Source organism: Pinus tabuliformis, chromosome 2_2 (assembly GCF_031772625.1).
Source record: "Pinus tabuliformis cultivar Carrire ecotype Pingquan chromosome 2_2, CPIR1, whole genome shotgun sequence".
Classification (NCBI taxonomy): domain Eukaryota; kingdom Viridiplantae; phylum Streptophyta; class Pinopsida; order Pinales; family Pinaceae; genus Pinus; species Pinus tabuliformis.
The window spans coordinates 730,346,627-730,407,574 of NC_142300.1; the positions used below are offsets into that span (position 1 = coordinate 730,346,627).

Below are 60,948 nucleotides of genomic sequence, written 5' to 3' on the forward strand. Positions count from 1 at the left end.
TCCTCAATGTCTTCAGTTTTTGTAGAGTCTCTCTCCTCAGTAATGTGTAAAACCCTGCAAACAAAATGTTTGAGCTCAATGACAACTCAAATGGAAAAGAAAATGGTGAGTGCCAATGATAATAATCAGAGCTACAACATTGAGTGCAACAATCAAAATGATTGAAAGTGAAGAATGAATGTAAAACCCTCCAATTTATAGGAAAATATTAGGTTATCCTCGAATAATGGGAAATATGAAAATATTACTAGCCAAATTCTAGAATTAACCATTAGGAATATTTTATTATATTTTGTTGGAGGGAAAAAGTATAAATTTCTTAAATAATTTTATTTAGAAATAATAAATAAATAAATGATTTATTTATCATCTCAAGAAATATGGTTAAGAAATAATAAACAAATAATGATTTATTTAAGTATTCCTACGGTATTTGGTCAATCTTGACAAGGAATAATAAGTAATTAGTGATTAACTAATTATTCCTCATTAACTAATTATTCCTAGAGAAAAATAAGATAATTAATTATTTATCTATTTATTTTTCATAACTGGATCAAACATGACAAAGAATATTAGTTAAACAATGGTTTAATTAATTACTCCTAGACGATAATTAAATAAATAGTGATTTATTTAATTATTCTTCATGGGTTTAATGAGAAATGACTTAATAAATGTGGTTTACTAAGTAATTTCTTACAGTGAATGAAATTTTACTATGGTGAAATTAGCCCTACATGGTGTACTTCGATCCTTTGAGTAAATTATGGCTAGATGACCAATATTATGGTGATAACACATATCCTCATGAATATTGACTTCTAAACCTCTAATTACCTTTGGAATTCTATAACTCTTCAACTTCAAAATGATTTTTGGAATTACATATGACTCTTGGAATTACATGTCTTTTAGACTTCTTCATAGCTCTTTTGACCATACATGAATCTTGGACTTTTATTTCTTTGTATTTAAAATAATTACATGAATTTATCATGATTTCTACATCATCATGTGGTGTGAACATGAAAAGTCACTAAAATTTATGACTTGGACTCATAGTGACCGATGATATGGAATTTCTTTGATAGGTGACAAGGCTGCCACGTATGTCTTCGATCATGCATGAAACTTCCATGTTGTTGATGTCTTCACCCTCCCAAGTGTCTTTGATCACATGGAGTCTTTTGAGTTTCTTCGATCATCAATATTTCAATGTGTTCTTCATTCTTGAATGCTTCCTTTGACTGCCCTCTCTACTTGATATTCTTCATGCATATTTTCCATGTTGTTCTTGGAATAACTGCAGCTACAATCACTCATGGAAAGAAAACATCAGCCTAAAAAGTCTCATATTCTAACATGTTTCATGAAGATTTTCAATTCATGACTTAATAGAGTGCTCAGGAAGAGCAAGGGGACTTTTGGCACAAGGGCGCACTGCGAAAGGGGTAAGTGTTGAGGCTTCAAGGGTTTGAGATGCACTCATGCAATCGATAGGAGAGATAAGTCTCAAGGGAGAGTGCAGGGCACATGTTTGAATGATGAAGGAAGAGAATTCAAGATTTCTAGGTGTGTTGTGCACTCAAGGCAGAGAGGAAGGGTAGAGGGTGCACTATTAAAGGTTGAAGGGATGGAGCTTCAAGACTTCGGGGTGTTCTCATGCACTCAAGAGAGCCGAGAAGGGTGCAAGGTACATTGTTGAAGGATGAAGGGATGAAACTTCAGCGCTTTGGAGTCCCTCATGCGTTGAAGGAGGGCACAATTCTTCAAGCCGAAGGAGTGCACCCAAAGGGAAGAATTAATTTTTTGTTGTCATAATTCAGAACAAGGAAGGGGAATGATGCTTGGCAGTGTGATATGTGCTCTTAGTGTTGAGAAGTGTGAAAAGAAAGTCACAATTTGACTTTGCCTTGGTAAAATTTAGAAGATTCAAATTTCCATATCAATAGAAAACTTGGACACAATTAAATTGTCTGACATGGCTCTTGTCACTCAATAAAATTTATTTACATCACTTGGAGTTCAGTTCAGCTGTCTGATTGCTAAATTTTAGTAAGCAAATTCAATTATATCTAGTTATCTTATGTTAAACTAGTTCTAATAGTTGGAGGAACTAGTCGAAGGTCATTTGTATAGAGGGACAACAATATAACTCTATCATCCTCCATTTTATTGATCAATAAACCTAAAATAGCTAGTGCATGCAAAGAATTTGAGTTCCTAGCTGATGGGCCTCTAAATTAGACATAAATTAAGGCCCATGCATTTGAACTAAACATAAATTAAGGCCCATCTGACTATCCTTCAAAACATTAAACCTCTCTTTTTGCATTAGATAATGTATTTTTCACTTTAATATATTCATTAGGAAGGTTTATGAATAATTGCATATTTGTGCCTAATATTATTTATTTTGTGGAATATTATGAGAATATTGGGCATATTATGAAGATCTGGAAGAGGATATAATTTAGGGACTTTCTCCCCACTACAGGAGGATAAATATTAAAAAATAAATCAACAAGTTATTATGGAATTATGGCAGAAATTGTGGAGCTCCAATGATTGAGAAAATCTAGGAATGTGTTCCCTGTCGTTTAATGTAGATTCCTAGTATTGGGAAGCAAATCCACTAATCAAGGGATTTTTGTGGGGAAAACTTCCTCCTTTCATGTGGAATGATTCCTAATCATTTTTTGTAAGTACCAAGTAAAATTTTCCTCGAGGGATAGATTTTTATTAGTCCTATTATGCAGAGAAATTGTATTTTTGTAGCTCCACTACCATCTCTTACAGGGATGTAATTGTATTCCTAAAAATAATGAAGATTTGTGTCATGTTCAGCTTCTAAATCTTGTTCTCTTCCATATAACTATGATTTTCCTTGGGCTTGGTCATCCCAGGAGCCTCAAATCCCTCTTGTATCATTTGTTTTTATTCTTTTCACTTCTTATTCACATGCATCTTTTGTTCTTGTTTCCTTCTATTTCTGCATTTACTATTAATGATTTCTTGTTGTAGGATTGGGTTAAATGGTTGATTTAAGTTCTTTTGTACGACAAAAAGCATCATTTCATCATTCAAAAATATTTGGAAGGTCATATTAATAATTGAGCTACTTAGATTAGTCTTCTTATTCCCAAATCTAGATGTCTGGAACTCCTTTGTAGTAAAGAATAGTAAATTTCTGCTATTGTTTAGAGCATACTAACGAGCTTCAATCAAGTTGATTTCTCTTGAATTAGGTCACAAAAACATTATACTCAATATCAAAATTTACCTCATTGCATTTTCACTTAATTAGATTAGGCATTTGATAGATTTACTAGCTCACTAGTTCTCGAATTTCTGGAGTTTAGACTAGTAATTTTCCATTGTTTAATAAATCTTTCCCATGTATATATGAATTTTTGGATAGATGCATACAATAATTTGTGTTGTTGTAGGAGCTTCTACATTGTAGGGAGACCTCATCTCGTTCATCTCATCCAACCGTCATCAACCCATGTCATCAAAATCCACTAAAATCTCAATCCAAATTCTTGTTTTATAAGCAAAAATTATCATTTCTATTGAGAAAATCGACCCATGTTGAAGCCCTTGCTTGAGTTTTGGGTAGTGTCCACCACCTCCATGCCTTATTCTTCCATTATCCACCTTTCTCAAGCTTCATTCCACCTTCTAGACAACTTCCTAATCTTTTGACTTGTTCTTGTAATAAAATAAGTGATCCTGTAGGAGAAGGAGTACATTCTGTAGACATGATGTAGAAATCCTATAGGAAATCCTATAGCAGCTTGTTTTGAGCCCGCATTTAGAAAAATCATCATTGAAGCTGGGATTAGGCCTGTACTTGACCTCCATTCCATCATAACCATTGTACCCCTCTTCCTCCATACCTATCTCCCCTGCCAAAGAATAAGGAAAGATTAGAATTTGCATTTATAAAGCAAAAAGATAAAAAAATGGGTTTTTTATATTTTAACATGCACACAACAGTTACTACTCTCTAGATCATATTTCATGCTCAGTTGGTTTAGATCATCACATGTGATACATAAGGTTAAGTTAGGTTTCTTTTACATTTAGTTCATGATCTTTATGCAATTAGAATATGTTTCTTCCCTTGTACTTTATTTCTTGCAATAGGTTAAGGTTTCCATTTCGAGAATTTCATTTTTTGCAATTAGTTTAGGATTTGACTTTAGTACATGCACTCAATTACATCATGACAACAAAGGAAGGACACATTGTATGCTGCACATATAGTGCCAATACCTCTTAATTTTCGATGAACCTCAGGTTGATAATTAAATTTGTTAGCCTTGGGAGTTGTAGCATTCTTGTCAAAATATCGAGGCTCGTCACTTTTTGGAGTTTTTGTCAGGGAGGTGTCAAAGTATGCATTGTTTTCTTCCCTAGTTGATTCATTTCTTTTTACTTTGTGAAAAAAAACAAAAAAAATATTTTCATTAGGAATATTTAATTTCAAAAGTAGAAAACTGCATTGCATTATAATTTTCATTCGATCATAAAAAATAAAAATAAAAAATTTCTCCAACACCAAACCACCCCCCATTTGATCACGTGGTGTAGTAAGAGCCACTTCACGTGGTGCAGGAAGAAGATGGCAAAGAATGTACAAGAAATGGATGGAGATGATGACAATGAGGATGTAGCAAACCTCCTTAGCCTACCCAAGAATTTTTCCCTTAAGCTCCATTCAATTAAAGATTTCTTGTTTTACAATGGTGTTTTTAGTGGCCATCACAAGTGTATTACAAATACAGTGATTACAGTACTCTTTATATACGCCCTTACTCAATAAAACACAACTAGGATACGGATCAATTTATATCATACAATTATTTGAACTCATTGATATCCCTATCGCATAATATTTGGAATAAATGTTGAGTTTTTTTGTAGCTAAATAGGCTAGGAACAATGATTAAAAATGCTAATACTCGTATGATACATGACATCGTCAGTTCTTTAAGCAGCATGCAAGAGTATCAAGCTTCCTTAATCCTGACATAGATAGTGGTGAATCATCGTTAATTCTACTGGAGACACTCATGTATAACTGTTCCACATGCATAAACCTTTGTATAATATTGAGCATATTATCCCTCCTTATCAAATATAAATATGAACATAATATCCTTGTCATGCATATGTGATCACATGTGAGTCACATGCATTACTGTAACCATCATTTCCATAAGAGAGGAAATTAAGCAAGCCATAATGATTTCATATCCTATCATGTAAGGGTTAAAAATGAAACATATACCATGCAATTAATCTCATCTAAATAGAGGGAACATCATTAAATCTATTAATATCCAAGAATAGGTAATTCCTTCAAATATTCTGAGAACTAATAAAAACTAGTCATAAGGAAATTGAAACAGTAACAGAGAGAGAGAGAGAGAGAGAGAGAGAGAGAGAGAGAGAGAGAGTAAGATTCAACATACAACCATTCCATGCAAATGACTCCAATTGAATCTCACTTGGAGGGAGGAGCACCACCACCCAGCCATGAATCACCTTTGATTCCCCTGAGCCGAAGATCTTGCCAAGGATCAACTTTCCTCAACTGATCAATGCACTGGGTATTTAATACCCTCTTTCATGATTTAGTTACCATTAGCGGTGTCCCGCTTTATGGATTTTTCCAATTGCCTAGGTCTTATCCTGAAAAGATCGTCTTTATCTCCCATAACACTTTTCCACATAAAACCTTGTCTTATCTCCCGTAAATCTTTTATGATCGATGGATCTTTATCTCCCATCCATCCGATGGATATCCAATCCATCCAAGCTTATCTAGAATCCCATCTAGAAGCTTATCATGGAAGATTCATCTCTATCCCATTCCTCATGGGGTTTGGAAAGCATCTCTTCTCTTTTACTGCTCCACCCTCCAAGTCATTTTATTTTATTAATTTATTTAATAATACATTTTCTTTTCATATTACATATTACATATCACCTAGCCTTCCTCATCTTAGGTGTAGAATAGTTTAACCCACAAAGGAGAGTATCAAACCTAGCTTTCCTCAACTTCGGTTTACAACATTTAACACACAAAGGAGAGTATCACACCTAGCTTTAACTTAGCTTAGTTTTACAATAATGTAGTATAAAAGGGATTGGTGTTACATACTCCCCCCCTTAAATTTTACACCATCCTCGGTGTATCACAGCATCATGTTCTCATTCACAGATAGCTAGTTTCTAATCAACAACTCTCATGGTTCTGCCATCTGATGCAATTTTTCCGATGTACATCTACCACAAGGAGTTCTCCCAGCATCTCTCCTTCCATAGCTACATCAGACTCAAGGAATTCTCCCAGTAGCTCTCATTTCATAGCTACCTGTCACACATTTTTTCAAATCATTTGTGAGAATTTATCGATGCAAGGTTTAACTATGATAAATATCATAATCTATTACCTAATAGTATTAAAGCAGCTATAACTTATCATTTATTCTATCTAAAGAATCCATGTTCTCTACTTTCATTCTTTCAAGCCTGTGTGTTCTTGTCAAACACCTACTTCTTGTAGTCTCTCTCCATACAATACATTAGTTAGCATATTTTCCACATTAATATGCCTGCAAAGTCATAACAAATTATTTCACATTACAATATATATTCATATACATATATTAATCGTAATTGTATGTATGCAAAAACTGCGATTAACCATAGTTACGTATACCAAACTTACTTTCCTTCTTCTGGGTAATCTCCAGGTTTGTTTACCTGGCCAGACATCCATCCAATGACTACTGGATACCCTGTACACAAGTTATGTTATACACGCCAATACACATTTCATTTTACAACCTTGTAGCATATGTAGTCATATGTTCCCATATGTACTGATGTACATAGTCCAATTGTGGTATAGCCTATAATACCATCCTCATGGTATCACCTACATGACATAAACTTTATCCACATATTTTTCCACCATATTAGTATCATACCAACATTGATTTTCATGGTTCATCTATGAAATTTAGGAAAGTTTTTATATCATGTATAAATCAATTCCAGATGTCATGCATTTATCAATCACATATTATTAGATTCATGCATATTTTCCTCTTAACCATACCTTCTTCTTAATGTTCTATAGTAGATCATTAACTCGTAGTTGTTGAAGTTCAATATTCATGAGATCATTAATTCACCTCATATGTTTTACTCTTGCCCTATTTCTGCTTCAACAACCTATTGACCATGCATAATTCCGTGTAATTATACATGAATGCTTTTACTACTTACAATCCTACACTCCTTGTAGTTGTAAGTGTTTATGATCTCAAGGTATTTACATGTTTGGTCATTCTTAACATTAAATCACCGTTTAACAAAGTTGGGTTATCTTTTTATGAATTCTTGTTTGAATCACACAACATTTCCTTATGTTGTCCAAACACCTTACCAATGCAATCTGATAAGAGATCCTATCAAAAATTCTTGGTAAAAATTATGATATCAATCTATTTTAAATAGATTGTTAAATATAATTTAATTGACCCAAGTGTCCATACCATTTTTGTTACTTCACCAATCACTATGGTCTTCACTCAAGTATACTTATAGGTCATATCCTTCAAAAGATGCATCTGTCCTAAAATTTGGTTTAAGTTAAATTTCCCCTTTAACTCCACTTTCTTCCAACTGAAGAGCGAGTCACCTTGAGCAAATTCATTAATCGAAGGGTTAATTTGACCACAATTTGTACAGTTATATAGTCTTAATACTATAACATGCTCTCACCATCCTTTACTTTGGTATAATACTTTTATAGCAATTTGTGTATAACCATTTATAAGTCGTTTTTATAGTCCAACCTTACTTTTAACATAGTCATGTATTCTTTTCCTATTTACTATTGGCACATAATATATTATGCATATATAGATTGATTTAGGCTCAAGACTCTTTCTTATATGGATGCATAATATCAAGACCATCCCACCATTAACCGTTTGATAATTGCATTATTCCTACAATTTTATAATATTGCATACACATGTGCTTGCATGGTAAATTAATATAACTCATTAATTTGCATGGATATTAAGCATGTTCCTCTTCAACATATTTATCTTAATGACTACTTAACAATACTATGGTAATAACATGTAAAACTATCCATGACAAGGGATAGGTACAATAATTAATTATATGACCATGGACTTCCTCCATTATCTAATCCTCCTTTCATGAGTTAAGTGAGATTTGTTTTTATTTTCCAATCCGTATTTAAATCTCTTACCTAATATAGTTTTCCAGACGGGTACTCAACCAATACATGTTATGGTTTTTAAGAAAAATATTTCTAATTTATTTTCATTATTCACACTACCAATTTCATCCAAGTTTTCCTCTAGTAGCTATCATGCATTTATGTTTTTACCTTTACTTTTGAAACTACAAACCACATGCTCAAATATGACCAATTTGGAGATTTACATGAAAATCATCCTACTAAGATAAACTAGAATTGGCTTTGCTTATTTATGGAATCATTATACATATTGATTTAATGTATAAATATTTATCTAGTTGTTCATTAGAAACATACTATGTTGAATACTATGTTCCATACTAAACATAGTAATGATCAAGTTCCAAAAAAGAGGTCTCAAGCATTCCTCTAAACTCAACTCATAAACCATTAACACAGGCAACACTCATTTCATTATTCTCATGCTTACATATACACATAAGACAAAGTGGGCAGCATATCCATTACTTCCTCTAAATCACATAATATATTCCTCTACTAATTTTTAATGTAGACAACACATGCATCCACACAGATAATCTATTTCCATGAATTGATATGTACTTTATGCCTCTTGCATATCTAAGTTAAGATATTACCTTACTTAACCAGAATCCCTCGGGTTCCAATCTATGCATGCTTATTTACTTATACATAATGTCCTCATAAGGTTTTGTTTCCTCAACAATGTGTAACTGTAACATTTTCTTACTAAAATGTTTCATCTATTGGAAACCATAAAGTAATTTACATCATTACTTACCTATGCCTTGATCAAAAGCCACATTAAATTCAAAAGACAACTTTAAGGTGTTTAGTCTTATAGATGACTTTGTATTTCACATCCATAAACAAATTACACACAAACAACATATCTACCTCCAAACAAAATATAAATAGAGATAACACAAATTTACAAGACCCACCATAAAGGACATGCTTCCGATGCCTACAACATTACTTCAAAAGGTAAGCATTGGACAAACCTAGGTGTTATTTTTACCATAGCTTTGGTAAGAAATTCATTAGCAGAAAATTCACTTCCTTTAGCGTCCACAAGAAAATCTCTAATTGCACTTCTGCCTACAAGAGAGCTGGAAAAGCCATCAACTCCGAAACATAAATTGAGTACAATGTTGATTACTACTTTGGTCAACTTTGGCACCCAGAAATTATAGGAGGTGTTGTATTTTGTAGATTGCTTACGGCTTTCTGTACCTCCAGCCAAGTAACCTTTTAAGACTTCTGAAGACGTGAACCTGACTCCTCTATCATCGTCATCATTGGAGGTGAAATATCGCACTAGTAACTTCGTCCATGCATCATCGCGGGCATGCTGCAATGGAATGCATATGCAAATTTGTTTTCCTACGGGGATGGAATGGGCGTGGATTTTATTAAGAACTTCAGACAACAAATTGGATTCACTACTCTCTAGCTCAAAAGGCAACCGATGACATTCCACACGCAACAGGCGGCTAGTCATAGCACCCAAATTTTGATAAACATAACTTGTATTTATTTTCTCAATCTCTATTCTGTGTGTGCAAAAATTTACCTTACAATCTCGTGCTTGTAATTATTTATTCCATATGTTCCGCTCATTTGGCGTCATCTGCTTCCAAAGGAAATGATCAGAGCACACCATGCCACACAACAGAACAAAAGAGATAATTGAAAAATAAAATAATGAGAAGCCCATGACGATCATTCTTCTATAAAATTCTAAAGTATACCTAGGAGTATCTCTATATGTAGGGTGATTCCCATCAATGAAGGTAGTAGGCACTTGTAGTAAAGCTACCGAAAAGCACACTGACAATAAAACATAACTCATATTCCTATGAGCATCTTGACTTATCTAATTTCAAAAACAAGAATTCTCAACGCATAATATAAAAAGAAAATACATATCCATGCCATTGTCAATGCGTAGCCACCTTACCAAGATTTACTTATATTACAACGAATAAATTTTTTTATGTTTGATTCTTTCAAACTGTATTGAGCAATCGTTCCAAAGAGAGGGATGTTCAAGCTAAATAGTCTAAGGCGGCATAACTCTGCCTCCAATGCTATCACACAAAGTTTTTAGTGCCTACCTACACCATCCCTTTCTCTCATGGCATGGTCTTATGCATTCCCTCTTGCAGGAACATACCCTCAATGTTTATGCAACTCTGTGCTTTAGCTCGTGCCATCTACACTTTTGTGTTGAGAATTGCTTCAAATCTGCGGGGAACAACTTTCTTCTCCGGTCCTCGTTCATCATATAGACTTATTATGGAAATGTTCCTAGTTCTCCTTTTCCATGGATTAATATTATTGTCGGCTATGCTGCCTCCGTGTATTAGAGCACCAAATATGTCTGCTAATGTTATAACAAGTTGTTGTGTGTATTCATCTCATGAAATGCTATAACAAGTTGTTTTGTGTATTCATGTCGAAGACTATATTTATAGGACATCTCGTCGAATATGAAGAAGAGTTATCTAGTTTACATTCAAAAATTTTAAACAATTGAAACCTCCACATTCAGAATAAAAAATAAATCCCCCACAGCAAAAAGCATAATGAAGAGTGGCAGAATCCACATGACATTGCAGTTGCACAATTCGTCACGGAATCAATATAGACCATAACATGGGGGCACACAGAATTTAAGAGACATAACTGTTTTTCAATGAATCCAATGACAACGTGCACGTCTGGCTTTAGTTCCTCTATGCACTCTTTCCACCGATTGTTATATCACCACTGTAATTAAAAATCCTCATTATGAAACAACCATTGGCAAGAAAAGTCTGAACCAGTAAATTTTGTTCTAAATTGTAAGGGTCTAAGACACATTCCTGAGGCATAGGCATGGACATAGACAACTGCTGCACAGAGCTTCCTCACCCTACCAAAGAACAATTTACCCTTCCCACCTAAACAATCCAGCTTGATTACCATTCATTTGTCCCATCCACGGGCCCAATCTCATATAAATATTGCTCCAATATGCACCACAAGCACATGCCAAGTATTGATGTATGCTTGCCGTCAGTCTAGGATTTTTCTTTTTCATACAACTCAATCAGGGTATGTGTGTCTATAACCAAGGATAAACTTAAGCCATAAATCATCTTTAAGGCTTCATAACCATCTAGATTAGTATATAAGGTCGAATACTTCTGAATCCATATGAAACCATCTATCATTCCCTCTTTCTTCACTGTCCATTCTCATCTTGATAACCACTATCAAAAGTGAAATAGCTGAGCTGTGGCTTTATCTTCCACAATCATTGTTTCCCCTTTTAGATGTCATTCGGATTGCTATAGTTTATTTTTTTGTTTGCCTTATCACAAGTTGGACGTGTGAATTTGGAAACAAAGCCAACTGATACTGTTTCCATAAAGGAATCAAAGAAAAGTGGTAGCAAAGATGTTTTCTTTTGTAAACTATTGATGCCTAACCGTCTCCCATTTGAATGGATAGGGTCTGAAATTCCTCAGCTTTCCAACTCAAAAATACAAAAATGCGAGAGGAACTTTCAGTCATCTGCTCACTCCTATTGGAAATGAAACCATCACCATCTATCACTCACATGATTTTTTACTTTTTTTCCTCAATGATCTAAGCCTATTCGGTTTCCATTCTTGGTACATAATATTTCTTTCTGGAATGGAAAAACAATATACCTACGAACCAAAATTGAATCCACACAATTAATGATTTAAAACCCAAGGTGGCCTTCAGGGTGTCCTTCACGCTGACTAGGCAAATTTTCAAATGCTTGGTCACTTGGGGGAATTCCCTTGAGGCCAGGGAACCAGGGTGGGGTGATTCAATTGAACGACCCTTTGTGGGTTCCCAATTTCTCGAAAGCACTCAGAAACTCTGCCACATCTTCCAGTCGTAGGCGTACCTCTCACAACGGAACCAACACCTTCTCTCGCTTCCAGCACTAACAGGTTCCCTGCAGGAATTTGCAAGTAACGGCTAGCATGTCCACTAGTGCCGATAATTCCATTACCAGTTCCACATTAATGATATCCAATGTGGTTTGATCTTTGGACCTCTCGTTCAATAATTCGCCAAGGGCACGAGATGTGCACATCCACTCGTCATTGTATCTAGCATAACACCTCACCCAAGATGACACATGCCATCTCAGTGTGGTCGACGCATCCTCGATGGCAGTGAGTTTGAGATAACTACAACCCCTGGTGAAGATGTCGATGCTGAGCTGGTCCAACTAACTACTTTTTCCCCAATCGAATGTCACAAATGAGGCAACAAAAATGAATAAAAAACGTATTTAAAAGGAAATAGTCAAGACACAGGGGAAGGATCTTGATAAGAATAGTACTTTAATTCTTTTGCAACCGTTGATAGCTCAAATGCTAAGAAGAACCGAGAATCGATTGGAAGGAAAAAGTCATCTTATAGAGTCAGAAAGTGACTTTTTTGTTTTACTGCCATAACCATGGTTGGCACTTACTGTTGCACTATACGCTGAGGGTATTAGAACTAGAAATAATGGTTCACGTGAATAGGAATAAAATTCACTGAGGACTTTATTAGTTGAGTAAGGTTCCACAAAGGTTTATACCTGGCATCATCTATCAGCCAGGGTTGCAAACATTTTGACACATTTTAAGATGACTCAAAGGTTTGAATAACATATCTCTATGAAAAAAATTAAAGTAACCTGCCACATCGAATTTTTCCACTTAGTAATAGACTTCCTTATTATTATCTTATCCACCCAAGTGGAGATAAGTGCAGTACTGATTCACTTGGGACAAATAGCATTGTAAAATCTTGTTATCTTTTAATTAGTTCTAATGAATCATTTTTAACACTAGTTTATTACTTTTCCATCTTTCATTGCAAATGACCCGGGAAGTCAGAAAGCCAGAAAATGCCTCAAAGGATCCAGAGAGCATGATTGAGAACATAAGCAGGCATAAGCAGAGTAGAGTAGGGAGTTTCGAGAGTCACTTGGAGGTCGAGTGAACTAGAAAGCTCAATTGACAGCAACAAAGCTGAAAAAGGTTGCTGGGAGGTCTAGCGAACCACTGATGCACGCAGAGGCCGAGAGAGAGCTCAGAGAAGCCAGAGCCAAGAGCAAAGAGCCAGAGCCATAGCCATGAGCCAGAGCCACGAGCCAGAGCTAAGAGCCAGAGCCAGAGCCAGAGCCAGAGCGCAGAGCCAGAAAGTCGAGAGCTTCAGAGCCAGCGATAAGATGGTGTCTAAACCCATTGTGTTCTATGTAAACCAATGGAGCTGATCGTGGAGCTTGTAAAAGAACTCTTACCATAATCCTAGAGAGTCTAGTTGACTTGACTAGAGCTCAAGGAGACATAGCCCAAGAGTTTTGGGTGAACCCCATATTAAACTTGTTGTCTTATGGGTGATGTTGATTTGTTGCATTGTTCCATTGTTATATGTTTTATATAAGTTTAAGCAAATCAATTTACAGCACATAGATAGTTTTAAAACAAACATAAGCATACACGTTATTGTCAAGCACATTATTAATTCCACATTGGTTAGTCATAGTTGTCTTGGGAATATATAAGCTCTGAAAGTGGGAGAGGTTCTTGTAAGATCACAAGAAGCCTTTAAAGACCCACTTTCAGATCACTTAACAATCTAAGTGAAAAAGTAGAAATGTTAAGAATTAAAAATGGGAAAAATGAAGTTGTTGATATTTGTGTCATCCATGCAGAATCATATGATGTTAAATATTTCCCCTCATTACCAAGGTTGAAGGAAGTTTACCAAGAGGACAATGGAACAAGTCAATTTCCAATTTAGCTATGTTATGTAGCTCTAAGATGACCATGGAAGCCTATTCAACCTAGTATGATGCAAGAATGTAATTCACAATTTCAATCTTATGCACATCCATCTCAAAGTAATTGGAACACACCCTTTCCTTGGAAACATTGGCCATCTAAACCCCAAAACCAATCTTGGCAACAAGGTTGGCAAGGAACTTATGGGAGCCATCAACAATATCCTCAATATTTTCCTCAATATCCTCCATACCCAACTCCATGACATCCCTACCATTCACCTCCACCAAAACCACAACCCCAACCACATCCATCTCAAATATCCACTCCCACTCAACTACCTATACCACAATTTCCAAACCCATGCAATGAAGTAGCCCAACCCACTTACAATGATGAGGTACAACACTTCCAAATATCTCCTTTCGATCTCAATGGTATTCATCTCAGCTTAGGAAGAATATTCAAAAAAAGAGACTCTCTTGATGTCATTGAAGGACAACATGCAGAAAAAGAAGATTCAAAAGAGAAGATCAAAGAATCATAGGTTGCACTTGATGAAGAGTAGACATCAGAAACAGAGATTGAGAAATCTCCCTCATGGTTACCATCAAATCCTCAAAGTATTCAAGAGAACAATCAACAAAAAGAGGAGGATTTGAAGGTCATGGTAGAAGAAGACATGAAGAATGACCGAAATAAGCAAGAAAACCAAGGACATCAATGTTATATTGAGGTTTGGTTCCAAAAAATCAATAAGATGGAGCATCACTCTCTTCTTCAACAATGCTTGATCATTTCAAAGTCAAATCATTTGGTCTCTGAAATCTAGGTACATGTCAAATCATATATTGCAAGCCTGCACATTAGTTTGTTTGTCATCTTGATGTGCACATGGCTCCATTGGAAGTATTCTTATACTTGAAAGTAATCTTGTTTTTCAAGTAGAGTAGGGTAGAAAAAATGTAAAAAATGAAAAACTAAGAGAAAAAGTAAAATCTCAGATGAAAACTCCTTTGAAGTGCTTGAGATTGCCTTATTGATTGAAAACCTCCATGAGGCAGTCAATGTATTGTGAAAAAGAGAAAAAAGAAAGAGAAAGAAAAGATCCTAGGTGAAAACCTAGGCACCTAGGCAGACCTACTAGTTGAAAACCTCATTGAGGCACCTAGGAAGACCTGCTAGTTGAAAACCTCATTAAGGCATCTAGTAGGCCTAGAAGAAAAAAAGAGAAAAAATAAAAAATATGTGCTCCATGTATCTCTCTGATGAATGTAGGTTCCCTCCAAGATCTGCAAGCAACAAAAACAAGTTGGGACCAACAAAAGAAAAAATAGGTCAAACCTAATCAAGAGAAGTCAAATTTTGACTTTCTCCTCCTTTGCTCAAATGTTCCAACATGACCAAGGCCATGCAAGTTCATCACCCTCATCTATTTCCACCATCCACTCATCATTTCCAAGCTTCTACCACTCATTTTCCTTGTCCTAAAAAACTACAGGAATGCTCTGTTTTACTACACGAAACATAAATACATAGAGCAGAAAATTATTGTTTCCGTATCTTGCAAACCATGCATCCATTTGCCAAGTTGTTTCAGGTGAAGATTCATATGGATGATGGTAACATGCTGAAGAAATTTCAGAAAATTCTAGTGCACAGTTTTCGAGAAATTAGCATCCACCACCTACAACCATTTTTCAATTTTCTCAATATCCGTACATCCATTTAAAAAGTTGTTTCTGTAATAGCCCAAAATAAACATGTAATTAATCAAATAATTGATATTCAACATGCAATTCGACTAATTAACTTCAAGTTCAAAACTATGATTAGAACACTTACCTGTGATTTCGGTTGAAGTCTGCTATCTACAACAAGGTTTTGGGGATGACTCTCCACCCAACCGTAGGCTCAATTGTGCAACGTCTTGCTACAACTGGCCGCCCCCAAGCCCTCAATCAACATACTACTGCCAGTGACTCCTAGGTCTTAGTATACCATTCTCCCAAGAGAATGAAACACAGAATCTCAGAAAGATGGAATGCAAGAATGCCTCTCATCTTCCTCACCATCTATTAAATAGAACAAAACATTGGAAGGGGAACCCCATGCACACACTCCATGTGTCTGCATGCAACTTTTTTTCTTGTTTTATTTCTTTACTTTTCTTTTGATTTTTAGCTTTCTTGTTTTATTTCCTTCTTTTTTTGATAGTTTTCTTGTTTTATTTTTATTTATTCTTATTTAGAGCTTTAATATGGTTATTACTATTTATTTCTTTTTATATAATATATATTATTTATTATTTAACATTTATGATTTATTATTTTTATTATTTATTATTAAGTGATTTATTTATTATTATTCATTATTTTTATTGTTAATTATTATTTTTGTATTATTTTTATTATTTATTATTATTTATTATTTATTATTTATTATTTTTATTATTTATTATTTATTATTAAGGGGAGGGATATTACAGTTTCATGGGGAGATGCATATGGAATATGGTAACATTCCCAAGAAATTTCAAAAAATTCCAATTCACGGTTTCCAAGAAATCGGCCTCCATCACCTTCAGACATTTTTATCTATTATCGAGATTCCTACATCCATTGACCAAGATGTTTTTATACGGAGGTGCACAATTATGATGGCAACATGTTCAGAAAATTTTAGGTCAATCCTTTCTACAATTTGGGAGATATGGACAAAACATGTCTGCTACAAGAGGTTGTCCTCAATTACTATAGGATCTCTACAAGAAGGCCGAGAAGAAGCTACAAGAGGCAATATGATGGAGAAATGGGTCAAAAGGTCACGTATTATTTAGGGAAGGTTCATGTAGGTCCCCCAATGCCACTTTCATCACTCATCCACTCCATCTAACCAAAATCCATCTTCAAATTCCACTCTGCGTTACATCAAAAGAAAAAAAACCTTTGGGTGGAAACCTCTTTTGAGGTGCCTAGGGGAGGCAACTAGGATGAAAACCTCATTTTCGGCAACCTCATTTTCTTTCAAAAAAAAAGAGAAAAGAGGACAAAAATAATGGCAGGAACCTCAAACCTGCCCACTCATAACAATTCTGGTTTTTTTAGGTTTGCAAGAAGATAATAAACACAGAGATCAGAGGACAGCAAGCCATACAAAGCCCCATGTTTTTCTTCATCCATAATAACCATGTTCCATCAGCCATACTCATCTCCAACAACAGAAAATTTCCAATTTCAAGTAAGTCTGTGCTTTCTACAGGATTTCTTGTACTCACTATAGGAGTTTCCTGTAGTACTACAGGAAGTCCTGAAAATTTATAGGAAAGATAGTCCGATGGAAAAATTATGATGGAGGCCTGTTTTGGGATAGAAAATAAGGACATTGACTTCACCACATCTTAGCCAACACCCATCATGACCATGCCACTCTAAAGCCACACGTTCAACTCATTCCAATACCTATTCACCCTCCAACAAAGAAAGGATAGAAAAATTCAAAAAAAAGGGCAGGTACAGGACTTCCTGTAGTAGTAGTATGGGGAACCCTGAACACCCTATTTTGATGTAATAGCAAGCTCCAAGCCTAACCCTCAACACCATGATTAAAATAGGATAAGCATAACTACAAACACAATGATACTCCTCCAGAGCTCAGCAATAACAGAGGAAGTCAACACCTACACATCAACAAGAAGACAACCCATCAGCAAAATAAGATCAACAAAAAAGAAAAAGGAAATCAAGAAGATGTACCTGAGTCATGAGCAGCACAAAAACCTCAACTCAGCAACAACATGCATGTCTCTCTAACAACCATTAGGTAGGTACAGGTATGAAATATTCTTGACCTCTTCTCTTAAGCATAATATAGCTAGAAAATTGTTGTCAACGCATGAGATATGAGGTTTTATAAGCTGAGGATGGATCAGCAGCCTCGGCCATCTTCAACTAGTTAATTTCAGCTCACTCCTTCACTCATGCAATGTCGAAAAGTCAAATTACGAAGAGTGATGATTTCAAGGAATGAGGACAATGATTAAAAGAATACATTTTTGCAAAGGCCAAGTAACCACAACACTCCAAGCCCTCCATCCACTTCATATTCACTATCTATCAATCATTCATCCATCCCATTTCATAATTTCAAGAACAAACCTTACACTCTATCTCACCCTGAAAATTTCTTGAAAAAATAAACAGAGCATCCTCTCCATTTTCACAAACCTACATCATTTCTCATCACACCCATACAGTTAGAAGACTTTGAAGGAAGAAGAAATGATTGCTACAGTAAGGCAAAATGTTGTTACAAGAAGGAATAAAGGAACAAATTGTGCTAAAAACCGTAAAAGGCAATGCCTAAAAGAGACCTAATAAAACCAGAAAACTCCAAGGCGATTAGGCAATCATCTAGGCTAGAAAAGAAAAGAAGAAGACAATCTAATGGTCTCAAGAAACAATGATTTTTCTTTGCACAAATATGTTTTTGGTCTTGTCCTTGCAGAACTTACAACCAATATTCTTAATGCACAAGAGAGAGGTCACCAGGGCCATGAATGAGGCACAATCAGGTCGCTAAGTTGCTCAGAGGATGAGTAACACTTTTAGCACGAGGGTATGATGGGCCTCTAAATTAAACATAAATTAAGGCCCATATGAATATCCTTCAGCACATTAAACCTCTTTTTTTGTATTAGATAATGTATTTTTAACTTTAGTATATTCATTGAGAAGTTTTATGAATAATTGCATATTTGTGCCTAATATTATTTATTTTGTGGAATATTATGAGAATATTAGGCATTATGAAGATTTAGAGGAGGAGATAATTTAGGGACTTACTCCCTACTATAGGAGGATCAATATTAAAAAATAATCAATAAAATATTATGGAATTATGGCATAGATTCTGGAACTCCGATAATTGAAAAAATCTAAGAATGTGTTCCCTTCCATTTAATGTAGATTCCTAGTATTGGGAACTAGATTCACTAATCAAGGGATTTTGGTGGGGAAAGTCTCCTCCTTTCATGGGGAACGATTCCTAATCAATTTGTATAAGTACCAAGTCGAATTTTCCTCTAGGGATAGATTTTTATTAGCCTTATTGTGGAGAGAACTCGTATTTTTGCAGCTCCACTATCATTTCTTGTAGGGATGTAATTGTATTGATGAAAATAATGAGGATTGGTGTCATGTTCAACTTCTAAATATTTTTCTCCTCCATAGGACTCTGAATTTCCTTAGGCTTGGCCATCCCAAGAGCCTCAAAGCCCTTTTGTATAATTTTTTTTATTATTTTCACTTCTTGTTTCTTTCTATTTCGTCATTTAGTATTAATGATTACATGTTGGAGGATTGGGCTAAATGGTTGATGTAAGTTATTTTGTAGGACCACAAGCATCATTTCATCATTTGAAAACATTTTAAAGGGCATAGTAATCATTGAGCTACTTGGATTAGTCTTATTATTCCCAAATCTAGATTTCTAGAACTCCTTTATAGCAAAGAATAGTAAATTTCTGCTATTTTTTAGAGCATGCTAACGAGATTCAATCAAGCTGATTCCACTTACATTAGTTCAAAAAAAAATTATACTTAATAGCAAAATTTACCCCATTTAATTTGCACTTGATTAGGTTAGGCATTTGATAGATTTACTAGCTCACTAGTTCTTGAATTTCTGGATTTTAGACTAGTAATTTTTTGTTTAATAAATATTTCCCATGTATAGATGAATTTTTAGATAGATGCAGAAAATAATGTGTGTTGTTGTAGGAGATTCTACATTGCAAGGATACCTCATCTCATTCTCCTCGTCCAAGCCTCATCCACCCATGTCGCCAAAATCCACTAAAATCTCAATCCGAATTCTTGTTTTATAAGCAAAAATGGTCATTTCCATTGAGAAAATCCACATATCTTGAAGCCCTTACTTGAGTTATGGGTAGTTTCCACCACCCCCATGCCTTATTCTTCAATTATCCAACTTTCCCAAGGTTCGTTCCATCGTCTATACAACTTCCTAAGCTTTCGGCATGTTCTTGTAATAAACCAAGGGATCCTTTAGGAGAACCAATACATCCTGTCGACATCCTATAGGAACACCTGTAGCAGCCTGTTTTGAGCCCGAATTGAGAAAAATCGTCATTGAAGCTGGGATTAGGTCTCTACTTGACCTCCATGCCATCACAACCATTGTACCCCTCTTCCTCCATACATGTCTCGCCCGCCAAAGAACAAGGAAAGGTTAGCATTTGCATTTATAAAGGAAAAAGATAAAAAAAAAAAAAAGGTTTTATATTTGCACTTGCACACAACAATGAGTACTCTCTAGACTAGATTTCATGCTTAGTTAGTTTAAATCATCACATGTGATAAATAGGGCTAAGTTAGGTTTATTTTACATTTATTTCGTGATCTTTATGCAATTAGAATATGTTTCTTCCCCTGTACTTTATTTCTTACAATAGGTTAAGGTTTCCATTTTGAGCATTTCATTTTCTGCAATTAGTTTAGGTTTTGATTTTAGTACATGCACTCCATTACATCATGACAACAAAGAAAGGACACATTGTATGCTACACATATAGTGCTGATACCTCTTAAGTTTGTACAAACCTCGGATTGATAATTAAAGTCGGTAGCCTTCGAAGTTGCAACATTCTTATTGCAATACCAAGCTTCATCACCAGTTGTGGTGGAGATTCTAAGGCAGTGTAACAAGAAGTTGTAAACTAGTTTGAGTGTACCAAGTGTTCCATGTAGTTAAATGATCAAGCCTTGGAAATTACGCAATCAATTAGAGGAAATATCCTAAAAAATATGGCCTAATTCTCTAGGATGTGCACAAGGAAATAGGGCCTCAAGTAGAGGAAGAAATTGAAATAGGCGCTCAAGCAGAGGCATAAATTGAAATAGGGGCTCAAGGAGTGGAAAGAATTAACTAATTCTAGGTCAGACCCTGCCATTGACTAGAGAGATAGGTTAATCACTTGCAGATTGTGCTCAATGTAGGAAATCAATTGTAATACATCTTTATTCATATAATTAATGCAAAGAAGTTGTAGGGTCTTTTCCTAGTTTGGTTCCCCTACAAAAAATATTGTTCATGTGTGTTATTTCTTATTGCATGTATGAGATTGTTTCTCTAAATTGTGAATTGAATTTTGTACACTAGTAGACTAGAATTGTGACTCTTGATTTAGATTAAAATTTCTTGAGTAGTTTTAATTATATCACCATATTTTCTACATGGTATCAAAGAAGGATTCACATTAGAAAAATAATTTTGAAGTTATTTCTCAGGAGGTTCGAACATGTAGCTTCAGTGTAGTAGGATTTTTTCAGGATCAAGAGAATAACCTTCAACGGGCTGAGATTAGGGTATGCCTTTGAAGGTAGCTTGAATTTCATTGCATCGAAGGATCAAATGGAGTTAGTGATTGATGACAATGTACTATTGGATTATCTTAAGACAAAAATTCCAAAACCAGGATTAGTTGATGCTCAAAACCTATCCCAATGGAACAAATATGCAGCCAAGGTGACGAGAATTATCTTGGAGCGAGTGTGATATCACATTGTCTCAAATCTCCATGGGAAAGAAACTCCTTTCACATTGTGGCAGGCACTGATAGAGTTATTCCAGAATTGAAGCGGCCATAGAAAAATGACCCTCAAAGACAAACTTCGAAATATTATGCAAAAGAATGATATTATTCCACAATATCTCAGAAAATTTAATCAAGTTTGTGATAAGCTTGGAGGTGTTCATGTGAATGTTGTAGAAGATGACCTAGTGAGCCTAGCTCTTTTATGCCTTCCCAAAAACTGTCATTGCTAGTAGCACTCGATGAATGGGAAGGAGAAATTATTGAATTGGGAACACTTGTGATCCAATTTGGTACATGAAGAAATCACGTAGAATACCAGAGATGGAACCTCATCCAAGGGAGAGGATGAAGAAAACATTCCATTGGTTGGAAAGGGAAAGAAGGGAAAAGGGAAAAAATCTCAAACCGAACAAGAATCTAGCCAAGGGGCAAGAAGAAAGACTTGTCCAAAATAAAACACTTCAATTTTCATGAATTCTGGCACTATGCTACAAAGTGTCCATATAAAAAGTCTAGCAAGAAGAACTTAGGAGGAGTAGTAGGTGAGTCATTGGCTTCATATTTTGCGCTAGACTTCACCCTTATCACATGCATGGCCAACTCTATGATGGGGAGTGTGTGGTACTTGGATTCTGGTGCCTTATTCCACATGATAGGAGGAGAAAGATATCCAGATGCATATTGAGATTGGGGATGACAAAAGTTACAGTGCTACCAGGATTGGGGTAGTTTAGAGGATGACTTGAAGCATTGTGGTAGCTACGAGAGCTATGCTACATGACCAAGTCCTACCACTGCATTTGTGGGTAGAGGCACGTAACACAAAAATATACTTGTAGAATTAGAGTCCTCCTTGGATTCTTGGTATGATTACACTGAAGGAGACATCCACTCAAGCAGAACCATCTAGAGAAGGGAGAAAAAGAACCAGGGAAGCTAATAGACCTATGCAATATGCAAGGGAGAAAGTGGGAGGTCCTTCAAATTTGCGCATGCAAAGGAGGTCACCTTAGAGGTACACTGGCTACATGGCTTTAATGATTGAGCTAGTAGAGACTGAGCCATCCTATTTTGAGGAAGCGGTTGAGAAACCAGTTTGGGTTGATGCGTTGGTGGAAGAATACAAATCCATCATTAAGAACAATGTTCAGGAAGTGGTCCCAAGACTAGCAGATAAATTTGTTGTGGGTTCAAGATGGATCTTGAATGTTAACCATGCACCAGACGAAAGCATAGAGAAGTATAAAACCAAATTTGTGGCCAAATGATTCTCTCAAGTTGAGGGAATTGACTATGAGGAAACATTTTCTCTTGTAGCTAGGAATTCATCCATTAGATCAATTCTTGCACTAGCTATGCAGAAGTAGTGGGAAATCCACCAAATGGATGTAAAAAGAACATTTTTCAATCGTTTTATTGAGGAGGACGTGTACATAAAGAAACCAAAATGTTTTGAGACATTTTATTGGGAGTCTCATGTGTGCAGACTCAAGCGAGGATTATAGGTCTCAAACAGGCCCCCCATGCTTGGTACACTAGGATTCACAATTATCTCGTTGCTTTGGGCTTTATCAAAAGTGAAGCATATGTAAACCTATATAATATTTTTCTAGAAATTAAATTGCTTGTCATTGTTTTATATGATGATGATTTAATATTAACAGGTTATGAGAAGTTGATCATCTCTTGCAAGGAGGATCTTGTAATGGAATTTGATATGAAAGACATGGGTCTCATGCACTAGTTCCTCGGGCTAGAAGTATGGAAAGTTGATGGGGAATTATTTGTGTATCAAGGCAAAAATTCTAATGAGATACTGGAGAGCTTCCACATGGAGAGTTGTAAGCCCATGGAGACACCTGTAGTGATCAATTGGAGGAAGGAGACTTCCACTTCATGTGAAGAGGTGGATGCTACCATTTACTAGTAGTTAGTGGGTTCACTAATGTATCTTGTTAACACACGACCAGATATGTGTTATGCAGTCAACCACCTGAGCCAAGATATGGTTAGATGAACCAAATTATATTGGAAGGAAACTAAGCATGTTTTACGGTACCTCAAAGGCACTACCCAATATGGATTATGGTACAGATAAACAAAGTGGTTGAAGTTGTTTGGCTTAATAGATGTAGATTGGGCAGAGAGACCATCTAGCCGAAAGAGTACATCAGGTGGAATTTGTAGTGTTGTGTCTGCATTGGTTTCCTAGTACAACAATGTTATAGACATTTTTGTGCCTTACAACATGAAGCATGAAATGTCCATATCTAAGGGATCCAAAGTCCCTAAACATGTTGTTCCTACGCCTAGAGGAACAAGGCCAGCAAACCACATCACTTAATAAAAGTTCTCCACCTGAAAACACTCAAAAACAAGGCAATTCTGGATCATGTCAACTGCTCCACTGAGCATCTGTGCTGAATGTCAACTGCTCCACTATCTACCTGCGTTGAATGTCAACTGCAAAGAAGGCTACCTGCGCTGGGCGAGTTTGGACATGTGGCACAGTCATTCCTCAAGGTGTCAATGCCCAGGAAGCTTCCAAAATGACACTTGGATCAGGGAATTCGACTGGTGATGAGTAAGAGGTTCCACATCTCCAAGTGGAAGCAAGAACCTCAAAGTGGACTTAAGAACTGAAGTGGGAGAGGACACTAGTCAGCTTCATGCCAGCCTCAAGCTGACTCATCCTTTCTCCAAAACTCCTATATATAGATCTCTCTCATGAGGTCTAGGGAGGCTGGAATCTTGTGAATGTAAAGAATTGCTGTTGGTTTGAGTTTAGAACTATTGGGTGATTTGCTTTGAAGGAGGTGAAGAGGAGATTTGTTTCTGCTGGGAAGGTGATGCTGGATTGGGCCTCTTATGGTTGTATCACTTACTGAACTTTACTTCTTCCATTAATAAAGCATTTGAGGTTCTTCTATATGCATGTGTCTCAATGGTGTATTGTTATACTTGTGTATTTGATTTATTCTAATCCTTGAATCAATTATGAATGTATGCTTCTTGTAGTTTCCCTCTCTTGCCATTTTGCAGGATCTTGGTGTAGCTGGGCCAGTGAAAGAGCAAGGAGCTGGGGGCAAGCAGCAAGGAGAGAAGATTGGATCAATCATTAGCGAAAGATATCGGTTAGTGGATCTCTTTCTCCCCTCTTTTACATCTCATAAAGAAGTAATCTCAAATAGCTTTGCTTTGATTGTTGCTAAGGAACTATCACCCTTAGAGTGGGATAGGGTCATTCCGTATTGGATACTTTTCCCAACAACAAATTGGCGACTCCGCTGGGGATCGTATCTTGTTGGTTGTTTGTGTTTTTGCTATTCATTTCCTAAACACAGGGAGTACCGAATCGAACTGCATTTGGATCTTTCAAACGCAAAGTAGAGGGCAGCTACTCTAGCTCAGTTTCTGGGCATGTTTATGATTTGAAGAGCCGATCCACAAGGACTCTGAATAGATCTTAGTGATAGCTTTTCATCCTCCTTTGAATCATCCTTTAGTGTGTACTTGATTGGTAGCTTTGATTTGGCCAAAAACTGTTGATTTTTGAGCAATCTGTGACCCAGAACCCAGAGAAACGAGAGTTTCTCTCTTCATTGCAGGCACAGTGAAGGCAGTCTGCATTTCATCGCAGGTCCCGAAGGGGCTACCTGCGCTGAATGTCAAACTGACAGTGTGCTACCTGCGTTGAACCAGTGTGGCCTTGTGCAACTGGGGTTCTCTTCTTTCTGTTGCCCTGTTTTCATCCCTGTTTTTGCAGCCTGTTATCAGTCAAAGTACCTATCTGAAACCACCTTTCTTTGCCACTATTCCACCTCGGTTGTATAAAGAAACTGTATTTGTTCTTTGTGTATTTCTTACATCATTTGCAGTTTCCCATAACGAAAGTGAACTAGTCTTGTTGTGGCCTCTTAGATCTAGACCTGTGATAAGTGTCGTTCTGATCTTAAGAGTTAGTTTGTTTTCTGTTCATAGCTGATTGAGCTTTTGCTTTCGTCATATGGTTTGAATTTATGTATTTCTAGTGTTGAAACAAGTAAATCTTAAGGTGTCTTTTGATTTTGGACAAAAGCTTGTTTGCTTTCACTTGAAATTGAATTCAAAGTTATACAACAACTTTCTTTTTGTAGTACATCAACATTAAGAAAGAGAAAAGAAATACCTGCATTGTGCATGTGCATTTTGACAGCTTGCATGTTGATTTAGGAAAAAGTGCATTAGTGTGTTCTCTATGATCTGTGTGAAAAGATGATGTCTTTCTTTTCCCTCAGTAGTTAAGATTTTCATAAGTTGAAAAGATTGAAAAAGCTTGCTTCTCATCTTTAGACTGCATTTAGGAGTTGTACCATACATCTCATGGTGATCCATAAAGGCAAACTGCTAAACAAGATCAACCTAAAATAAATTGAATTTACATAACAACGCTTTGAAACATAACGCAAACACATAGAGGTCTAAGCTAGAGACGTGTTCCGGCGTCGTTAAACGTGATATCTTAGCGTTGAGTGGTTGGGTGATTCCTCCACGGTGAAGCGATAAGTATCAATACGGACTTGTGCTCCCACGTACCGTCACGTATATATTGGGAGACCCCTATAGGAACAAAGCCTTTATCCATAGGAAGCCATGTTGGTCGCCCTACTGATCGCAATGCAGTGAACACAGCATTCACGAAGATCGACCGCCCGTACCGTAAAACGTATTCTGTGGTTTTGCGAAAAGTTTGGCACACCCTCTGCCTAGATCTCCAGAGCAGTTTCTTTTGGCCTTTTTCAGACTCTATAACAGAAAGTCCATCCGAGCATTTGTCACTTCGGGCTCGTTAAAACATCGAAGGAGACTAGAGTCATCTTTAGCTTTTTCTCGACTCTTAAAAAGTGAAAAAGCAAGTTGTGTCTAAAGCGTCGTTATAAAATTTATTTTAAAACGGAACATAATCACCTCCTATTCCTGCGTTGATCTGTAGGTTGAGAACATGGAACGCACCAACCAAGGAATTCCCCATGATGGAAATCCTAGTCCTTTCTCCTCTTGGGTAGAAGTTGGTGCGCCCCACATGGCCACATTGTCGCTTCCAGGACTGACAATTGTCCTGCCAATTTGGCTATTCTCAACCAATGTAGTTTAGAACACCATGGTTCCTGAACAGTCGAGTCAACAGTTAGATCAGTCTAGAACTGCCCACCAGCCTTCTACTTCCTATAACCCTTCCTCCGATCCTTCATCTTCGCAAGGTAGAGCCAGCAAAAGCCAAGCTCCCATGGAGAAGAAGGAGAAGAAGAAGAGAGAGAAGAAGAAGAAGGAGCCTAAGGCGACTGGGGGCAAGAAAAAGACATCTGACAAAAATCCACACACAGCACAGACCGGGCCTAAATCGCCATGTCTCATATGTAGAGGAGACCACTTCCATAGAGATTGTCCCTGTATTCCCCGGATACTAAGGGACTGGTCCCCTCGTTTGCACAGTTCGGGAGCATCAACCTCTGACAGCCATGTTGAATGCTTACCGTCAACCAGCGAAAGTGAAGGTTCAAGACAAAGAGGGGGAGCAAGATCCCCCTGCAGACTGTGTGAAGGCGATCACGCCATCCACCGTTGTCCCTTCTTAGACAAAGCGAAGAGAGTTTTGGAAGATCGTCCGGTTTTATCGTTGAGACTTCCTCCTGGATACAAAAAACTCGTGCCAAGTCCTTCGTTGGTTGAGAATACAGCTGGCCCGCTCAAGTGGTCAGCTGAAGCGTCAGTCATTGAAAATGAACCTACTGAATCCAGACCAGATGAAACTCCAAAGGTCGAAATGGCAGTTGACCCGGTTCTCCCTTCAGAAGTTTCATCTTCAAATGACACCGTCACTGAAGATTCATCTTCAAATGACACCCTCACGGAAGAGAATAAGGATGACACCATCCAGATTCTTTTCATCAACACAGACTCTGACGAGCGTCGGGGCAATTTGCCCATTCTTTTATCGTAGGAAGGAACATCGTCAGGGTCATATCCGGCCGTGTATTCGGTCCCACCACCAAGCAACCTGGTTGTGTCCTTTGATTGGAACCAACTAGGCAGACCCCGGTTTCCAGCCACTATACCATTCAGAATTATAGTCCAAATATACAGAATGGTAATGGCTGGCACTATCATTGATGAAGGGGCATCTGTGAGTATCCTTTCCTCTGTTGCTTGGAAAGCACTGGGTTCCCCGACGCTTTTGCCTGAGATAAGAAATCTCTCGGGTTTCGATAAAGGAACCAGTCGACCATTAGGGATCCTCCCCAATGTGCCTATTACATTGAAAGGGAAGGCCGTTCAAATGAACGTGATGGTCGTTCAAGGACCCTTGGATTATAACCTACTCCTTGGACGAGACTATATATATTGCATGGGAGCTGTAGTCTCCTCACTCTTTAGAGTAATGTGTTTTCCACACGAAGGAAGAATGGTCAAGCTCGTAGACCAACTTGCAAATAGTCACATACCAACCCTAAATGGTCTATTCAATCAAGAAATGTCTCCACCCCCAGTCCTTCTTCCCGATGAGTGCGAGTGATTCAGAAAGATGGGACTGGAACCCAGGGGGCATGCATCCTGGCCTGCTTCGGCAGGGGAACTTTGGGTGTAAGATAGAATTTCCGCGGGAGAATATGACTAGTCCGTACCCCGTCCGTGGGTGGAAGAGGGGTTGTTCTGGAATAAGATTCTCCTGTCAAAGTTATGAGAGGGCGGGGGGTCGTCACTCACCTTTGTCTATTTCGGTGGACACTGCCGAGGAAGTGTTTTGTTGAAAGAATAACAAGACAATCTTTGGGTAACCAAAAAGAGGTAAGCCTCCCTCAGTAACACAAATGTTTTGTCTTTGAGTAGTGTTCTTCTCTTGTCGCAAGTAGATGCTCTCTTGTCGCAAGTAGCTGATTCTCTTGCGATCTTACGAAAATATATTGAAAATTGGACTAGCAAGACGACAAGTAGCTGTGAACACCCAAAGAAAAGCAGAGGTGAGAAGGAGGAGGGGCAACCTTGAAATTGTATTTTATACCTGGGGGCATGCAACCCTTTTGGAGTGCAAGAAAAGAGCGGTTATTTATCTGTTTTTTGGATTAGCCGTTTCCGAACTTGCATAAAGAAAGGAGCGGAGCAAAGCTTAGTGAGATGAAGCTCCATAAAAAATAGAATCTTGAGGGGACATTTCTTATCTTATGACTAGTATATCGAGCAGTTTTAGAATAAAGTTCATGCTCATTAAAAAATAAACGCAAGATCCGAGCAGTTTTAACGCGGTCTTCATGCTCGTTAAAAAATAAATATAAGCAGTGAGCAATGTTCCCTCCAGAGTTTAAGCTCATTTTTAAATAAAAAATGAACCTATCCCGGTAAATAACCACTGTGATCGTAAATTTATCAGCCATAAAAAGCCTTGGTCGTGTTTGCACCTGCCACCTCCACTTTCATTTGGTCGATCGTTCACCTCCATATGATTGTTTACCCATTTTGAGGAACAACTGCGAAGAGTGATTTCACCTAGCCATCCTTGTGACACTGCCGTGATTGGAAAATTCCAACCTGTACCTAGAATCAGTTGCTATCCCTGTTTATCACTCGTTCCTCAAAAGATGAGTCTTCTTTAAGCTCTTTTCAACTGACTCGTAAAATATGAAAAGATTTCCGAGTTTTGGCCTTCCGGCTCGTTAAAGGACCGGAAGAGCTATCCCTCCTCTAGATTTTAATCTTTTTGGACCTGAGGGATTATTGCACAAAAAGATCAAGCGCTTGTTTTGTTCGGCTCGTTAAAGATATCGAAAACTCATCCCTTTTGTATTGTTTTATACTTTTTCGGACTTAAGGGATTAGATGACGAAAAAGGAATTTTGGAGTTGACTTTATGTACCTTTTCAGACTCTCTAAAAATGAAAAGGACCGAGTTTTCCTTGTCGTTAGACTCGTTAAAATGATTAAATAGCGACAAACTTGTCTTTAGACGAGAACGAGTTTCCCTATCGCTAGGCTCGTTAAAACATAGCGATGGGCTTGCCCGAAGGGCAGGTTATAGAACAAGCATATGTTATCCTCCTCAAGCTTGACAAAAATAAAGAGGTACTGGTCAGAAATGACTGGGGAAAAATTGGGAGAACCTCAAAGCTTTAATGGTAGCAAGTCGCTCTTGAACATGACACTTTTCCTCCGTACCACATCGGGTTGGGTTGTTTCATTCACCGGTCTCATCACCATGGTCTCGCCAAACCATCCACATTTGGGGTAATGCTACCGATCCATCGCATCAGTGTCGTTATATGTTCAAGAGATGTTGTTCAGAAAGAGTCAACCATGTCCCATCCACTACCATACATCATCTTTCATCCTTTCATGACCGCCACCCTGAATCATATTTCACATATCGTTTTCACCTTCATCACAATCATTAGCTCCGTTCTGTGTCACTGATGTGGGATTCATTAAGGCCCTCCTTTGACGGATCGCTTCTTGTCGACTTCAGCTCATTATCCAAGAAGTTGACCTAGGAACACCCCGCTCAGTACTTTGAAGCTTGCATGCCTCAATGGCAAGTTTCTCACTTCCGGCGACAGGTATACATCAATGGCCTTCGACCGAAAGATTCTGCATGGTGTTCGACGCCAAGTCCTTTATTCACACCACGTGGATTGTACTGCCATACCTTGAGGGTCATCATCATTATCGGTGATTCCTCTCACGCTTGTTAACAGTTTACATCATTGACTGGTAATCAAGCGATGTCTTTCCATGTTCGACTCCAAGAAATTCTCACATGGATCGGCTTGTACTTAGAGTGAAGATAGGACGAGTTTGAAGACCCCGGATCTAGTTTCATCCATCCGGGCTGCGATATATATTCAGGAAATAAAAACATTGACATGTGCAGCAGATGATCATCCTACTCAAAGGATGATAATTTCAGCAGAGAATTATCAGTCTACCATCAGACGATTGTCTGTTCTATGTACAGAAAAATGTATTTATAAAGCTGAGCATGGGAATGCCCGCCTCAGCTAGATCATGAAAGCAGTATGAAAAATAATGTATTGTATTGTATCTCATTACAGGTCACCTCTCAGCGATTGAATGAACTTCGGATCCTCCTGATAAAGCATTTCACCCGATAAACGGCCTCATACTTTAGGGGGCAACTGTTATAGACATTTTTGTGCCTTACAGCATGAAGCATGAAATGTCCATATCTAAGGGATCCAAAGTCCCTAAACATGTTGTTCCTACCCCTAGAGGAACAAGGCCAGCAAACCACAGCACTTAATAAAAGTTCTCCACCTGAAAACACTAAAAAACAAGGCAATTCTGGATCATGTCAACTTCTCCACTGAGCATCTGCGCTGAATGTCAACTGCTCCACTGTCTACCTGCATTGAATGTCAACTGCAAAGAAGGCTACCTGCACTGGGCGAGTTTGGACATGTGGCACAGTCATTCCTCAAGGTGTCAATGCCCAGGAAGCTTCCAAAATGACACTTGGATCAGGGAATTCGACTGGTGATGAGTAAGAGGTTCCACATCTCCAAGTGGAAGCAAGAACCTCCAACTGGACTTAAGAACTGAAGTGGGAGAGGACACTAGTCAGCTTCATGCCAGCCTCAAGCTGACTCATCCTTTCTCCAAAACTCCTATATATAGATCTCTCTCATGAGGTCTAGGGAGGCTGGAATCTTGTGAATGTAAAGAATTGCTGTTGGTTTGAGTTTAGAACTATTGGGTGATTTGCTTTGAAGGAGGTGAAGAGGAGATTTGTTTCTGCTGGGAAGGTGATGCTGGATTGGGCCTCTTATCGTTGTATCGCTTCCTGAACTTTACTTCTTCCATTAATAAAGCATTTGAGGTTCTTCTATATGCATGTGTCTCAATGGTGTATTGTTATACTTGTGTATTTGATTTATTCTAATATTTGAATCAATTATGAATGTATGCTTCTTGTAGTTTCCCTCTCTTGCCATTTTGCAGGATCTTGGTGTAGCTGGGCCAGTGAAAGAGCAAGGAGTTGGGGGCAAGCAGCAAGGAGAGAAGATTGGATCAATCATTAGCGAAAGACATCAGTTAGTGGATCTCTTTCTCCCCTCTTTTACATCTCATAAAGAAGTAATCTCAAATAGCTTTGCTTTGATTGTTGCTAAGGAACTATCACCCTTAGAGTGGGATAGGGTCATTCCGTATTGGATACTTTTCCCAACAACAAACAAGAAGAAAAAAGCTATGGTGCTCAACTCGGAAGAAGCAAAAGACATGGCTGAAAGTCAAGCAACATGTGAGGTTATCTAGATGAGAAAGATACTTGTGGAATTGTTTGGTCAAATGATGGATCTAATTGTGATCTATTGTGATAATTAAAGTTGTATTAAGCTCTCTAAGAATCTGATATTTCATGATTTATCCAAGCATAAAGAAATCTAATATTGGTATAATAATTTTGGTATAATACATTCTGATACAGGAACAAAATGTTGACATCTTGATAAAGGCTTTATCAAGAGGGAAGTTCGAGTTCAAAAGGTGAAAGATAGGGGTGTTTGAGGATCGCTTTCTTGTTGGGAGGGAGTGTTGAGAAGTGTAGCAAGAAAGTCTCAAATTGACTTTTCCTTGGTCAAATTGAGAAAATTCAAATTTCCACATCAACAGACAACTTGGTTGAAGTTAACATAACTGACATGGTTCTTAACACTCACTCAGCTCATTAAATTCAAGTTAGAGGACTTGGAGTTTAGTTAAGCATGTGTGATTTCTAAATTTTAGTAATCCAGTTCAGTGATATTCAGTTTTGTTCAATTAAACTAGTTCTAATAGTTGGAGGAACAAGTGGAAGGTTAGTTGTGTAGTGGGACAAGAGTCTAACTCGCTGATCATCAAGTTAACTGATCAATCAACCTAAAATAACTAGTGCATGCAGAGAATTCGAGTTCACAGCTGTGGTGGACATTCCAAGGCAGTGTAACAAGCAGTTGTAAGCTAATTTGAGTGTATAGGTGTTTCATGTAGTCAGATGATCAAGCCTTGCAAATTGTGCAATCAATTGGAGGAAATTACTAAAATCTAAGGGCTAATACTCTAGGAATTGTGCAAGGAATTGGGGCTCAAGAAAAAGAATAAATTGACTAACTCTGGGTTCAAGCTTCTCATTGAGCAGAGATATAGGTTATTCACTTGTGCGTTTTGCTTAGTGTAGGTAAGAAATTGTAATACATCTCTATTCATGCGATTAATGCAAAGAGGCTTGACGGGTTTTTCCCAGTTGGGTTCCCCTACAAAAAATACTATGCATGTGGGTTATTTCTTATTGCATGTCTATGATTGTTGTTCTAAATTGTGAATTGAATTCTGAAGATCAGTAGAGTAAAATTATGTCTCTTGATTTAGATTAAAATTTCTTGAGCAATTGCAATTCTATCACCATATTTTCTACACTTGGAGGGTGCAGGGTGCACTTCGGAACAACTCAGAATTCCTGATCAAGGCTTAAAAGTGTTTTTTTGTGCTCCTAGCCTTAATGGGTTAACTTGTGAAACTGAATTTGTCTAAGTATGGAAGATAGAAAAAGGGGCAAACACAATGAGTTTAGACATGAAATCAAGTGTGACACATACCAACTCATTAATAAAACTTAGATAGGCTTGAACAATGATAAATACACATCAAAAAGGTAGTTTACAAACACTCCGCAAAGTACAATGAACAAAGTGTGTGCGACTATGACCAAAAATTTCGTTTTACAAAAAACAAAGGTGTTATAACCATGAAGTGCACTAGAGATGTTATAAACAATGTGACGACACTTAGGAATGATCAAGAACAATTGAAACATGTAGAATGACTTGAAACGACACTTGACGATCAAAGCAACACTTGATGCGATAGTTTGGTAGGCTCCAAAATTTGAATGTAGTGAAATTTTAGAGGGTGTTGTAACAGCGAAAACACAAGGATTGAAAAAAATCATAAGATTTAACTAAATTATAACTTTATTTTAAATTATTATTATTAATTGTAAAAAGTAATATCCAAGTTATACACACACACACACACACACATATATAACAATATAAATTAAAAATGGCTAATCAATGCATGCTAAAATTGGATAACAAACATCAAAACATTTACTTCATGTGAAATTTCTAAAATTAAAAAAATCACAAGAATTACCTAAATTATAATTATAATTATTTTTATTAATAAAAAGAATTAACATATATATATATATAAAAAATTTTAACCATGGAAACTCACAACAATTCCCTTTTTTAATTTTTTCATTTTTGACATCATAACCTCAAACTAACCTAACAACTCTTCTCCTTGCATCTTTCACCTATTTATGTGACATTGCTGGATCATAATTCATATCTTTGTCCTAAGGATGAGCCACACTTGATGGCTCGAAACATTCTCATGACCATAAAAACTTCAGTGAGTAATCCATAAATGCTAGAACGAAATTACACTTCGCATAGAAGATTTATGAAATCTAGATTGTTAATCTCTAAATAAGCTTTGTTACAATATCATGGGACAATACCCTGGCTTATCGATACCACATGCCTCATTTTCATATGATACTTGTTTATAACTACTTTGAAAATAAGTTTCATCATTTAATTTGTGTATATTACTAAGAATATTTTATGGAGATTAAATATATATCATCTACCAAAAAATTCCTCAGAATGTGGTTCAACTAATAATTTTTGTGATTGAATCCAAAATTATATATATGTGATAACTACTCCAAGCACATTTCTTTAGTTGACAAAAAAAAATAACATCCAATAAATAATTATTAATAATTAAATTAAATTTCAAAAATTATTAATGATTAAATTAAAATTTTAAAAATTTTAATACACATATTTAAATAAAAACATATAACAAAATTTTTAATCTCAATTTTTTTCATAAATATATTATAATTCACCAATACCATCTTGTATCATAAATATATTATAATTCACCAATACCATCTTGTAGATTACATTAATTAAAAAAATAAAAATAAAAGGGCATTGTGGGCATGATAAATGCAAAACAGCAATAAAATATACATGGCCATTAGTCATTGCTTAAAAGTTGGATAGTTGGTGTTGTGTGATTGTCAACATCACATTTCTTCAAGTGACATCTCAGCAAATAAAGTAGCACTGGATGCATGCATTAATAAACTCGATGTTCATGGATGGTAGGTATGGTGAGTGTTATATTATCAAAGATTTCAGGATGGAGTTGCATAAATTTCACGCACCGCAGACAAATTATTTTACAAAACCTTCGTTATTACTTTAATAATATCAATAATATAGATTAGCTAGTATGTGTAGGGTTTAATTTTATTAAAATGGTTTTTTATTATTTAATAATAATAATAATATGGATTAGCTAGTAGGTCTATGGTTTAATTTTATTAAATTATTTATTTAAATTACAGAAAAGTGGAGGTGGAATCATCAAATTATTTAATGTTATACTTAAGTTTGATTTATAATGAAAATGAAAATGAAAATGAAAATCAAAATCAAAAATAAAAATAAAATGATATAAAGATATTATTTTTTTTTTAAATTTTTAAATTTTGCTGATTAAATCATATTCACTAATACATAAATAAATTTAACATATAGATTAAGAAACAAAAAATTATTGATTGTTATATTAATAAATAAAAAGTCACATAGATATTCATAATAATATAGAAAATTTAGTGACAAGAAGTTTTAGGCCATCAAGTTATGAAAAAAAGAATATAGGTTGTCAAAAAACTCTGCGAGGAGCATCAATTATAGTCCAATAATGGGCAACCACTTATTACTATACACGTCATCAAACCCTAAAAAAATTTGAAAGCAAAAAGGACACAAGGCCTACAAGCAAGACCCAAATAGACACTTGACAACTTTAGAATATACTCTCTAATTGTAGACACTTTAGAGCGAACATTTTTTCCCAGAAAATGTTGGCTTTTTCCATATATTTTTTTGTTAAATCTAGCCAGAATTTTAAAAAAATCATATTAAAGAAGTGGAATTTGGGATCTACCAGGAATTTTTGATGATTTTGAATCTATTTCTAATATTAAAATCATGATTAAAACATTAAAGTTTTGGGATTTTGTAATTAATACATGTATTTTATGTAAAAGGTAATTGATAGCTACTTTAGATTAGTTTAAATGGTTATAGAGTTAAAAATCTCCAAAACCATCTATGTTACATAGTAAATTATAAATTATTATACATTAATTATACAAAATAGGTTATAGGATAATCATACACCCTAGTTTAAGGTGTCTAAATATAAAGTATACTAGATATTAATCATAAACCTCATTTTAAAGTAGCTAAGTGGAATTTATAACTTTTATTATGGTTAAGTTATTATATATTAATTGTACACCATATATTACATGGTAATGATAAACCCTAGTATAAGGTAGACTTGAAATTTTTTATTTTCTTAATTAATGTTGAATAAAATAAGAATATGATGTTTTTGATTTATTGACAAAGTCTGAGAGGAATTTACATTGCTATAGAGTTAAATACCTACAAAACCACGTAACAAAGGAAGCCTATTCACATTACCTTGGTATATGTTATGAAAAGTTTAGGTTGAATAATGTGAGGTTTAGACTAGCTAAAGTACTATAAGGGTGAAATTGATGTCCTTCAATCATTATGATACTTTCTTAACCTCTTCAAACCATATATGATATCATCTCATGGAGTAGAGAGATATTGCACACAACAAAAATCACACTTCGATGTTTTTATTGATCACAAAGGTTACATATATATGACGTAAATTACTGACTTAATACATCTAGATCAAGACTACAATTCATATATTGGAAACAACAACGTCTAGATTAACTCCTTGTAACTCCTAATAACAACTACACATGATATAGAAACATTACTTCTAATAAAATTTATTTTCACAATTATTAATTTGAAAAATTAAAAGCAATCTAAATTTTTAATCAAATTAATAACCATCTAAATTTTTAATTATCATATACATTAGCCAATATAATATAAATGAAAAATAAAATAATATAATATAAAAATATAAATATTAAAAAACATAAATATATGTAGCAAAAGTGACCAAACCTAAATAATAATTTTACATGTAACTACATAAAGCTTTGGTTCAACTATTCACTTTGATTACAAATATATCTAAGCTTATGGAATTACGTGCTTGTAGATTTACCTAATATCACATATCTATTATGTTCATAGTAAAATGTGTAGTTCTCTATTAATATGGTTAAATAGACTAAGTTGCCTACGTAGTATATTGATTTGATTTAGTAGATGTGATCACCTAGTAGGAAAAACGTGTATGCCAAGATGAAATAAGTTTACCAAAATTAAAATCCCAAATCTGTGCAGTATCACATCATTTTGAATAATTATAGTTTGATAATTCTAATTAAAATTATATAAAAAATATCACATTATTTTGAATATTTATAGTTTGATAATTCTAATTAAAATTTGATTAAAAAAATAGTCAGCTCATAATATTTAATAACTGTGATTTCATAATTATAAGATAGATATCATTTTATATAATTTTTTAAAAATCAATGGTTTAAAGTTATAAAAAAAATAAGATTTTTAAATTTCAAAAATTTTAAATTTTAAAATTAATTTTAATATAATAATGATTTTTTTTTGGACCAAAACCCCATTTCAATATAAACCTCCCCCTCGCGTAACGTTTCGGACAAAGACGTCATCAATAACGAATCAAGCGGCTTTAAATATATTGCACGATAAACGCTGCGCTGGGCTGGGCTGTGGGAGGGTGGAGAGATTCGCCCGGAAAAAAGCAGTTATAGAGGTGATTTTTTGAAAATCTTTTCGGCGGGTTTTTTCGGTCGAAATCTGGCAGGAATTTATTGGAATCGCAAGTTTGATAGCTAGTTTCTGCACAATGAAAGCGTCGCAGGGATTTTCGAGGGTACTGAATCTAAATATGCAGTTAAAAAACCATTTTAACTGCAACAAATCAAGATTTAACCTCAATTTCTTTCGCCGGATTCCATCACCGGAATTTCCAAAAAATCGTATTATAGACAACTCCCGAAAAAAATGAAGTGCAGGCAAAACCAAGCTGCGGTACGCGAAGCATTCCTTGCAACTTCCTCCGATCCAAACCTAAGAAAAGGTCTGTGGTCACCTGAAGAGGATCAGAAGCTTCTCTCTTATCTAATCGACGGACGCACGCCCGGCTGCTCCTGGACCTCTGTCGCCAAGCAGGCTGGTAAACACCCACTCCTATCTAAAATTTAATTATTTATATCTATTCCATTCCATTCGATTCAATTCATAGGAGTACCGTATAATATGGTCTTTGTTTTTTTTGTAGGTTAGGTAGTATTATTTCTAACCTAAGAATATTAAGGTAAATTTGCTATAGTTTTAGATTTATTGCATATTTCGAGATTATAATATGTAAGAGAACTTTTTCCAGTTGACATCTGTCAGAATAATAATCAGGACACTATTCCATAGTCTGGGTAGTACAAGTTCTAAATTGTCAGTAATTAATAGTTGGCTTGAGTCGGTGACAGTCCGTGAATTCACGGTAGATTCTACTGCGGATTTTCTGTATAAAAATATATGATTACTAATCAAAACGGGAGGGTTGATTTTCCGAATATTCAGTGATTGGATGGACATGGTCAAATAATTAACCAGGCCAATGTAAGTTTAATTACTAAATACTAGCAATTGCACCAAATGTTGCAAAGGAACGCCGTAAGGCATAAATTGGAGAAGCATCATGACATAAAAAGTCATTGAAGATAAAAATTAGTAAACAAAATGCTATTCAACAGTCTTAAATCATAAATGTGAGCTATTAAATCCTTGAAATTGTCCATTACCAGTGGCATATCTGTGAAATGAAAATTCATTTAGATTCATTTAGCAACATTTAGCAGTGGAGAAACTTTTGAAGGTCCTTGTGACCCAACTGAAATTTGATAATCCTCACCATATCACTGAAATGAAAATTCATTTAGAAGCATTTAGCAGTGGAGAAACTTTTGAAGGTCCTTGTGACCCAACTAAAATTTGATAATCCTCACCATATCCAAAATCTTCGGGTAACAAACCATTATAGAAAAAATCACCTGAGAAATTGTTGGGTCATGCATTTTTAGGCATATAATAATAGCTTGAACCACCTGAAATTTGACAATCATATTTTGTTTTTTGTTGAGCATAACCATACCAATTTTCACTATAGGAAACTCTCACCATATCCAAAACCTTCGGATAACAAACCATTATAGAAAAAATCCCCTGAGAAATTGTTGGGTCATGCATTTTCAGGCATATAATAATAGCTTGAACCACCTGAAATTTGACAATCATATTCTGTTTTTTTGTCGAGCATAACCATACCAATTTTCACTATAGGAAACTGAGAATCACGATTTTGGGGACTAGGTAAGGTATCTCCTTCCTAAACATTGTGAAAAGAAATTAATAAATTTTGTGTTATAAAAGTAGGAAAACTGAATACATGGTCCAAGGTGTTGTGAACATTCAGGACAAAGTAGAAGAAAACTTGGTACTTGTTTAGAGGTTACAAACAAAAAGGAAATGCCTTTGGAAGACATCGACGGAAAGCGTTTTCCCTTATTTTCTTATATATCCTTGGCCTTGGCTCTGCTCGAATAAAGAACTTGGTACTTCTTTAGAGGGACAAAAAGGAAATGCCTTTGAAGACATGGAAAAAAAGGAAATGCCTTTGAAGACATGGACAGAAAGCGTTTTCCCTTATTCGCTTATATATCCTTGGCCTTGGCTCTGCTCGAATAAAGACTCGGCTCGATCAAATGCCCAGGGCCTTCAGTCAAAATAACAAGCAAATTTCTCCCAGCACACCTGCAATAGTTGCGCACAATCCTATGTAAATAAAATTGTCAAATCTAAGCAAAAGAATCCCAATTTTCTTTACATTTGCAAAGAAAAATGAGGTGGAATCCTAGAGCGATCGATCCATCACCAATACACTCTACAATACTAGGTGCATTGAATATTTCTAGGTCAACAATAGTTATATATTGCGTATGTTCTACACGAAAATCACAGCAGTTAAGATATCTATGCTTTTCACTAAAATATGCTATAGAGGATACAATTCATTTGCACTTGCTGGTAAATACAATGTGCATTTTCTTTTCAAACGACATATTCCATACGAATTTTCACTAAACTATGCTACAAAGGATACAATTCATTTGCAGTAAATACAATGTGCATTTTCTTTTCAAATGACACATTCCATACACAACTACTATTACTCACTAAGAAAAACAAAGTGAATCTCCTGTGGAACCAAAAATCTGTCTCTTTCTTGGTGGCTACACAAATGTCATATTCCAGCAATTTCGTTCATATGTTGGCACTGATTGCGACAAAGCTCGCTCCCAAAGAATAGAGGCTCTCAGGGTACTACTCTGCAATTTCAGATAAATTGTTGCCACTTGAACCTGGGTTTCTAATTAACACCAACTTCAAAATTCTTACATCCCTGCTACTAAACTCCCTCAAATATTTTATTGTCTCATCTAGTACTAAAAGCGGCCCCATAGTCTCCAAACCTGCTACTGGAACCTCTCTGAGAGCTGGAAGACTCCCCATAGTCACTAAAATGGCGCTAAAACGGCGGGATCTAGAACCACCATAGCCACCTCTTGACCCACCACTATAGCTAATTCCCGATCCACTACCATAACTGCCTCCTGATTTGCCATAACTTGAACCCCCATACTGGAACCTCTCTGAGAGATAGAAGACTCCCCACAGTCACTAAAATAGCGGGATCTAGAACCACCATAGCCACCTCCTGACCCACCACTATAGCTACTTCCCAATCCACTACTGTAACTTCCTCCTGATCTGCCATAATTTGAACCCCCATAATCTCCTCCTGATCCACCATAGCTTGAACCACCAGATCGCCCCCCTCCTGAACCACCGTAGCTTACAAAACGACTCCCCCCTAAACTGCGAGAACTTCCAAAACGACTCCCTCCTAAACCGCCATAACTTCTAAAACGACTACCTCCTGAATCACCGAAACCACCAAGTCCATTGTCTATTTCCTCTTTCATCTGAGTCAACCCTTTAAACTTGGAACCTATATCATTTTCAATCATCTTAACTTGCCTAATCTGTTGGTCGTTATGGATAAGGATAGCATTATCGGGCCTACCAGCATGCCTTGTTCGCCCTGATCTATGCACAAAAATATCTGAAGTCGTTGGGAGCTCATATTGAATACCGAGATCCACATTAGGAATATCAAGACCAGATGCCCTGTTCGCCCTGATCTATGCACAAAAATATCTGAAGTCGTTGGGACTCATATTAAATAACGAGATCCACATTAGGAATATCAAGACCAGATGCAGTGACATCAGTAGCAATCAGCACATTAAAACACCCCTCACGAAAGCCAGCAAGAGTCCTCTCTCGCTAATTCTGTGAGATATCACCATGAAGAGGTTCGCATGTAAGTACCCGACCCAGTGCCACCAGCAAATTATCCGCATCTGACTTTGTTTGAGTGAAAAAAATACATTTTCCCCCTTTGGCATATTCAGTTATCAATGGGTTGAGAATCGAACATTTCCCATAGGTGGATGCAACAATATAAGAAAGTGAGATTCTTCTGCTTACTTCTGAGATGATTCACCAACACCATCGATAACAACAGGATCATTTAAATATTTCCTTGAAAGCCTTTGCACCCAGACATGCATTATAGCAGAAAAAAAGCATACTCTGACGCCTTTTCGGCCATCTTTCCATAATCACCTCAACATATTCATCAAAGCCCACATTCGGCATCTGGTCAGCGTCATCCAAAACAATAAACAGTACTTATGAAAAGACTAATGCACCACGATTGATTAGATCAATAATGCGACTAGGTGTTCCAGCAACATTAGATTTGGCTCATTATAGGTACACCCCCATAAGATCAAAGAGTATCTAGGCTTGGAGCAGATTCTTGGAATTCCTTGGCGTGCAAGTTCTCATGTTGGAGCCAAGATGAGTGCCAAGGGATATGATCCATGCCCATTCTTACGGTTGTGCAGAATGATTTTTCCAAGATTGGGATTCCAAAGGCAAGAGTTTTTCCAGTTCCTATCCTGGCGCGACCAATCATGTCACAACCTTGCATTACTGGTTCCAACACTGCTTTTTGAATGGGGAACAATCTAGTAATACCGCGCCTATTGAGAGAATTAATAATTTCTTCATCAATTCCGAGCTTGGCAACATCAACCCTTCATCGTCACCGCCGACTTTCCTTTTGGCTCCGACTTTTTGTATCATAGTCACCGTATTTTGTCCGAGGCGTCTCGACCTCCTGACGCCCAAGATGCGTGCCTCTCATCCTCTGCGATTCCATATTCCGCCAACAACTGGGAACCCGCACTACAATCGAACGCTCCAAGTATCTCACTTGGCTAATATCGCCATTGATGATTTTATCTCTCCTGATGTCGTACTGACTGGCAGATTGTAGGCTTCGGAGGATTGAAACACTTCGAGTGAAACCCTGAGAGACGAGCGACAAAGGGTTTATCAGAACAGGGACAAAGGGTTATTAGAACAAGATTCTTTAGAGGAAACCAACACGAGGAGAATCAAAGCCCTTTTGGACCTCCTCCATTGAGGGATTTCAATAGGGAAAAAGCCGCAACGGCTTTGGCTACCTTCAAATTCAGCTTTCTACCTGCCATGTTGTTCAATTTCGGAACAATTGAAGTAGCCACGTCGTACTGACTGGCGAATTGCAGGCTTCAGAGGATTGAAACCCTTCAAGTGAAACCTCGAGAGACAGGCGACAAAGGGTTTATCAGAACGGGATTCTTTAGAGGAAACGAACACGAGGAGAATCGAAGCCCTGTTGGTCCTCCTCCATTGAGGGATTTCAATAGGGGAAAAGCTGCAGCAGGTTTGGATGCCTTCGAACTCAGCGGTTTTCCTACCAGCTTTGGATGCCTTCGAACTCAGCGGTTTTCATGCATTTCAATTTCAGCACAATTGAAGCAACCACGTCGTAGTGACTAGCAGATTGCAAGCTTCAGAGGATTGAAACCCTTCGAGTGAAACCCCTAGAGACGGGCGACAAAATATTTATCGAAACGAGATTCTTTAGAGGAAACAAACATGAGGAGAATCGAGTAGCCAATGAGGAGTCCAAATCCGCCCAGCCCAAATACTCAACCAGTTTCTTGTCTGGCAATTTCTCCCCGCGGAGCACAGACCGGTACCTTATGTTATGTTATCCGGAACGCTTCCAGTGAATCAAAGAAATTAGGTCGAAGCAAGTCATTAATATGAACAAGAAATGTGCATCAAATTGATTACCGACCTTCGAAGAGGGGTGGCGTCTGGAAGAGCATGCCCACATGGCGCAGGAGGGCGAGCACGTTGAGGTTGGTGATGTCGTCGTTCTCGACGAAGACAGAATCGAAGGGCGGTTCCCAGAGCCTGTTCAGTGCCCTCAGGAATGTCGACTTTCCGCTCCCCCTCGGCCCTATTACTCCCACCACTGTCCCCTTCCATACATCGAAATAGAAACCTAAATCGAAAGGCTAACAAACTAACTGAATAAATAATATGGTGATATCGAACGACCAATAACATTTTAATCGTCTAACAGGTCATCTGACGGTCGAAACGAGATCCACGAATCACCTGACAAGAGTTATTTTCAGAGGGGAATGCCTTACGCCGTAATTAATAGGTTTAGGGTTTAGATTACTATGATTGAATTCACCTAATTCAACATTTTGATAATAGAGCTCATCCGGAGATAAAACTTGAAAATTTATTAGGAAAGTTATATGGATTTCTCCACCTTACTATTGATAACCAGCAGATAAAAGTTGAAACTTTATTAGGAAAGTTATATGGATTTCTCCACCTTAGTATTGATAACCAGCAAATAAAAAATATATGATGATTAATCATAACTCCAGGCTCGAAAAAGTCCATAATTTTATATTGAAAATAAATTCAAAATTACATGCATGGGATGTGGTTAAATTCAACTAAGTTAGAGCTGATACAGATTCCTTATTCTAAGTCCGGCCATTCGCTATTTCTCTTTCTTAAAATTGATAACCAGCATTCAAAAATATATGATGATTAGTCAAAACTGTAACGAAAGCCTAGTTTTATTTTATATTGAAAATATTCATAAATTCAAAATTAGATGTACGGTTTGTGGTTATACCATTTTGATAATAGAAATAGGCAAAATTTCTTATTCCTTATTCCATGTTCCATTATAACACCAAGGGCATAGTCAACCGTGGTCGGATAGCTTCCACCACAGCAAATCATTGTACTCAATCAGATTTAAACTTCGGTCTGCCTGAGCATAGCCCATAAGACTTACCGTCAAACCACTATCACTGTACCGCATAGCCCATGTGACTTACCGTCAAACCACTCACTGTACCTAGAGAGCTATATTTTTATTCATGTGTTAAAATGATATTTTAAGACAATTTTATAAGTTTTTAACGATATTAATAAACTATTTAAGTTTTTGAACATTTAGTTAAATCTTTTAATATTTTAATTAATTTTTTAACAATATTAATAAACTATTTAAGTTTTTGAACTTTTAGTTAAATCTTTTAATTTTTTAATTAATTTTGGGTTACATTTTAAAAAATATACCATTAATACACCTGTTTCAGCGGCATGAATGTGATGAAAATGTGTTTCCATCACCAAATAATGACGTGAATCTCATGTAACAATGTTTCTCTCCCATTCATTTATCCAAAGGTCTCCAGAGATGCGGGAAAAGCTGTAGGCTCAGATGGATTAACTACTTACGCCCTGGCCTTAAGCGAGGTGCATTTTCACGAGAAGAAGAACAACTCATTGTACACTTTCAATCCATTCTAGGCAACAGGTTTCTGTGTTTCTCCATTCCCAACACTCGTCTCTAGTCTAATACCATTATTTCTTCAAATATTGATGATATTTCACATTTCATTCCTGGCTCGATGTCTTCATTAATTTCCATGGCGATGCTGAACAGGTGGTCGCAGATTGCCTTACATTTGCCGGGACGCACGGACAATGAGATAAAGAATTACTGGAACTCATGCATCAAGAAGAAGGGCAAGCCGTACAGTGACGCCATGCCCGAAGGACACCAGACACCTTATAACACCCGCAATGTAGTGCCCACACGAGAAAAACCATTGTGTGGTCCTGGCCTTTTGGAATTAAAAGACGAAGAAGCAGAGCATCAAAAGAATGCGACTAGCCACCCGATTTCCTATTTCCAGAATACTATTAATACCCTACCATGTGATGCAGCGTTTCTGGGACCCACTGGAATCCCCATGCCCGCTGTCGCAGAAAGCGAAAGCTCGAAAAAAAAAATTGAGTATGATGGATGGACCACTACCCATTCTTATTCAAATGCAGATAGTTGGTCTCATGTCGTCCATCCGGGATCTTTCGCCGTTCATAAGACGGGAATTAGTGTCGCCGAAGATTCCGCGAGTTTTTATGAGAATACTACTCATGATCAGTCATTCTCCCCAGTTACTTCACACTACCAATTTGATTCACCAGCGATTAAATGGCTCCCTGGCAAATATCACGATTGTCAGGTTGACGATGATTACAGGGATCGTCTAAATCTGGGTTCTGATGTAAACACGGTTGTCCAGACATATCCTGATATCTACAGCTATCAGTTGCCTCAGATCCAGGGAGGGGTCACCGATCGACAAGATTTCTTATTAAATTCCTATCAAGAAACCAAGGCAAATCCTATTTGCACGATGCCAGGAGGAAGACGAAGCGGACCGGCGAACGTAGAGTGTAATAGCAGAACCGAGTATTCTCCGCTTTCCGCCAATGACAATATCTACAATTTCAATACTGCCGCTGCGTCTGATCTCTATCAAATCCTTTGTCATTTCGATCAAAATCTATTTTAGGTAGCTAGCAACATTTAGTGATGTAGAGCAGATCTATTTTAGATAGGTACTTCATTTAGCGATGTAGAGAGCAGTCTAAATGCAATATTTTTTTATCCAGATAGGTCGTAGATGTAAACTACATTTTTTGGAAAATTTATCGACGAAATTTTATTTAATTAATTATTTTTTTTTGGAAAATTTAGGTAATTAAACACGTAATAAATAGGTTAAGTTCCAGGAATTTTAAATCTTTTATAATAATATAGGTTTATGGTTAACATTATACAAGACGGTAAGAAGTCAAATCTTTTGAGAGGTATATATTTCTTTAAATTTAATATTAAAAATATATATATTTGAAATTAAAATTAAAATTTAATATCAGAAATAATATATTTCAAAATAAAATTAAAATTATTAATTTTAATGTGTAATATATATTTTTTAATATTAAATTTGAGAAAATATATACATCTTCAACAATTTGGCTTCCTAATTATTAAATTTCAAATATATATAAATACTCCATACATATATATACTTCATGATAAAAATGATATTTAAATATAATAGTAATTTTTTGGTTATTTATTTGCTATACATTAACTTCGTTAATAGGAATTTTCTCTCTCTAAAAATAATTTTATTATAATAAGAATTATATTTTTTTTAAATAAATTTATTTTTTTTTCAATTTTTTTCCAAATTTATATTTAGATATATAAAAAGTTAGTTTAAATTTATTTTATTTAAAGTAAATATTAAAATGTTTTATTTATAATTTTAGTATAATAAGAATTATATTTTTTTTTAAATAATTTTTTTTTTTCAAATTTTTTCCAAATTTATATTTAGATATATAAAAAGTTAGTTTAAACTTATTTTATTTAAAGTAAATATTAAAATGTTTTATTTATAAATGATATTGTAATAATTTTTTATTATTAATATTTAATGTTATTTTTCAATTTCATGTCAATTAAAAATATACACATTATTTGTTTGTTTGGTTAGATAATGTTAGTGTTAAAATGACTTGTTTGTTTGTTGGCTAATGGCACTTGTAAGATGACCAATATATTTAACTTCTGTTTGAGTAATATCTAATGTCTCAAAATCACTTCAAATTGTATCTAGTGTAAATCACACTAGCTATTAAAATGATTAGATTTTTTCCCACTAGTTTAAAACAAAATATCTTAATAAAACACATTACTACTATCTATTCTACACATCTCTATTACGCATCTCCATTATATTAAATCTTAAAAAATATTTCTCAATATAATAAAATACAAAACATTTAATAGTTTTATTTCATTTTATTTATATTTATAAAATAAATTTATTATTTAAAAATATTATAATTTAATTTTTTTTATTTGGTGCCGGTAAATATATTTCCACTTTCAATCCAAGGATAAGTTTGAACTCGACAATCAAACCATATATATCCCATAATGTTTGTTGTTCTTGTTAGTTCCATAACTATGAAAATGAACCCTTCACAACAACCCCTATATAATGGCCTCATTTTTCATTTTTCTCGGTGTATTCACTAGGGATGTTATCGATTGTGTTATTGGAGGGGAAAATGTCAAATATATTGACCTTTGGCGGAATATATTTACCCTATTATAGGTTAACTGTGATATATATTATAATTAATTATAATATAATTTATAATTATTTATAAAAATGAAGAATTATTTTAGTTATTATTAATTATAGAAAATATAATGAATTAAATCATTATGTTTAATTTATTATTTATATATTTAAATTTATTAAAATAATTTTAATGGCAAATAAAAATTTAATTATTTATATTAAATATAATTTTAAATAATTTTATTATTAATTTTTTAATTACGATTAAATATGATATTTTAAAAATATAATCAATTATAATAATATTTAGCTATAACTTTTTGGGTGAAGTGTCGATTCTTGAGATAGACTCACTATATAGATAATGAAAAATCATATAAGGTAGATGCGAGGAGGACTACACATTTGTTATTTCATTATGTAAGACGTAATGTCACGGCCCTATATGTAACGACCTACAGTCATTGGTCACGTTTTGGCTTGAAGTGCAAGCTCAACATAAAACGCGCGAAGGTGTTATGAGTGCGTGGAAGGTTGGGTGAACAATTTATATATGCGTGGGAGCGTAATGGAACACCCACGGGCCGACCAACGAACAAAGTAAGGCTGACCTTACTTGGGAGTGTTTGAGGGAAGGCCGACTTGAGTTTTGAAGCATTTGCGATGAAGGTTGAGGGCGTGGGCAGGTCGGCTGGGCAGCCACGACCTTGCCTGTCGCTCATATATATTGGAGGTGCATTGGAGCTCATTCAACCACCGCTCATCGTTCAACACATAAAGACTCTCTCATGAAGAAGAGAAAGGCGCAGAACTAGTGGTGGACACAGCAAGAGGTAAAGGCGCAGTTTGGCGATGCACCCGTTCTTGGGTAAGGCCGCACGAAGTTAAGTGTCGTTTCTTGGATTTGGGTGAAGGGCGCGGGTAGGGGTCACCCGCCGGTTGAGAAAGGCATGCACGGGTGTGGCACCCGGGTTGTGCGATGACTTGGCACGGGTTCTTAGGTGACTCGGGTGAGAGCCCGCCCATCGTGCAAGTGTGCATGGTGTGACTTTTGGTGAAGTGTTGAGATTGTGAACAGAGGTGTAACTCATGCAGAGGCGCCCGTGGGTGGCGACTTGGTTACGACGAGCTGTGCCCAAGTTGGGCAAACAACACGATCGTGTGATGAGGTGAACGAAGGGTTGGTGAGTCATGCGGCGACCGTGCGGAGGCGCCGACGAGCTAGGCAACCGAGTTTGCCAAAGATTGTAAATTTGGCTAAGTATGAAACTTGGAGTTTCCAAGTATACTTGTAAAGCTTTGTAATATTGAAAGACTGTACGATATATTATCGGGCAGACTCATTGTTCACGGAGTTACCCCTCCCTTTGTACTGTGTAATTATGTTCTTCATGTATAATTTTTGATGTTAATGAATGTGTATGGATGTTCATTGGTATGAAGGAAACATTAATAATACTTGGTTGCGAAACACAAACTAAGTAGGATAAGTGGTTAGGCGTAGTCCACGAACATAAGCATTGGTGAAAAGAAAGTGTTCGGTGGTGCCGCACCTTGCTAAGAGCAGTTGAAAGACTACCGTCGGCTTGGGGCGTGACACTATACCTGTGGTAGTCTTTCAACCAATGTAGAGCGGGTGCGACAACACTACACTTTTCTTTTCATGAATACTAGAGTGTATGGACTACACCTAACTCCAACACTTAGCCAATTTTATCTTCAAGTGTTAACAATGCAGTGGAATAACATTTACTTTAATTATAATTCATCATCATTATTATGCAGCGGAAATCATAAACCATACAAGTATAATGCACATATACTTGGGAGGGGTAACTACCGTAAAGTCTCTGCAAATATATATAACAGTATTGTACAATATCTTACAAATTACAAGTTACAACAACCATGCTACCAACTTCCTCGACCTGCACAATTTCACTAAGTCCCACGTCACAATCTTGCAGCAACTCGGTTGCCTATTGCCCATACGCATTCTCCTGAAGAAACCCCAAGTTTCTTGCTGAAATACAAATTTAGAGGTTGGAATTCCCGTTGTGTCGCACACCCTGTCGTGCCCACTAACTTCTGCAGTCCACCGGTTCAACATGCTGCAGACTACCTGACCTACACGTCTCAGTTGTGTTGGTTGCCCAATCACAGCGCCCTGCCATTGTACCAATCATTCGTCGCACTTTTGAACTATGTCTACATGTTACATCTGTCATAACTCTGTGCTGCGGGACTGCTACATGTCTGCCTGAAGGACTTTCACATGACCCAACTCTCGTGTCACCCGCATCTGCAGATCCATTACCGATCACAGCGCCCTACCCCTATACCAACCTTTCGTCTCACTTCCGCACGTTACAACCATCGCAACTCTATGTTGCAAGTCTACTACTTGTCAGCCCGATGGACATCCACATGACCTAACTCTCATGTCACCCGCATCCACAACTATGTTCCCGGTCACCTACCTGCAGTGTGGGCGCATGGCCTACACGACCTACACTTGACCTGCGTACAAACCGAACTCCAAACTTGTCCGCCCACTAGTTCTCTTACTTTGCTTCTCTTCAGCCTTCGCTTTATGTGTGATGGCTCTCCAAGCTCCAAGCTCATTGCCTGATGCTCTACCACAACTCGACCAACTTATATTTATACATGTCACAAAGCATGTGGACTACCAAGGGTCGGCCCACCCATAAACCATATTGGCCAATCCATCTCCATAACGTCGACCCGCCTATATACTCAAGTCGGCCTTCACATATAAACTAGACCTACCCGTCGCATGATTTGGCCAACACATAAACTCATCACACCTCTCCATCACAGGTTGCTCAGGTCACCCAGATTTGCCACCCGTTCACCCAACTCACCCGTTGCACATTGCTTGACTCGTCCAACTTGCTCGACGCCCGCTCATCTCGTTGGCTTGCTATGGGCATGCACTCGGTTGATGCCTTTAACTGACACACTCATCGTCGCACATCCTCATCGCACAATCTCATCACACCTCCCATCGTGCACTCGGTTGCATAAAACTGAAAGTCACCTCCAACCCGTGTTCTCCACTAGAGTTGGTCAACATGGGTGCTCGGTGCACATGGGCACGCCCATTACAACCCAGTTGCATGTTTACCTGAATCGGGGGCTTAACATCCTCCCCCACTCTAAATAAGGTTTTTGTCCTCCAGAATTCCATCATATCATCGCAAAGTGTCGCTAGCTCCAACATCTCCAAAATTTCCATGTTGCCCACCTCTTCTCCATCATCACACAAAGAATCAAGGCTCATGACTCCATTAATGGGAAAATATCCTCAATCCGTGATCATCAACCACATCTGTCGCAATTTGCACATGCTGCCCCATCATGGAAGGCTGGTCCCTCCAACTCAAGATACATGTTATCACTGCAACATATACCATGTCAAATCATCATGTATCCTTATCATGTGAAATATTTCCATGATACTCTAACTCAGATCGAACACATCTCAGCACACATTCAGACCCCATGACTCAAACTAATCTAATGATCATTCCAACCATCACACTCAAATCATGAGAGTGCACCTCCTCATGCCATCATCGGTCGTTTCTCCAGCATCCTGTCACATACATAACTCAACCAAGGAATCTCCCATCTCCATCACAATGTAAAGTAAGCCAAGCCTAGGTCCATGAAGTAGTCTCCATCTCATCCAAAACATGTTGTCCATGATGTTTGTGTCGATGTGATATATATCAATCAAACGCATCTATCCAAGAATCATCATCCATATGTGAGATGCTCATCTCCTCAAATCAATTAAGAGCTCCTCCCATCAATAAACTCTTAATGTACCATATCCAGGTCCATGAAGCAACCTCCATCTCGTCTACAATATGTCATCCATCAACCTGTCAAAGGGGCAAGTTCATACATGCCTCATCATCCATGTGCTACCTATGGTCATAGACGAACCAACCAACATGTCTATCAAAATTGGCTAATTCTCATCGACTCATTATCGCTGCAAATACATCAACTCCATAGTGTCTCATCTCTATTGCATCCATCAAGTCACTCCCCATGAACACACCCCATAAATGTGCCCAAAGGTATGCATCCCAAACTACATCATAGACAGGTACACCTCTGTCCTCAACTCTTCCATTACTCAGATACTCCAAGACCACTACAATATAAATTTTGCATCAGTTGCAACTCTCTCAAGTCATCATGAGCTCCCATGAATCATCTCCATCCAAATGAAAGCATACATGTCTCGGTCTCTATTGGAACTACAAGATGCCTCTGTCCTCTATGTGGTATGAATACTCTCATAGGTTGCTCACAAAACATCCATGGCCTTATTGTACAAATGTGCACAACATCCCCATCAGGTCATCTTTAAAATGTCCCCATGTCACATCAGCAAGTCCATCCACACAACATCTCTTCCTTGGCACTCCTTCTTGGATGCCCATAAGTGACATCTATGTAAGTGCTCCTACATAATGTCCTTGCATAATGTCTGTCATGCTCCATTTATTCCACTCGATGTCCATGACTCTAGCTGCCCATGTTGTCTATTTGAGTAGACTCATCACAACATCAGTCATCTCATCCTAGACCTCGATCATGTTTAGTTCCCTCAGTCAGTTAAACCATATATCACATATCATATCAGGTCATAGGTCCCTTCCATCATCGATGTCTCCCTCCCAAAAGGATCACCAAGACTGCCTCTTGGTCTCAGCCATGAAGAAGTCCACCCAAGTATCATATCATCATAACTTTGGTGTGCCCTCTCTCGAATCTATCCATGAGTCATGCCAAGCACTTAGCCAATTCTCCATATGGCTAAGCATGACTCATCTTGTGTAATGATCATCATGTTCCACTCTTGTCACGGTAATTTGCACCACTTGTCATAAGGTCACAAATTTCCCCAACAAGATTTACAACATCTAATGTGCCTTGCTTGACCAATGTACAAGGTGTCACTGTAGTCATCCATGGTAAGGTTTTCCATCACATCAACAAAATCCCTTTGATCATCGTTGCATATGGCCCATCTTCTAAAAGCTCCAATGAAACACAAGCAACATCAATACTTATTTCATCATGAGGTCCCTCCATGTGAGTGCCTTCATCCATCGATGACCACAATCTATATGATCCTGGTCCAACTTGGTCGAATGTCATCATGCCAAGTTCGTCCTCCATCGTTGTTACATCTGCAACATCCTCTTCCTCACATATCATGGCTTCTTCTTCCTGATCGCAATCTGTAGCTACACCCTCTCCATTTCCCAACAAAGTCAAAGAAGCTCTTCTTCCACATTCCCTTCCAAGACTTCAAGCTCATCTTAAATCCATGGGTTTGCATCTCCCATATGCCTCGACCTGTATAAGGTCAACAAGAGCCTCCCATGGAATTCTTCCCAACTTGCCATGTCTTGTCGTTTAGCTTGGCCCAAGCACAATGCTTCACCCATGCTGAACTTTGTAGCACCTAAGTCCTCAAGCTTCAATACCAATTGTAACCCTGTCGTTGTATGCTTCAAATCTTAAATCAACAAAGCCCTATGAAAAGAGGGATCTGATACAATCTATCATGGCCCTATACATGTGGTAGTATTTCAACCAAGATATAGCAGGTGTGGCACCACTACACTTTTTCTTTTCACCAATAATAGAGTGTATGGACTACGCCTAAATCCAACACACATACAATTTTATCTTCAAGTGCTAACAATGCAATGGAATAACATTTACTTCACTTACAATTCATCATCATTATTATGAAACGGAAATCATAAACCATACAAGTATAATGCACATATACTTGGGAAGGGAAACTCCCGTAAAATCTACCCAAATATATATAACATTATTGTACAATATTTTACAAATTACAAGTTACAACAACCATGCTACCAACTTCCTTGGCCTTCACAATTTCACTAAGTCCCATGTCACAATCTTGCATCAACCCAGCTGCCTCTTGCCTACATAAATTCTCTAGAAGAAATGCCAAGTTTCTTGCGAAAATTCAAGTCTATAGGTTGGCTTGCGCTTTGTTTCACACGCCTTTCCATGCTGACTAACTTCCACAGTCCATCCATTCACTGTATTGTACACTACCCACCCTGAACATCTCGGTTGTATTAGCTGCCAGGTCGTAGCGCCTCGCCATTGTGCCAACTCTCTATCATACTTCCGCATCATGCTCGCACTTTACACCCATCGCAACTCTATGTCACGGGTTTGCTACCCTTCCACCCGACAGAATTCCACACGACCTGACCCTCATGTCACCCATGTTTGTAGCTCCATTCTTGGTCGCCTGGCCATAGTGCGGGTGCATGGCCTGCACCTGACCCGCCTGCAACTCGAACTCCAAACTTTTCCACCGTCGATTCTCTTACATTGCTTCTCTTCGGCCTTCACTCTATCTACAATGGATCTCCAAGCTCCAAGCTCGTTTATTGATTCTCTACCATGACTCACCCAACTTCTATTTATACATGTCACAAAGTATGTGGACCGCCAAGGGTCGTGACCCTTCAAGGGTCGACCTACCCATAAACCATGTCGGCCCACCCACCTCCATAATTTCGGACCGCCTATATACTCAAGTCGGCCTTCACATATAAACTCGGCCTACTCATCACATAATTCGACCAACACATAAACTCGTCGCACCTCTCCATCATGGGTTGCTCGAATCGCCTCGATTGGCCACACGTTCGCCCGACCCATGCATCGCACATTGCATGACTCGTCCAACTGGCCCAGTGCCCACTCGTCTCGCTTGCCTGATGCCTTTAACTAATGCACTCACCATCGTGCATCCTCATCACACAATCTCATCGCACTACCTATCGTACACTCAGTGGCATGACTTGGTTGCATAAAACTTAAAGTCACCTCTAAGTGGCATTCTCTACCCGAGTTGGTCAACATAGGTGCTCGTCACACATGGCCACACCCATTACAACCCATTCGCACATCTACCTGACTCGGGGACCTAAAACATAAGGTGATATGCTCTGTGCGGCCTGTGAAACTTCATTCACTCTCTACCAGAAGTTGTGCTAGTAAGGTAAGGTGTTTAATGGCACATGCTTGGACTGGTAAAATTTATATTAGGCTTGTTCAATGGAGGTTTCTCACTATTGGTTTGAGTTGTTGTAGTTTGGATGGGTTCTTTGGCTCTCGGATATTCTTGGAGTGGGGGTGATTTCAATGTCTCTGCTCCATCCACTGTGTTATGCTCCTAACCTGCAAAATGATACCCAAATACAAAATATGCGAAGAAAAGATACCCAAAACACAGAATAGCAATGATTTTATTATTCAGAGAGTAATGTTCACTTGCCTCTTCGAGGGGGCAACCTCCAATAGAGCAGAGCTCGATTACAAAATAAGACACGATGCTCCTCGCAGGGAGTCTCTATCCTTTATATATGACTCATACATGCAATACCACGGGCCAATATCGTGGGTTTTATTAATACCATCTATCTAATACTACGGCCCATTTGCAACTAACTGTGGTTCCGTCATTAATTGCGGATTAACCACTTACAATTATTAATATGGGCTTTATTGACTCTTGACTATGACGTGATCCCATTACATAATAAAGGGGGTTAGGGTGGGACCCTAACATGCCCTCCCCCTTAAGACTAGCCTTGTCCTCAAGGCTGAAGTTGTGGAAACTGCTGAAGAATAGTGGCTGGTTCCCAAGTTGCATCTTCCGGAGAGGTGTCTTTCCATTTTCCGCAGAGTTGCTTGTCTCGTGTGTCTAGGACTTGTTCGGGTTGAAGCCAGATGGAACCTTCTTCATCCAATTCAGGTAGACTGGTCTGAATTCTGCAATTGTTCCCAATCACTTTCTTGAGGCATGAGACATGGAAAACTGGATGGATTTTTGCAGTAGGTGGCAAGGCCAACTTGTAGGCCACTTCTCCAATGCGCTGAAGTACTTGATATGGTCCGTATAATTTGGGAGAGAGTTTCTGACACCCCTTGTCTTTGAGTGATGTTTGCTTATATGGTTGTAGCCATAAAAAGACTTGATCCCCTTCTTGAAATTGGTGCTCTGAGCGATGCTGGTCTACCTATTGCTTCATGCGGTTCTGAGCTTGATGAAGATTCTCTCGAAGATGGGCGAGCATGGTTGCGCGGTGTTGTAGGAGTTGATCCACTGCTTGTACTTTTGAGCATCCCTTGAGATACGAAGTAGGTGAAGGTGGGAGTTGACCATATACTGATTCATAGGGAGTCATTTTGGTGGTGGCATGATAGTTGGTGTTATACCACCATTCAGCGAGAGGTAACCACTGTACCCAAAGGTGTTGCTTTTATAAAGTGAAACACCTAAGGTAGGTTTCTAGACATTTGTTGACGGCTTCGGTTTGACCATCTGTTTGTGAATGATAGGAAGTACTGAGTTTTAGTTGAGTGCGTTGTATTCTGAAGAGTTCCTACCAAAAATTACTGGTGAAGATCGGGTTGCGGTCGGACACAATAGAAGTGGGCATGCCATGCAATTTGAAGATCTGATCCATGAAAGATTGAGCAACCAAAGTTGGTGTAAACGGGTGGGGTAGGGCGCAGAAATGAGCATACTTCGACAGTCGGTCCACAACCACCATGATGACTGACTTGTTCCCTGACTTTGGAAGACCTGTAATGAAATCCATAGAAACCTCCGTCCAAATTAATGCCGGAATGGGCAATGGTTGTAATGTGCCTGGTGTGTTGACGGTTTCCCCTTTGTGGCGTTGACAGACATCGCATTCTGCTACGAAAGTAATGATGTCCTTTTTCATGCCTGTCCAAAAAAATGATCTTCTGGTGCGAGCATACGTCTTCTGAAAGCTCGAATGTCCTGCAATGGGAGATGAGTGCAATTACGCCAAAATGCGACTTTTGAGGGTGGATGTTGGTGATATTACGACTCTGTCCTTGTAGCGAAGAATACCATCCTACCATGAGTAGCCCTTGGTGGAATTTGGATCTACCTGCAATTGAGAAATGATTTGGAAGAGCCCGGGGTCTGAAAACCATTCCCTACGAGCCTCTTCAATCCATTCTGGAATGGGGAGGGAAATTGCTAGCAGAGTACTTTCCTCCTCAAATTGGCAAGATAATGCATCTGCTACACTATTGTCTTTCCCTTTCTTGTAAATGATCTCATAATCATATCCCAGCATTTTGGCGAGCCATTTATTTTGTTGTGGGGAGGATAGGCGTTGCTCCAAAAAATATTTAAGACTGTGATGATTTGTACGGATTTCAAAACGTCACCCCAATAAGTAAGGTCGCCAGGTCTCGACTGCATGTAAGATGGCCATCATTTCCTTCTCGTAGGTAGATTAGCCCAGATTCCTCCCACTCAGTTGTTGGCTTGTGAAGGCCAACGGTCGCCCTTCCTGCATTAAGACCGCCCCAATACCTGTACCTGAAGCATCACATTCAATGACAAAAGATTTGGTGAAGTCAGGTACTGCTAAGACTGGAGTGGAACACATGGCATTTTTTAGAGCTGTAAAGGCCTGTTGTGCTTCCTCATTCCAGAAGAATGAATTTTTCTTTAGGAGATGGGTGAGGGGCTTCGCTATGCGACCATAGTTGCGGACAAATTTACGATAATAGCCTGTGAAACCCAAAAATCCTCTCAAGCTCTTCAAGGTCTTAGGTTGAGGCCATTCCTGCATTGCCTGGATCTTTTTGGGGTCCACCTTGACACCTTCATGCCCCACAATGTGGCCCAAATACTCTACTTCTGCCATGCCAAATGAACACTTGGACATCTTGACAAATAATTTATGCTTGCGGAGCAGTTGCAAGAGTAGATCTACATGCTGAAAAGTGCAACTATAGATGAGGATGTCATCGAAGAAGACAAGGACAAATTTCTTGAGATATGGTTTGAGAATGTGGTTTATAAGGCTCTGAAAAGTAGAGGGTGCATTACAAAGACCAAATGGCATGACCAGGAATTCGTAATGGCCTTCATGAGTTCTAAAAGCAGTCTTGGGAATGTCGACTTCCTTCATGCGAATTTGGTGGTAGCTTGAGCGAAGATCCAGCTTAGTGAAGAATTGAGCCCCATTGAGTTCATCCAGCAAATCATCAACCACCGGGATGGGAAATTTATCTTTGACTGTCAACTTATTGAGGGCCCTGAAGTCGGGACACATCCGCCACTCCCCATCTTTCTTAAGCACCATGACCACTGGGGATGAATAAGGACTAATGCTGGGACGAATGACACCTGCTTCCAAAAGTTCCTTGATGATTTTTTCTATTTCATTCTTTTGGGTGAATGGATATCTGTATGGGCGCACATTTGGGGGTTGGGCCCCTGGAACCAAGGTGATGTTATGATCATGTTCCCCTCGCGAGGGTGGAAGCTCATGAGGCTTGTCAAAGACCGGCAGATGGTTATTTAAAATCTGTTGCATCTTAGGATGAATTGGCAGAGGCTTGGTTTCGACTGCCTGGATGGCATTAAATTGAGCTACAACTCCATGATTGCCCTTTTTTAACAATTTTTCCATCCTATGCGAGCTGATGATAGAGGGGGCTCCCGCCTGGAGTCCACGGAGGGTATGTGTGTAGTTGTTCTGCTTAAAACTCATATATAACTCCTGGAAATCCATTGTGATTGGCCCAAGAGTGCGGAGCCATTCAGCGCCGAGGATAATGTCGCAACCCCCCATGTGTATGGCAAACATGTGGGTTTTCAACTGATAATCCCCCATTTGAAGTTTGACATTTTCACAGCGGCCTTCACATTTCATTGTGCCTCCATCCGCAATTTGAACTTGGAAGTTAGAAACTGCTCATACCAAACAATGCACTGCTTCTGCGACTTTTTGATGGATGAAATTATGTGTACTTCCACTATCAATCAAGACTACTACTGGCGATGTTTAGTAAAACCTCTGATTTTGAGAGTTTGAGGGGAAGAAATTCCTGCCAAAGCATGCAACGAAATAACTGGTTCGTCAGAGACATTGTCCTTTTGGTTGTCTTCTTCTAGCGGCTCATGTTCCTCGAGTGGTGTATCTTCCTCTGTTGAGCTGTAGTCAGTGGCATCAATTTGAAAAAATTTGGGCTCCTTGCATTTATGACCTGGGGAGTATTTTTCATCACAGTAGTAACATAGGCCTTGCTTTCTTCTTTCGACCATTTCCGCAGGTGACACCTTTTGGACCTTAAGTGTTTGAGTCGTGTTGTGATCCTGTGGGGGGCGACCTTTAGCAGAGAAATTTGGGCGACTGTATTGGGCTGCTAATGCACGTTCCGCGTTACGAGCTACCTTGCAAGCCTCCGTCCATGTGGGAGGGTGGTGCAGTAGGACTTGGGCTTTGATAGCTTCTTTAAGACCACTGATAAAAGATTCCGTGTAGAACACATCTAAGAGACCCCAAGTGCGGAAGGCTAAGGCTTCAAAAGCTGTAATATATTCATCCACTGTACCAGTCTATCGGAGCTTAGTAAGACGACCCAAAAAAGATGATTCCTGGTCAAAGCGGTCTTGAAGAGCTTTGGTGAATTTGGTCCAAGTCCTAAAAGGTCCAGTGCAACGTTGATGCCATTCCCACCATTACCACCTTTCATTGTCCAAGTACATGCTCCCCAACATAAGCTGAGTCTCATCATCGAAGATGTGATTCAGTTTGAAATACTGCTCCATTTGTGCTATCCATGCCGACGGGTGAGAACCGTCAAATTTATGCATATCCAACTTGGGAGGTCGCTAACTGGGTTGTTGGTGGGTGTGCCAGACGTGAGGAGAGTGGCTAGACTCACCCTCATTGTGTTCATTGCCATTATACGCCTCCTCGTGGGCTTGCTCCTTGCCCTTCGGGATTATTTTCTCGACCATGCTACATAGTCCGCTAAGCTGAATGTGGAGGGATTGCACTGATTCTTCAAGTTTGTCCATCCTTTCATTGGCCATCGCTTGAGCTCTAGTTTCTACCATACACCAACCTAAAATTGGGACCGCCTAAAAAAATTTTCACTAAGAAGTGAATGGTACCACCGTGCTCAGCTCGTCGTCCTGATTCTGATGGGCTAGATCACCAATAAGCACCCCGAAAGATCTCAGACAAAGATCCTAACAGAGTTTTACTCCTTCCTTATCAATACTGTAGTGGCCAAATCCTCAAAATGTCAATGCAGCCAAAAGTCCTGCGAAAATTATACCCCGGTATACCACTTGTTATAGGTCTAACCCGGAAATATTATAGATCTGATATGAAAATGTAAGATAATGCAAATAAACCCAGAAATATGAAATGATTCTTTATTATCAAACCCTTAAGGTAGGGCAACACCATACATTCACTCCTTAAGGAAGGAGAACACTCCACTAGCCATATGCCTGTTCATACAATAATCCTTCACTACGACTCCGATCTGGTGGATCTAAGAGATCTGAATGGCGCATCTGATAGCTATGGGCGGAGGAACAGACTGCTTCTGCAGATCTGATGGATCTAATAGATCGGAATGGCTGATCTGCAAACTCGAGACTACGGGACTGATGTCTGCTGCTGCTGCACCCCTTTGCACAAGCGGATCTGGAAGAGATGATGTGTGATCCCCTGATAGAAAAGGGAACTATGGTCTTTAGGAGTGTCAGGTGCTACAGATCGCAATATACATAAGGGTCTGGCAGTAGTACTCAGCCCAATGTTTCAGGGCTCTAACTAAGGAGGATCGACTATGCCCTTAGCCGTACAACCCGACTACTCTATCGTACGGGCGAGTAATCTCTCCGAGTGCTGTTCTCGGTGTACTGTAGCCACAAGACAGCTGACAGTTTATCTATGGCGAGGTTTCAAGGGAGCCTAGGGGGATTCTGATATACCCAGAGGGTACATGGAAGACAGTCCGTGCGCGGTTCTGTCTAATGCGCTACTACTCGAAGGGGTACCCACAGGGGTTACAAGGGAGTCCAACAGACGTGACCACCTCTTGTATTTCCTGCGTGCATGCCTCCCCAAATCCGCAGGTTTATGCGCTCAACGACAGATCCCGTGGTTTAAAGACGTCGGAACACGTCTCTAGCCAAAAAAAAAATAAAATTTGCTAAGAAATGGAGATCCCACCGGCCCTGAAAAGTGCTCTGATACCACTTGTTATGCTCTTAACCTGCAAAATGATACCCAAATACAGAATATGTGAAGAAAAGATACCCAGAACATAGAATAGCAATGATTTTATTATTCAGAGAGTAATGTTCACTTGCCTCTTCGAGGGGGCAACCTCCAATAGAGCAGAGCTCGATTACAAAATAAGACACGATGCTCCTCGCAGGGAGTCTCTATCCTTTATATATGACTCATACATGCAATACCACGGGCCAATACCGTGGGTTTTATTAATACCATCTATCTAATACTACGGCCCATTTGCAACTAACTGTGGTTCCGTCATTAATTGCGGATTAACCACTTACAATTATTAATATGGGCTTTATTGACTCTTGACTATGACGTGATCCCATTACATAAATAAGGGGGTTAGGGTGGGACCCTAACAC

General features: G+C 37.9%; 1 protein-coding gene and 2 pseudogenes across 1 annotated transcript; 1 reads left to right on the top strand and 2 right to left on the bottom strand.

Annotated features, from left to right (window-relative positions):
* Positions 1-11,950: 11,950 nt before the first annotated feature.
* Positions 11,951-40,428, bottom strand: LOC149194740 (uncharacterized; annotated as a pseudogene).
* A 5-nt stretch (positions 40,429-40,433) lies between these two features.
* Positions 40,434-42,132, bottom strand: LOC149194741 (DEAD-box ATP-dependent RNA helicase 53, mitochondrial pseudogene; annotated as a pseudogene).
* Positions 42,133-44,849: 2,717 nt separating this feature from the next.
* Positions 44,850-45,782, top strand: LOC149194742 (uncharacterized). The gene has a single exon (XM_089407777.1). The coding sequence runs from the start codon at positions 44,850-44,852 to the stop codon at positions 45,780-45,782; it is 933 nt and encodes a 310-aa protein (XP_089263903.1).
* The last annotated feature ends 15,166 nt before the right edge of the window (positions 45,783-60,948 follow it).

Excerpts from the sequence above, each read along its gene's own strand:
- LOC149194742 (XM_089407777.1), top strand. The coding sequence starts at position 44,850 with ATGGCGATGCTGAACAGGTGGTCGCAGATTGCCTTACATTTGCCGGGA.